Here is a 72,089-nt window from a genome sequence, read left to right on the forward strand (position 1 = left end):
AGTTCACACAAATTTACGAAAGTAAGAGAAAATAAATTGTAAACACAATGAGGAAAATAGCACTTCACATAAAGCCTCTTATATGGCTCGGCGGAGATGACACGTCTGTGCGGCTCAATGTAAGAGGAGTAAACGTGCAATTTCCAATACAAACACGTCAATATATTCTGTCACAAAATAAGTAATGTGGTATGGGCATGAAAGTGAAAGGAAAGCTCCGGATCGAGCTGAGAAATTAACTGACATGTCGAGATGGAAAACACTACCACAGTAAAGACAATTAAGTCCTAGACGTTTGAAAGACGTAGATATAGAAAGAGAGCATCTCTCTTAGTGAAACAGCATAGTGACACAGACGAAAACCCTGTGTTATGTTACTGATTATTGTGTTATGTTACTGATTATTGTCATATTGGACAACGATTATCTCCCTCCCTCTCCAACACAAACTCTCATATTGTTTGTCAGTCATCTCCATTGTTGCATCTCATTTGAGAAGGCATTGGAATCCTATTGTTAATCATCTCCTATATGTTAATTATATCATTAACTATCACCTGAGACGGAACTGAACTTCATAACTTTATTGGCATCTCAATCTTCCATGCAAATTATATTTTCTGTTTTACAATAGCTCTGCATTATGCAGTCGACAATTATTGGAATTGTATTTCAATAATGACAAGTATCAAGGACAGTTATTGGTTTCTGTTGACAGCTGTCCTGAAGCTGTCCTCATGTTGTATTGTCTTTATCACATTACATAAACTCAAAACACCATTACCTTTGACAATTCCTAATATGAAATAATCTCCCATCACATATACTGTAAAGGCTGCAGTTGAAACAATGTTGCCTCATAGAAGGTCACTTTGAGAAATCCATTTCTTTCCAGCTCAATGGACAACAAAACATCTCAGGTTAGGGCTATGTTATGTCTCTCTTCTCTCCAATCCCTGGAGGTTGACGTCGTAAGGCATTGACCACCACTCTCTCTCTCTCTACACATAGGAGGTAGCTTCTGGTCTGTGCCCCACCATTTCCCCAGGCCTCCACCAGATGGCCAGACATCTGTACCCATTGACATGGAAAAGGTGGCCCGATGACGCTGATTTGATGTAGGATTTCCACCGGTCCGCTTGGGTGGGACAGTCCCCCTCCCCTCCTCTCATACCACTATTTTCCCTTGTTCCCTTTTCTCCCTCATTTCACAGAATTTCACTGTTTGGAGTGTTTAGCGTTTATCAATCAGAAAGGTTCTTGTCTGAATTGGCTTTGTAGTCTTTGATTGGCTGGTGATTCTTTGTGTAGACACCATCAAAGCAGACAGCATCACAGTGGTTTGTGGATGGGTTACATGGCTCCAGTGAAAAGCCCATTGTCTAGCTCTTCTCTCTCTCTGTATGCCAGCTGTGGCACAGGATTTGAAGGCCAAAGAGGAGGAGGAGGAAGAGGTGGAGAATGGCAGCTAGTCTGATAGTCCCTTTTGCCCACAACACCACCACCCCTCCCTTGCACTTACCAGACCAGAATGCCCACAGCGGTATATTGAGTTGGCAGTGCCTACTTCCACAGCCCCCTAAAAGCCCCCTAGACTCTGCCATCCCCTTTCTTAGCTACGGGGATCTGACAAGACATGTTGGGCAGGCTGGCTAGAGGACTGGAGGACACTGGATGTCTCCTTAGCTGATTGTTGGTCCCCCCAGTCCACCCTCTCCTCTGGGCTAAGGAGGCTTACCCAGAATAGGCAAAGAGAGGAGCAAGTACCACCAACCCCACTACAACCCTCCACCTTTACTCCCCACATCAATCCATTATCCACAGCCATCAATACAAGCCTGTCCTTCTGAACTATGTTCCGCTGGAGTCTTTTAATGGTTCTTTCTTTACAAGAAAGCTGTAATTCCACATAATGCACTGACAAATCCATTATTTTCCTGAATACCTGTCTCCATAATTACATCTGAAAGCCACTCTTCGTCTCACTCTACTTCGTTCATTTCATACCCTGCCATTATTTACCTTTTTTTTCTCCTTTCACCGCAGTGTAATTGTTTGTATGATTGTTTATAATTTATGTATAATAAGCTTCTCGGAGACGTCAGGCACTTCTTTTCCCAGCTTATCTTGTTTTTTGTTGAATTTATTTTATTATTTTTTTTCTCATTAATTTCTTCTTGTTTGTCTCCCTCCTCCCTCGTCCCCCGGAGCGATTAATCAAGGGTCTGAATTTCTCCTGGTTTTTACTCCTATGCATCGCTGACTTATTTATTTACCTTCTGCAAGCGCTGCCATATTTCCGTATGTTCCGAGTGAATCTTAATTTCCTGTAATTTTGAGATACGGGCAGTGAGTAGAAAGGAGAGCAAGGTCTGGCAAGTGGAGAAAACACAAAATGAGGCAGAGATGCGTTCTGAGTGGAAAATTGAGTGTAATTGTGATGTCGGCCCATCACCTCAAGCTGAACCACGACAAGATGGAGCTGCTATGCCTACCGGGGAAGGCATGCCTACTCCAAGAGCTCTCTATCACAGTTGACAACTCCATTGGGGTCACCCTCCCAGAGTGCAAAGACCCTTGACGTGACCCTGAACAACACCCTGTCATTTTCTGCAAACATCAAAGCAGTGACTAGCTCCTGCAGGTTCCTGCTCTACAACATCTGTAGAGTACAACCCTACACAGGAAGCAGCGCAGGGAGCTTTAGGAGGGACTGAAAGATTATGATGAACTCCGAGTCGGCTGAGGGGGATTGGATTAGTCAGTGATATTTTTTTTGGTGCTCTTGTCCTTGAAAAACTGAAGGAAGGAGTTGCAGAGTTCAGTGGAGGGAGTAGAGAAGGTGCACCTGGCAACACGGAGGGCATCTCTGTACTGTAGGTGGAGAGGTGAAGTTTGTAGGCCTCAGCGTGGACAGTGAGGCCAGTCTTCCTGCTCAGGCGCTCAAAGCAGCGGCCAGCTTGCATCAGGGCACAGAGCTCAGGGGTAAACCAAAGGGAGGAGGAGGAGAAGGAGACATGTTTAGTTTGGAGAGGGGCCAGAGAGTTGAGGGTAGAGAAAGAGCAGTATTAAATTGGGCAGCTAGTTCATCAGATGAGATGGGGGCATGGTCAAGGGGCAGAGCAGACTGCATCAGATAGTTGGAGGTGGTCAACAGCTTTGATGTTGCGAAAAGAGATGTGTTTGTCAGTGTTATGGGGTGAGTATGAGGTAAAAGAGAAATTAAGGATCTTGTGGTCAGAGAGTGGGAACAGGGAGTGGGAAATATGAGTTAGGTTGAGGCCAACAGAGCAGATGAGGTCCAGTATGTGTCCCTTAATGTGAGTGGCAAAATTGACATGCTGGGTAATATTAAACGAGTCCAGAACTGCAATGAAATCAGAGGCAAGTTTTGAGTTTGAGTCCACGTGAATATTCATATCGCCAAGAAACAGCAATCGGGGGGAGAGTGGGACAGCAATGGTGAGTAGTTCAGACTGGAATGATTTGTTAGCTTTAGGAGGACGGTACACAAGTATAGTGGTCATGGAGCAATATGATTTGTAGGCAATGTATTCAAATGAGGAGACGGTAGGGAGAGAGTTCAGTTATTTTGATTTTAGAGTTGCACAGTACAGCGAGGCCGCCACCATGGCTGGTGGAGCGGGGGTTACACAGGTAGCTATAACCAGTGGGAGTAGCTTGGTTAAGAGAAGTTTCAGTTAGGAGGAGAAAGCCTAGCTTGTTGTCTGATATAAGTTATTGGAGCAAGGGGGCTTTATTGTTCATTGATTGAGTGTTGAGGAGAGCAAAGTTAGTATTGTGAGACTGAGAGGTGAGTTTATGGATAGTGGTAGGCTGAAGGGGGCGTAGGCAGTCATGGTTAAGAGATGATGGATTGGGAGCAGCGCGCGAGTGAGACCAGAGAGAGTTAATGTTGCTACCAGTAGTATAGTTGACAGACCAGTTGCAACATGAGCCACAATGCAGCTAACTGTGTCTACGTACGAAGCACGATGAGCGGGCAGGGATAAGTACATCAGAGGAGAGCCGAGGAGTGCATGACAGCGATTTAGATCCAATAAAACATCAGATAAATCCACACAGAAACCACCACGGTCGGTAAAGCAGCATGCCAGAGCCCAACTTATCTCTTCACCAGCTAGCACTAGAACCCACAGTCAAAGCACATCTGAAACACAACCTTTGCCAGAAGAACAAAAGCAAAGAGAGAGAGGAAACCAAGTTAATGAGATTGACGGCTGGGGCCCACGCGATGGCAAAAGAGTGGAGCCTGGGTTACCAGAGCGAGAGCCATTGAGAGAAGAGCTTCAGGGATGAGGCCGTAGAGCTAGTCTGCGAATAAGCAGGGGGGAGGCGGGAGCTACACCGGACCACGGGCGTGTCAAAGAGAGTAAACCGATAGGTATTGCAGAGGGAAATTTAAAATAGATAAATTCCTAAGCAATAATCCAGAGGTGGGTCAGGGAAACAAGAGTCCAGCGATCAGATGAAGAATCCAGGCAGGTAGAGGTGATCACAGCTGTGCCAGAGTTAGAGGTAGGCTTACAGCCAACTAGCAAGTTACTAGCTTGCACTAATAAGCCAAGGTTGTAAAAGTCACAAAAACTCAAGGCGGCTTAGAAGTGGACAAAACAATCGTTTAACGGTAAACAGACGAGTAAACCCTGTTACTAAACAGGTAAATGTTTTACATATACTATATCTCATATTACTGTACTGAATAATAAAACAATTTAATGTTTCAATATTGATATCACAAATGTATAACTTGTACATTTCTTTATTAACAATGTAGTTATTTGTTACATTTGACTGTGTAAAACCTAGCAGTACTAGTTATTTCTCTGAGAGTGAGGTGGAAATATAGCATTTTGCAAAATTACATGACTATTTGTCTTTCTGAAATGAAACCATCAAGATTTTAAACAAATATATGTCTGTCATTGAACAACCCCATGCCATGATTAGGCAGTTAAAAAACATACCAAACTCTTTCATAATTTCTTTAAACAATAAAAACTAATTGACCAACATTTCTGAAAATGGATATAGCATTTTGGAATGAAACTCTTCCTCTCTCTCTCAGTGTGAGAACAGCAGGAGTTCTGACTGCTCTGTCCTACAGAACCCATGTGAGGGACAAACCCCCCGTGCTAGGAACCAACTGTCACCTCACCCCACCATGCCTTCATCCATATGCATACACTTTCAGCTGCACGCTCAACCATTCCCCCGCAAAGAGTCTCTCTCTCAAAAACAAATGGCTACAGTTACATGACTGTCAAAATAAGCATGTTCCTTTTCCTTAATTTAGTCTTTCACAGTTCATGCATCACATTCTATTTTGTATTTAGATTAAAAATATATTAATAAACGTCTTTTTTTCTGTCAACATGGTGGAAAATAACACATTTCCCCAGTGAGGAAGGAGAGGGCTGTTGCTTGTTCTATCACCCTCCTCCATTGACTAAGATGTCTGCCTCTCCTCTTTCATGTTTCCCCTGGCACACAAGGTCACCCCGCCGCCCGATTTGCATTTTATGAAATTGTTTCTGAGGAGAAGCATCTGATTTGTATTTATTATATGTATGTGTCAGGCTTTGCATTTGACATAGCCTGAATATTCAGCAGCTCCCCGGCATTAACCTTTAAGAAAAAATACAATAAATCAATTTAAAATACATGTTATAGGATGTTGAATGGGCCGGGCCAAAGAATTGATTGTCTCGGGGTGTTTGCCTAGACTGGAATGTAAAAGAGACCATAGGAATGTGTCACGTGGTTTGTTGATAGTAATATTGTGTGCATTGTTGTTTGTGTGTGCATTGTTGTGTGTGTAATTTTGTGCAGTTTTCATTAGGTCCATACACAGAAAAATGCCAAACAGATAAATGCATGATGGTATTCTGTATATGAATTATGTCCACTGGTATGTACAGTTGAAGTCGGAATTTTACATACACTTAGGTTGGAGTCATTAAAACTCATTTTTCAACCACTCCACAAATGTCTTGTTGACAAACTATAGTTTTGGGAAGTCGGTTAGGACATCTACTTTGTGCATGACACAAGTAATTTTTCCAACAATTGTTCACAGACATATTATTTCACCGAAAATAATAGGCACACACAATCCCCATTATAGTACCTAGCGCATGAAGAAATCCTGACAGAGGTGAAGCAATACATTTCCCTGCTTTTCAAAGACAGATTTGGGGCCAAGGAGTAAAAACACACATCCCACTAACTCACCGTGAGAATGTTATTTTAGCATCTCTCTCTCTCTGGCCCTCATTGCTTTCTCCAAAGCCGCGACCACAAACAAGCAAAAGCCTTGCCGACACATGTAGTCCTTTGAAAATAGTTTTGTTATATTAATGACATAAGTGCTGTTGGGGGGACCTTGCACTGAGCCAATTGTAAAAACGATTGCGTGGAATAGCAGGCATAGCATGTTAATTATCACCTCTGCCTAACAACTGGCAAATGGAAGCGTGCATTCTATTTGTCTCACAATTATCTGTGTGATATGGCGAGGTGGGGATATACACGGGGACCCTGCCTACCTCTTTGTTTGGAATTCTTAATGGGTTGAGCATCACAACTGAGATGAGGAAAACAATATGCGAGTCATGAAATAGCATATACACACCAACAATGAATTATTAATGTTATTCTTTATTCTCATATACACTGAGTATACCAAACATTAGGAATGCCTTCCTAATATTGAGTTGCACCAAGGGCTGTGGTGGTCATGACATTTTGTCAGCAGGTGATTGTCAACCTAATAACTGCCGGTCTCACGGTACCTGACCATTAATTAACATTAACACATTAACATTTAGCATCTCCTGGCTTCCATGCATAGCCTACAAGCCACTGATGCAGACCTTTGGAACATCTACATTTTAAAATCTAATAAATCTATGTAATATAATCTACACTATCACTATGAATCCATAATTTAATTTAGATAGGTCTAAAGAAACATGATATGAAGAAAATGTCGTCTATTTCAGAAGAACAGAATAGCATTCTGAGTTGTCCTTATGTTAGGCCCTGAGCTGGCTATGCCATATGGCTGTGGGCTACACTAGTTTATTAGCAGACAAGATTTGCTTAGAATATTTTTTATTATTTTATAGTATGAAACATACTGAACATAGCTAAATAAAATGGAAAGGGAATTTTCTACAAACGATTTGAGGGAGTGAGCACATGCGGCTTTTCTGTGTTGAGGGGTTAACAAAGAAACAGGTACAGTTGGAGTTGGAAGTCTACATAGGTTGGAGTCATTAAAACTCACTTTTCAACCACTCCATACATTTCTTGTTAACAGACTATAGTTTTGGCAAGTCGGTTACGACATCTACTTTGGGCATGACACAAGTAATTTTTCCAACAATTGTTTACAGACAGATTATTTCACTTATAATTCACTGTATCACAATTCCAGTGGGGTAGACGTTTACATACACTGTGTTGACTGTGCCTTTAAACAGCTTGGTAAATTCCAAAAAATTAATTAATGGCTTTAGAATCTTTTGATAGGCTAATTGACATCATTTGAGTCAGTTGGAGGTGTACCTGTGGATGTATTTCAAGGCCTACCTTCAAACTCAGTGTCTCTTTGATTGACATCAAGGAAAAATCAAAAGAAATCAGCCAAGTCTGGTTCATCCCTGGGAGCAATTTTCAAATGCCTGAAGGTACCACGTTCATCTGTACAAACAATAGTATGCAAGTAAAAACACCATGGGACCACACAGCCGTCATACCGCTCAGGATGGAGACGCGTTCTGTCTCCTAGAGATGAACGTACTTTGGTGCGAAAAGTGCAAATCAATCCCAGAACAACAGCAAAGGACCTTGTGAAGATGCTGGAGGAAACAAGTACAAAAGTATCTATATCCACAGTAAAACGAGTCCTATATTGACATAACCTGAAAGGCCGCTCAGCAAGGAAGAAGCCACTGATCCAAAACCGCCATTAAAAAAGCCAGACTACGGTTTGCAACTGCACATGGGGACAAAGATTGTACATTTTAGAGAAATGTCCTATGGTCTGATGAAACAGAAATAGAACTGTTTGGCCATAATGACCATCGTTATGTTCGGAGGGAAAATGGGGAGGCTTGCAAGCCGAAGAAACCATCCCAACCGTGAAGCACGGGGGTGGCAGCATCATGTTGTGGGGGTACTTTGTTGCAGGAGGGACTGGTGCAGTTCACAAAATAGATGGCATCATGAGGGAGGACAATTATGTGGATATATTGAAGCAACATCTCAAGACATCAGTCATGAAGTTAAAGCTTGGTTGCAAATGGGTCTTCCAAATGGACAATGACCCCAAGCATACTTTCAAAGTTGTGGCAAAATGGCTTAATGACAACAAAGTTGAGGTATTGGAGTGGCCATCACAAAGCCCTGACCTCAATCCTATAGAAAATGTGTGGGCAGAACTGAAAAAGTGTGTGCGAGCAAGGAGGCCTACAAACATGATTCAGTTACACCAGTTCTGTCAGGAGGAATGGGCCAAAATTCACCCAACTTATTGTGGGAAGCTTGTGGAAGGCTACCCAAAACGTTTGACCCAAGTTAAACATTTTTAAGGCAATGCTACCAAATACTAATTGAGTGTATGTAAACTTCTGACTCACTGGGAATGTGATGAAATAAATAAAAGCTGAAATAAATCATTCTCTACGATTATTCTGACATTTCACATTCTTAAAATAAGTGGTGATCCTAACTGACCTAGACAGGGAATTTTTACTAGGATTAAATGTCAGGAATTGTGAAAAACTGAGTTTAAATGCATTTGGCTAAGGTGTATGTGAACTTCCGACTTCAACTGTAGCTACGTAGTTTAAATATCAACAGTACTGCTACAGCAGCATAACATTTGATTAACACTTGATAAGACTTGATTTAGCCTACATCATCATAAGACAGGGAATTATTATTGTGAAATTAGGAATTGTGAAAAACTGAGTTTAAATGTATTTGGCTAAGGTGTATGTAAACTTCTGACTTCAACTGTAGTCCTATAAACGTAATCTAGTTATTTATGTAACTTTAGTTGTGATTCAAATGTTGTGGTATATGTTTTAATTTTTTATACATTCTAAGGCTGCATGATGCGACACTAATGATGATTTGAAAAAGTGAGCAGGCACAATATTAAAGGCATGAGCTCCTACCTGTTGGGGCTCGGGGGCAGTATTGAGACATTTTGAAAAAAATATGTGCCCATTTTTAACTGCCTCCTACACCAACTCAGAAGCTAGGATATGCATATTATTAACACATTCGGATAGAAAACACTCTGAATTTTCTAAAACAGTTTGAATGGTGTCTGTAAGTATAACAAAACTCATAATGCAGGCAAAAACCTGTGAAAAATAGATTTAAAAAAATGTGTATTTTGTGACTGTACTATTTAGTGTCATTGTTTTATAGATACCATAGTGAGAAAGGATTCATTTCGCAACACCTACGGCTTCCACTAGATGTCAACGATTTTTATAAAGTTGTTTGAAGCGTCTATGATAAACAGAGAGCAAATTAGAATCCAAGGAAGTTGACATGTCATCACTTCATTTTTTTGCGCCTGCGCATAAATCTGAGAAACGTGAGTTTTGTCTTCATTGTTTATCTAGACATAGGATAGGTTGTGTGAAAATATTACTGATGTTTAACGTTAAAAATGGACCAAAAGATTAATGCTAAACAACATTTGACATGTTTGAACGAACATAAATAGATTATTTACTAGGTTTTTTTAGCTTTTCGGCGTGATTTTACAGTCCCCCCACCACGTTTTGTGGGAGCATAATGAACGCTAAGTACTTGGTGTTATTTGGACATAAATTATGAACTTTGTCAAAAGAAACCACATTTGTTCCGGACCTGGGATGCCTTCCGGACCTGGGATGCCTGCCTTCTGATGGAGATAATCAAAGGTAAGGGGATATTTACAATGTTATTATCGATTTTAGATGATGCTAACTGTATAGCATAGCCTGTTGTTCTTAGCATAGCACCCCGTTTATTGCAAAATGTGATTTCCCAGTAAAGTTATTTTGAGATCTGGCCATTCGGTAGCAATTACGAGATGATAATATATTATTCTTTGAATGACAATATTATAATTTACCAATGTTTTCGAATAGTAATTTTGTTATGTTCACCGGAAGCATTTCAGAGAAGAAAAAAATCTGAATTTCACGCTACTGTAAAATGCTGTTTTTGGATATAAATATGAACTTGATGGAACAAAAAATGCATGTATTGTATAACATAATGTCCTAGGAGTGTCATCTGATGGAGATTGACAAAAGTTATTGCATAATTCAAGCTGGTTTCTGCTTTTGGTGACGCCTGACCTTGAATTGAAAATGGATGTTTGTACTTTTGTGGCTATGTACTGTCCTAAAATAATCTAACTTTATGCTTTTGCCGTAAAGCCTCTTTGAAAATCGAACAATGTGGTTAGATTAAGGAGATGTTTATCATTTAAATTGTGTAAAATAGTTTATTGTTTGAGAAATTGAAATTATTCGATTTTTGATGTTTTAAACTATGAGCCTAACGCATCAGATGTGAACATGTAGTTTAAAATATTCTTCACATTATAAGGGCAGCAATGCCAGTGGGCTATAAGCTTGAATGTTCCATTACCAGCTAAGCACCATTCTCAAAAGTGACCACAAATGTGATTATGCTTTCAATGCTTTCATAATAAAGGTGCATTTTTATGGTAAAAATTATCTTCCACAAACTTGAAACTCACGAGCTGTGTATGTATGCCAGTTAGGTCCTACATACGTTGTAAAGAGGATGAATGTGCTTCATTTTAGTTATTTGGCCACTTTAGTTGTGATACAAACCTTATCAAAACATATAGGCCTATAGGCTAGGCTACATGAGGTGTGCGACTATGATTTGAAAAAGTTTTTTAACCTCTCTAGGGTAGGGGGCAGTATTTGCACAGCCGGATAAAAAACGTACCCGATTTAATCTGGTAATTACAACTGCCCAGAAACTAGAATATGCATATAATTGTTTGATTTGGATAGAAAACACCCTAACGTTTCTAAAACTGTTTGAATGGTGTCTGTGAGTATAACAGAACTCATTTGGCAGGCAAAAACCTGAGAAGATTCCTTACAGGAAGTGCCCTCGCTGACCATTTCTTGGCCTTCTACACTCTCTTTATTGAAAACTGAGGATCTCTGCTGTAACGTGACACTTCCTACGGCTCCCATAGGCTCTCAGAAGGCGGCAGAACGTTGAATGATGACTTTGCAGCCCCTGCCTGAAAAACATTAGCGCATTTGGATAGTGGTCGATCAGAGAACAATGAGACTGGGGGCGCGTGCACGAGACGACTCCATGTTTTAATTTTTTCGTCTTTGAACGAAAACAGGGTTTCCCGGTCGGAATATTATCGTTTTTCTACGAGAAAAATCGCATAAAAATTGATTTTAACCTGTTATGGCTAGGGGGCAGTATTTTCACGGCCGGATAAAAAACGTACCCGATTTAATCTGATTATTACTCCTGCCCAGAAACTAGAATATGCATATAATTATTGGCTTTGACTAGAAAACACCCTAAAGTTTCTAAAACTGTTTGAATGGTCTTTGAGTATAACAGAACTCATATGACAGGCAAAAACCTGAGAAGATTCCAAACAGGAAGTACCCTCTCTGACCATTCCTTGAGCTTTTCTTAAAGAAAATGTAGGATCTTTGCTGTAACGTGACACTTCCTACGGCTCCCATAGGCTCTCAGAACCGGGAAAAAGCTGAATGATGTAATTCCAGCCGCTGGCTGAAAAACTTTAGCGCGTTAGGATAGTGGCCGGTCACAGTACTATGAGACTCAGGCGCGTGCAGGAGGGGATCCCATGCTTTTACTTTCTCTCTCTTTGAACGAAAACACGCTTTCCCGGTCGGAATATTATTGCTTTTTTAAGATAAAAATTGCATAAAAATTGATTTTAAACAGCGGTTGACATGCTTCGAAGTACGGTAATGGAATATTTAGAATTTTTTTGTCACGAAACGCGTCGGGCGCGTAACCCTTATTTACCCTTTCGGATAGTGTCTTGAACGCACGAACAAAACGCCGCTGTTTGGATATAACTATGGATTATTTTGAACCAAACCAACATTTGTTATTGAAGTAGAAGTCCTGGGAGTGCATTCTGACGAAGAACAGCAAAGGTAATAACATTTTTCTTATAGTAAATCTGACATTGGTGAGTGCCAAACTTGGTGGGTGTCAAAATAGCTAGCCCGTGATGGCGGGCTATCTACTCAGAATATTGCAAAATGTGCTTTTGCCGAAAAGCTATTTTAAAATCGGACATAGCGATTGCATAAAGGAGTTCTGTATCTATAATTCTTTAAATAATTGTTACGTTTTTTGTGAACGTTTATCGTGAGTAATTTAGTAAATTCACCGGAAGTTTACGATGGGTATGCTAGTTCTGAACGTCACATGCTAATGTAAAAAGCTGGTTTTTGATATAAATATGAACTTGATTAAACAAAACATGCATGTTTTATATAACATAATATCCTAGGAGTGTCATCTGATGAAGATCATCAAAGGTTAGTGCTGCATTTAGCTGTGGTTTGGGTTTATGTGACATTATATGCTAGCTTGAAAAATGGGTGTCTGATTATTTCTGGCTGGGTACTCTGCTGACATAATCGAATTTTTTGCTTTCGTTGTAAAGCCTTTTTGAAATCGGACAGTGTGGTTAGATGAAGGAGAGTCTTGTCTTTAAAATGCTGTAAAATAGTCATATGTTTGAGAAATTGAAGTAATAGCATTTCTAAGGTATTTGAATATCGTGCCACGGGATTCCACTGGCTGTTGACTAGGGTCAACTATGACAGACAAAATGAGAAAAGAAATTCCTGAAAATCACATTGTAGGATTTTTAATGAATTTCTTTGCAAATTATGGTGGAAAATAAATGTAAAAAAAAAAAGAAAGTAATCAATAAACAAATAAGTAAGTAAGTAAACAAATAATAAGTAAACAAATAATCCATAGTTATATCCAAATAGCGGCGTTTTGTTCGTGCGTTCAAGACACTATCCGAAGGGTGACGCGCCGGCACATATCGTGACAAAAAATTTCAAAATATTCCATTACCGTACTTCGAAGCATGTCAAACGCTGTTTAAAATACATTTTTATGCGATTTTTCTCGTAAAATAGCGATAATATTCAGACTGGGAGAAGTTGTTTTCGTTCAAAGACTCAAAGAAGAAAATGGACTCTTCACGTGCACGCACACGACCGTCTCATTGTTCTCAGATCGACCACTTACCAAATGCGCTACTGTTTTTCAGCCAGTAACTGCAGAGTCATCATTCAACATTCTGGTGCCTTCTGAGAGCCTATGGGAGCTTTAGAAAGTGTCACGTTACAGCAGAGATCCTCTGTTTTGTATAGAGATGACAAAGAAGGCCAAGAAATGGTCAGAGAGGGCGCTTCCTGTTTGGAATCTTCTCAGGTTTTGGCCTGCCATATGAGTTCTGTTATACTCACAGACACCATTCAAACAGTTTTAGAAACTTTAGGGTGTTTTCTATCCAAATCAAACAATTATATGCATATTCTAGTTACTGGGCAGGAGTAGTAACCAGATTAAATCGGGTATGTTTTTTATCCGGCTGTGCAAATACTGCCCCCTATCCCCAACAGGTTAAAAAAGCTACCGTTTAAGTTCCTTGCTCAGAACATATGAAAGCTGGTGGTTCCTTTTAACATGAGTCTTCAATATTCCCAGGTAAGAAGTTTTTGCAATTGTATATGCTATTTTATTTAATTTAACATATTTAATTACTTATTTTTGGACCAGTGCTAGCTAGCTGGCTTATCTTGCACACTTATTTTTTTTAATTTAATTAGAGATGTTATATTTTATAATTTGACTCTAATTAGGAGTCTGAAACTAGGGGATTTGGTGGAGTAGACATGACACATGAACTTTTAAAATATCGAATATCCTTATTAAACTATGGCATTGTGGTAATGGATTTCATCATTAGTCCTGAAATGCAGAATTATGGATATACATGTCATTCTCTTCATGGTGATAAATAGGTAAACAAAGGTATAAATATGCAATATCCTCCTTTTTCATATTTACTTTATTTATTTCACCTTTATTTAACTAGGCAAGTCACTTAAGAACACATTCTTATTTACAATGAAGGCCTACCAGGGAACCGTGGGTTAACTGCGTAGTTCAGGGGCAGAACGACAGATTTTTACCATGTCAGCTCAGGGATTCAATCCAGCAACCTTTCAGATACTGGCCCAAAGCTCTAACCAAATGTATTAAATATAAAAACAGATACGTAAATAAGGTAAGTATTCAGACCATTTGCTATGAGGCTCGAAATGTAGCTAAAATGAATCCTGTTTCCATTGATCATCCTTGAAATGTTTCTACAACTTAATTGGAGTCCACCTGTGGTAAATTCAACTGATTGGACATGATTTGGAAAGGCACACACCTGTCTATATAAGGTCCCACAGTTGACAGTGCATGTCAGAGCAAAAAACAAGCCATGAGGTTGAAGGAATTGTCCGTAGAGCTCCGAGACAGGATAGTGTTGAGGTACAGAAGAAGTTTGGAAGCACCAAGACTCTTCCGAGAGCTGGCCACCCGGCCAAACTGAGCAATCGGGTGAAAAGGGCCTTGGTCAGGGAGGTGATCAAGAACCCGATGGTCACTCTGAGTTCCTCTGTGGAGATGGGAGACCCTTCCAGAAGGACAACCATCTCTGCAGCACTCCACAAAGTCAGGCCTTTATGGTAGATCAGTAAAAGGCACATAACAGCATGCTTGGAGTTTGCCACAAGGCACCTAAAGGACTCTCAGACCATGAGAAACAAGATTCTCTGGTCTGATGAAACCAACATTGAACTCTTTGGCCTGAATGCCAAGTGTCACGTCTGAAGGAAACCTGGCACCATCCCTACAGTGAAGCATGGTGGTGGCAGCATCATGCTGTGGGGATTTTTTTCCGCAGCAGGGACTGGGCGACTTGTCAGGATCAAGGGAAAAAGGAACGGAGCAAAGTACAGAGAGATCCTTGATGAAAACCTGCTCCAGAATGCTCAGGACCTCAGACTGGTGTGAAGGTTCACCTTCCAACTCGAATACATTTCAATTAACAGGTGTGCCTTGTTAATAGTTAATTTGTGGAATTTCTTTCCTTAATGCGTTTGAGCCAATCAGTTGTGTTGTAACAAGGTAGGGGTGTTATAAAGCCCTATTTGGTAAAAGACCAAGTCCATATTATGACAAGAACAGCTCAAATAAGCAAAGAGAAATGACAGTCCATCATTACTTTAAGACATGATGCTCTGTCAATTCTGAAAATGTAATAACTTTTAAAGTTTCTTCAAGTGCAGTCGCAAAAACCATCAAGTGCTGTAAATGAAACTGGCTCTCATGAGGACCGCATAGGAAAGCAAGACCCAGAGTTACTTCTGCTGCAGAGGATACATTCATTGGAGTTACCAGCCTCACAAATTGCAACCTAAATAAATGCTTCACAGAGTTCAAGTAACAGACACATGTCAACATCAACTGCTCAGAGGAGTCCTGGTGAATTGATGCAAAGAAACCACTACTAAAGGGCACCAATAATACGAAGAGACTTCCTTCAGCCAAGAAACACAAGCAATGGTCATTAGACCGGTGGAAATCTGTCCTTCATGGTGGCAACCACCTTGTCTTTGTGAGACGCAGAGTAGGTGAACGGATGATCTCTGCATGTGTGGTTCCCACCATGAAGCATGGAGGATGAGGTGTGATGATGTGGGGGTGCTTTGCTGGTGTCAATGTCAGTGATTTATTTAGAATTCAAGGCACAGTTAACCAGCACCGCTACCACAGCATTCTGCAGCGATACGCCATCACATCTGGTTTGCACATAGTGGGACTATTATTTGTTTCTCAGCAGGACAATGACCCAACACACCTCCTGGCTGTGTAAGGGCTATTTGTAAAGGAGAGTGATGGAGTGCTGCTTCAGATGACCTGGCATCCACAATCACCCAACCTCAACCCAATTGAGATGGTTTTGGGATGAGTTGGACCGCAGAGTGAAGGAAAAGCAGCCAAAAAGTGCTCAACATATGTGGGAACTCCTTCAAGGGTGGCTACTTTGTAGATTCTCAAATATATTTGTTTAACCCTTTTTTTCTTACTACATGATTCCATGTGTTATTTCATACTTTTGATGTCTTCACTACAATGTAGAAAATAGTAAAAAATTAAGAAAAACCCTTAAATGAGTAGGTGTGTCCAAATACTGGTTCTGTATATGTCGAGGGGCGCTATTCCCGAGGACAGATTGTTCTGTCTTATGATTCCCAAGCATGAAACGGCACAGGGGATGTTAAGTGTGCTGCATGGCTATATTGACGAAAAACTGATTCCATGGGATCGAGTGGTGGGGCTCCATCTATGGTGCGCAGGCCTCTGCACTCTAATTATGAATGTGTCTCCCGCTGCCATATGGACGCATTGTATGATACACCGAGAGCAACTGGCAGAAAAAGAGCTGAGCACAGAACTCGAAGATATACTGCAGCAGGTAACTTTGATTGTAAACTACATCAAACCACATCCAATGTGCGCTCGCCTGTTTGAAACACTATGTGGAGATATGGAATCAGAGATCGACAATGTTCTATTTCATGCTGACCAGGCTGCACACCGAGGCTTGATGGTTATCGAGGGGTAGTGCTGGAAAGATATTTTGCATTAAGAGAGGAAGTGGTGTCATTCACAATGGATGTAAAAAAAAATATTGGTTGATTTTCTGTCTAATGAAAAGAAAATGTCTCCTTGCCTATGTAACAGACATTTTTAGGAAACTGAACAAACTGAACGCAATCGTGCAGGGGAAATACTAAAACATTCTACAGATGAGTGACCAAATCAGTGGATTCAGAGGAAATAATTCTTATTGGAGAGAGAGTCTTTCAAAAGCGAACCATGCCCCCTTCCCTCGGCTGTGCATGTTTCATCATTAAGTGTCCCACACGAGTGATGACTGCTCACCTCCAACTCTTGGAAGAGCACTTTGGGACCTACTTCCAAATTAATTTGGTTGTGATCATAGCTCAGTTGACATGCCGGAAAGTGATGCCGGAAATGCTGCAGCCAAAGCATTCATGAGTCACTATGGAGGAGTGTTGGTTCCTGATTCATAGGGAATACCCTGCCATCTCCCTCTGAGCATTGAAACTCATGGTACCCTTTGCCAGCTCATATCTATGTGAATCTGGATTCAGTGCTCTCGTCTGCATTAAAACCAAATATCGACCCAGGTTGGATGTGACAGCATAGATGAGGTATTTACTGTCCACCACGCCCCCTGACTTTGAGAACCTCTGACGTGATATGCACCAAGCACACCCATCTCATTAGTGGTGGTGAGATAAGAGACATTATGTCAAACTAATTTGCAATTAACTGTTATAGCCCCTCAGTAAAAGTATGTGATGGTGAGTTGTGAAGACAAATGAGAAATACTATTAGAATGTTTTTCAATTGACTGCCATAGCCCCAAATAAAAATGTGAACATTGGCTGATACATGTTTTTTTTCACATGATTGGGGTCGTGAGAGTTGTTTAGATTTCAAAATGGGGTCATGGGCCCAAAATAATTTGGAACCCCTGTATTATTATGATCAGTGCAAGAAAATACACAGAATAGTACAATTATTGGTCAGGAACCTGTAAAACGGCCTTCATTTCCTCCAGTGCCATTCTGACAAAAACTATTTTAAAAATAAGAGACATTATGTCAAAGTTTTTTACGAATTATCTTTGAAAGACAGAGTCCTGAAAAAAAGTTTTTTTGCCCTTTGGATTCCATTGGGCTGTCGATTATTGTTGCTATGTCCGTTGGTGTGTGTGAGTACCTGTGCTGTGTGTTTTGGCTTTCGTGCCATTACCTGTGCTGTGTGTTTTGGTTTTCGTGCCATTAACCCTCGTCCCGTGGGTTAATCATTGTGCGCGTGTGTTATTTATTCGAGGTACTCCTCACTCTTATGTTTGGGTTTCAACCCTGTGCTTTTGTATAGTGTTTGTTTGGTATTCGTCTCAGTGCCTTTACATGGCACGCCGTAATTTGGGCTTAATGAAAAACCCTATTACACATTCCTGTGTCTGTCTCCCGATCCTTCATGCCAGCGTGACACAGACAGCGTGGTGAAGAAGGCACAACAGCGCCTCCTCAACCTCATTTGACTTGTCATCTAAAACACTCACAAACTTTTACAGATGCACAATCGAGAGCATCCTGTCGGGCTGTATCACCGCCTGCTACGGCAACTGCTCCACCCACAATCGCAAGGCTCTCCAGAGGGTAGTGCGGTCTGCACAACGCATCACCCGGGGCAAACTACCTGCCCTCCAGGACACCTACAGCACCCGATGTCACAGGAAGGCCAAAAAGATCATCAAAAGACAACAACCACCTGAGCCACTGCCTGTTCAACCCGCTGTCATCCAGAAGGCAAAGTCAGTACAGGTGCATCAAAGCTGGGACCAAGAGACTGAAAAACAGCTTCTATCTCAAGGCAATCAGACTGTTAAACAGACATCACTAACATAGAGTGGTTGCTGTTAACATATAGACTCAAATCTCTGGCCACTTAATAAATGTATTTCATAAAGGTATCACTAGTCACTTTAAATAACGACACTTTAATGTCTACATATCCTACACTACTCATCTCATATGTATATACTGTATTCTATACCATCTACTGCAACTTGCCTATGTCACTTGGCCATCGCTCACCCATATATTTATATGTACATATTCTTATTCATCTCTTTACATTTGTGTGTATAAGATAGTCCTTGTTTCTTATTTAATTCAACTGGTCTCTCTTTGATCTCAAATGTCCTAATAAACATCACAATGTACATTCACCTCGCCTTTTGGGGGCCCTGAGCAAAATTGTGTTGGGGGGCCCCCCCACGATGCAGGCAAAACATTTTAGTGGCCCAACTTCTGGCGGAATTAAAAAATGTTAGAGTTAATTTCCTGCAATTCTACAAATTTTGCCAGTCGGGAGCAGAGAAACTGTTGCAGTTTTAAAGCGAGTAGGCTGCAATTCTGCACATTTTGCCATGGGTTGGACAGATAATTAATTTCATGCAATTCTATTCATTTTGCCATAACTTATGCCATGTTAACACGCTCTCTGAGTGAGTGACTAACAAAGTCAATGGGGGCCCCCTGGAGGTCAGGGCCCCTGGGAAGTTTGGATAGCTGGCTAGACTAACTTACTAATAAAAAAATGTTAGCTGATTTGGGCTAATTGAGTGACTGTCATGCACAAGCAAATGTCAAAATTGCACCTTGTGTATTCTACTGTTGTAACTCTCAACAGTAAGTTGAGACCCCGACTGAGTCCCCCCATCCCCCCCGCCCCACCCTATTGGCTGGTGGCCCTAAGTGACCGCTTATGCCTAGAGCCGGCCCTGCCTGTAAGCATAGCCTTGTAGAGGGCCAAATGGGGGTGACACCGACCCACATGGCCCTGTTATCACCATCTGACTCCAGCCTTGTCTCAACTTACTAACGAGCCAGGCAACTATACCTGATGTGAGGTATGACCTGTTCTGCTGTTCACTATCACACTGGGCCTGGATGGTCATGCCTGCAGGCATCTAACTCAGTGTGCATCATGGACAATCTGTTGTTCATTAGGAGGTGTCCGTTTTATCTAATTGGGGCCAACCCTAAGGTGTATCAGAACTCAATTTACTATGGTAGGATAGTAGGTTTCTTATTTTGTAATATTTGCAGTGCCATTCAGCCTGTCATTAGATCTGTTTTCACTTGTGTACTTGCTTATATCACAGTTTATTGTGAACCCCTTTTTACTCAAACCAACAATAATGTTCTCCAGCACACGACCCCAACACTGAAGACCAGGACAGGCAAGTATGCTCAAGGTATGTTTTAATTTTAATTCATGGATCGGACCCCGTTACCCCACCTCCCACAGCAGACTGCACGATTTCCCAGACTGCTGAGACAATAGAGCGTCCCCTCAAGTTGATTACCCTCCCCCTGACTCCCTCAGGTAAATATCGGGCACGCAAAAGTGACACATTGCACACTGAATTATTCTGATATGGCACAACAACAACATGGTAAAAGGCACTACAAATCTCATTCCACTGCACAATAAATTATTCTGATACGGCCCTGCAACTAGATAGTTATTCTAAGGGAAGACACTGTAAACAATATGGTGAAAGTCACTACAATCTTGTTCTGGTGCTGCACACAAAATGGGACCCACCCTTGGTCCAGCTCTACTCTGCCAACCCCTCTGATGTACTCTCTGCTGCTATGGGACAAAATTGCATCTGGGCACGGATAGGGGCAAGGCTGCACAAGGTTCAAATTAATTGTCTGTATGTCTGTATTGGTCCCCCTCCCTCTGGTCGAATACGAAGGACTGGCAATCCAGGCCGAAGGTCTCCTAGAATGACAAAACAGGAAGATGAGAATGCCAAAAATTACAAAGAATGGGGTAAGCCCGGTGCTGCTATGTTCAGTGTTGTTGTAAGCCTGGAGAAGCATGGGTAACTGCTCTGGCCAACGCATCTGCTCATCTTGCCCCAGGGACACAAGGAGAGATACAAATGTTTTATTAAACTGCTCACAGGCCCCATTGCCCTGAGGGCGGTAGGGAGTGGTTCGGATCGTGGCACAACCATACAGGTGGCAGAACTGGGCTACAAGTGCAGATTCAAAAGCTGTCCTCCAATCAGACAAAATCCGCTAAGGACAACCCTAGTGTTGCACTATAGTTGACTGGAGGGCTTTTACAGTGGTCTCTGCAATCTGGTATTTTTTGGGCACAGCCACCCATATCTGGATAATAGATGTCATGACAAACAGGTAAGGGTAAGTATCACTACGCTTACCCAGGGATAGATATTCAATGGCCAAAATCTTCAATGGGTAACTGGTAGTGATTGGCACGAAGGGTGCCCTTACCTCTGGTCCCGGTTTCCTCTGCACACACTGGGGGAATTCCAATGTCTAACGTCATCTCCTAGCCGGGGCCAGTAGAATCCCCACCTCAAAGCTGCTTCGGTTCGGATGGCACTCAAGTTTCCAATTGAGGTGTGGCATCTCTCCCACAAGTCTTTGGTGGCAGTGTTAGGCTCCAGGATCTGCCACCTCCAGGTGTCCTCAACTTCATCCTAGACTCTACAGCTGAAAAGGGTTGAGAGGGTTTATCTACTCTTGCCTCATTAGATTTTAGCTTGTCTCGCTCTGGCTAAAATTAGATAGGACTGTACAGTTCTCAAATATAAGTGGATTCCCATGGTATTTGCAGAAAACCATTCAGGTGTATTTTGTGGCTTTAGGCGAATGCTTTCCAATGGTCTAAAGTCATGCTGTTGCAACTGCCTGTAAAACAGACAGTCCAGTTTACATTTTAGTCATTTAGCAGATGCTCTTATCCAGAGCAACTTACAGTAGTGAGGGCATACATTTAATACATTATTATTATTTTATTTTTTTGTACTGGCCCCCCGTGGGAATCGAACCCACAACCCTGGCGTTGCAAACACCATGCTCTACCAACTGAGCTACAGGGAAGCGTCAGTTCAAAGTGAATGATGGCAGGATCCATGTGGAAAATTACTTATTTACATATAGGCCTACTATAGCTTTGATTGACTATGGCGCAGCGGTCTGTGTAGAGTCTGGTCTTAGACAAGACTGCCATGCTTTTATTTCATTTTATTTACTGTGGTGTCTATTAAAACTTCTTTGGGAAAGTATTGAGTAGCTCAGATGAAAAGCGTGCCCAAAGTTAACTGCCTGCTACTCAGGCCCAGAAGGTAGGATATGCATATTATTAGTAGATTTGGATGGAAAACACTCTGAAGTTTCTAAAACTGTTTGAATGATGTCTGTGAGTATAACAGAACTCATATGCAAGCAAAAACCTGAGAAACAAATCCAACCAGGAAGTGGGAAATCTGAGGTTTGTAGTTTTTCAAGTGGTTGCCTCTCCAATATACATTGTCTGTGGGGTCATATTGCACTTCCTAAGGCTTCCACTAGATGCCAACAGTCTTTAGAATGTTGTTTCAGGCTTCTACTGTGAATGGGGAGAGAATAAGAGCTGATTGTATCAGGTGTCTGGAAAATTGGCATGAGCTCAGTCATGCGCGCAGCCATGAGTGCGAGCTGCCTTTCCTTTCAATTCTAAAGACAAAGTAATTGTCCGGTTGGAATATTATTGAATATTTGTGATAAAAACATCCTAAAGATTGATTCTATACATCGTTTGACATGTTTCTACGAACTGTAATGTAACTATTTTGACTTTTTGTCTGGACTAAACTCACGCACTTTGTGAATTTGGAATGCTGGACTAAACGCGCGAACAAAATGGAGGTATTTGGACATAAAGATGAACTGTATCGAACAAAACAAACATTTATTGTGGAACTGGGATTCCTGGGAGTGCATTCCGATGAAGATCATCAAAGGTAAGTGAATATTTATAACACTATTTCTGACTTTGGTTGACTCCACAACACGGCGGGTATCTGTACGGCTTGTTTTGATGGCTGTACTCAGATTATCGCAAGTTGTGCTTTCTCCGTGAAGCTTTTTTGAAATCTGACACAGCGGTTGTATTAAGGAGAAGTTTATCTCTAATACTATGTATAACACTTGTAATTTTCATCATAGTTTATGATGAGTATTTTTGTAAATTGATGTGCTCATTCACCGGGGGTTTTGGAGGCAAAACATTTCTGAACATTACACGCCAATATAAAATGGGGATTTTGGATATAAATATGAACTTTATCGAGCAAAACATACATGTATTGTGTAACATGAAGTCCTATGAGTGTCATCTGATGAAGATCATCAAAGGTTAGTGATTAATTGTAGCTGTATTTCTGTTTTTTGTGATGCTTTTCCTTGCTTGGAAAATGGCTGTGTGGTTTTACTTGTCTAGGCACTGTCCTAACATAATCTAATGGTTTTACATTACATTTAAGTAATTTAGCAGACGCTCTTATCCAGAGCGACTTACAAATTGGTGCATTCACCTTATGATATCCAGTGGAACAACCACTTTACAATAGTGCATCTAAATCTTTGAAGGGGGGGAGGTTAGAAGGATTACTTTATCCTATCCTAGGTATTCCTTAAAGAGGTGGGGTTTCAGGTGTCTCCGGAAGGTGGTGATTGACTCCGCTGTCCTGGCGTCATGAGGGAGCTTGTTCCACCATTGGGGTGCCAGAGCTAGAGGTATGCTTTCGCCATAAAGCCTATTTGAAATCGGACACTGTGGTTGGATTAACCTGTTAGGGCTAGAGGGCAGTATTGACACGGCTGGATAAAAAACTTACCCGATTTAATCTTTTTACTACTCCTGCCCAGTAACTAGAATATGCATATAATTATTGGCTTTGGATAAAAAACACTCCAAAGTTTCTAAAACTGTTTGAATGGTGTCTGTGAATATAACAGAACTCAAATGGCAGGTCAAAACCTGAGAGATTCCTTTACAGGAAGTGGCCTGTCTGACCATTTATTGTCTTTCTTTGACATCTCATTCCATTACAAAGGATCTCTTTCTCAAGTGGCCGATCAAGGGACTGTGGGCTTAGGCGCGTGCACTGGCCGCCCCCGTCTTTGTGATTTTTCCTCTGTTTACCGAAAAGGAGATTCCCGGTCGGAATATTATCGCTTTTTTACGAGATAAATTGCATAAAAATTGATTCTAAACAGCGGTTGACATGCTTCGAAGTACGGTAATGGAATATTTAGATTTTTTTTGTCACGAATTGCGCCATGCGCACGACCCTGATTTACCATTTCGGATAGTTTCTGGAACGCACGAACAAAACGTCGCTATTTGGATATAACGATGGATTATTTGGGACCAAACCAACATTTGTTATTGAAGTAGAAGTCCTGGGAGTGCATTCTGACGAAGACAACAAAGGTAATAACATTTTTGTTATAGTAAATCTGATTTTGGTGAAGGCTAAACTTGCCGGGTGTCTAAATAGCTAGCCCGTGATGGCTGGGCTATGTACTTAGAATATTGCAAAATGTGCTTTCACCAAAAAGCTATTTTAAAATCGGACATATCGAGTGCATAGAGGAGTTCTGTATCTATAATTCTTAAAATAATTGTTATGCTTTTTGTGAATGTTTATCGTGAGTAATTTAGTAAATTGTTAGTAAATTCCCCGGAAGTTTGCGGGGGGTATGCTAGTTCTGAACGTCACATGCTACTGTAAAAAGCAGTTTTTTGATATAAATATGAACTTGATTGAACACAACATGCATGTATTGTATAACATAATGTCCTAGGGTTGTCATCTGATGAAGATCATCAAAGGTTAGTGCTGCATTTAGCTGTCTTCTGGGTTTTTGTGACATTATATGCTAGCTTGAAAAATGGGTGTCTGATTATTTCTGGCTTGGTACTCTGCTGACATAATCTAATGTTTTGCTTTCGCTGTAAAGCCTTTTTGAAATCGGACAGTGTGGTTAGATAAAGGAGAGTCTTGTCTTTAAAATGCTGTGAAATAGTCATATGTTTGAAAAATTGAAGTTTTTGTATTTTTGAGGAATTTGTAATTCGTGCCACGCCTATCATTGGATATTGGAGCAGGTGTTCCGCTAGCGGAACGTCTAGATGTAAGAGGTTTTTAATCAAATATTGTGAATAACTCACCGCAGGTTAATGAGAAGGGTGTGCTTGAAAGGATGCACATAACTACGCAATGTTGGGTTGTATTGGAGAGAGTCGCAGTCTTTTAAATAATTTTTCACACATAGTCTGTGCCTGTATTTAGTTTTCATGCTAGGGAGGGCAGAGAATCCACTTTCACATAGGTACCTGGTTGCAAAGGGCATCAGTGTCATAAAACCTGTTGGGGCTAGGGGGCAGTATTTTCACGGCCGGATGAAAAACATACCCAATTTGAACAGGTTATTACTCTGGCCCAGAAATGAGAATATGCATATTATTAGTAGATTTGGATATAAAACACACTGAAGTTTCTAAAACTGTTTGAATGGTGTCTGTGAGTTTAACAGAACTCATATGGCAGGCAAAAACCTGAGAAAATGTCAAGTAGGAAGTTGAAAATCTGAGGTTGTAGTTTTTGTCAAGTGATTGTCTTGACTGTATACAATGACTTAGGGTTAATTTTGCGCTTCATAAAGCTTCCACTAGATGTCAACAGTCTTTAGAATGGTGTTTAAAGTTTATATGGTGAATTTCATGGGAATTACAGCACAAGGAAGTAGGTGTCCCATTATAAGGCATGGGCTCAGTCACGCGCAATGACTTGGGAGTGAGCTGAGTTCATATTCACTGCTAAAGAGAACGGATAGGTCCGGTTGGAATTTTATTCAAGATATATGATAAAAAACAACCTAAAGATGAAATCTATACATCGTTTGACATGTTTCTACAAACTGTAGTATAACTTTTTTGACTTTTCGTCTGGACTAAGTAAGCATGCGCATTGTGGATTTGGATAGTGAACCTAATGCGCGAACAAAATTGATTATTTGGACATAAATATGAACTTTATCGAACATTTATTGTGGAGCTGGGGTTCCTGGGAGTGCCTTCTGATGAAGATAATCAAAGGTAAGTGAATATTTATAATGAAGTGTCTTAGTTTTATTGACTCCAAGATGGCGGGTTTCTGTTTGCTTGTTATTGGTGTCTTCTGGGCTGTACTCAGATTATTGCAATTGTGCTTTTGCCGTGAACCTTTTTTGAAATCTGACATAGTGGTTACATTTAGGAGAAGTGTATCTATAATTCTGTGCATAACAGTTCTATATTGATCAAAGTTTATGATGAGTATTTCTGTAATATGTTTGCTCATTGTGCTCATTCACCGTCAGGTTTGGAGGGAAAACATTTCTCAACATTATGCACCAATGTAAAATGCGGTTTTTGGATATATATATGAACTTTATCGAGCAAAACATACATGTATTGTGTAACATAATGTCCTAGGAGTGTCGTCTGATGAAGGTCATCAAAGGTTAGTGCATAATTTTAGCATAATTTCTGGTATTTGTGATGCCTGTCCTTGCTAGGAAAATGTCTGTGTGGTTTTCCTTGTGTTGGAACTGTCCTAACATAATCTAATTTTATGCTTTCGCCGTAAAACCTTTTTGAATGTGGTGGGATTAACGAGACGTTTATCATTAAAATGGTGTAAAATAGTTGATTGTTTGAGAAAATGGAATTAAGAGATTTTAGCTGTTTTGAATTTGGCGCTCTGATTTTCCACTGGCTGTTGTCAAAATCAATCCCATTAACTTCTTACATCTAGGTGTTCCGCTAGCGGAACCCCGTTCCGCCAGCGGAATCCCTAGCAAACAGCCAATGGGATCGCATGGCGCAAAATACAAAAACCTAAAAAATGCAATAATTTCAATTTTTCAAACATATGACTATTTTACACCATTTTTAAGATAAGACTCTCGTTAATCTAACCACATTGTCCGATTTCAAAAAGGCTTTACAGCGAAAGCAAAACATTTGTTATGTTAGGAGAGTACATAGACAAAAATAATCACACAGCCATTTTTCAAGCAAGCATATATGTCACAAAAACCCAAAACACAGCTAAGTGAAGCACTAACCTTTGATGATCTTCATCAGATGACACTCCTAGGACATTATGTTATACAATACATGCATGTTTTGTTCAATCAAGTTCATATTTATATCCAAAAACAGCTTTTTACATTGTCATGTGATGTTCAGAACATGCATTCCCACCCAAAACTTCCGGTGAATTTACAAAATGACTCATCAAAAACATTGACAAAATACACAACAGTTATTTTAAGAATTATAGATACAGAACTCCTTTATGCAATTGCTATGTCAGATTTTGAAATAGCTTTTCGGTGAAAGCACATTTTGCAATATTCTGAGTACATAGCTCAGCCATCACAGCTAGCTATTTTGACACCCGCCAAGTTCGGGGCACACTAAACTCAGAATTACTATTAGAAAAATTGTATTACCTTTGCTGATCTTCGTCAGAATGCACTCCCAGGAATGCTACTTCCACAATAAATGTTGTTTTTGTTCCAAATAATCCATAGTTATGTCCAAATACCTCCGTTTTGTTAATGTGTTCAGGTCACTATCCAAAGGGTAACGCGCGAGCGCATTTTGAGACCAAGAAATTCAAAATGTTCCATTACCGTACTTAGAAGCATGTCAAACGCTGTTTAAAATAAATTTTTATGCAATTTTTCTCGTAAAATAGCGATAATATTCCAACCGGACAATAGTGTATTCATTCAAAGAGGAAAAGAAAAAACAGCGTTCTCACGTGAAAGCGCATATCCAATCTCTTTGTCACCAGGCAGACCACTGACAAAGAGCTACTATACTGTGCCCAGAGACAGAAGACGCCTCAATCTGCTTTCTGAAGGCTTTAGAGAGCCAATGGAAGCCTTAGAAAGTGCTACATAACCCCACAGATACTGTAGTTTCGATAGAGAATCAAAAGAAGAACTACAAATTCTCAGACAGGCCACTTCCTGCTTGGAATTTTCTCAGGTTTTTCTCAGGTTAACCTGTCTGGGCTAGGGGGCAGTATTTTCACGGCCGGATGAAAAACATACCCAATTTAAACAGGTTACTACTCTGGCCCAGAAACTAGAATATGCATATTATTAGTAGATTTGGATAGAAACCACTCTGAATGGTGTCTGTGAGTATAACAGAACTCATATGGCAGGCAAAAACCTGAGAAGATTCCAACCAGGAAATGAAAAGTCTGAGAATTGTAGGTCTTCTTTTGATTCTCTATCGAAGCTCCAGTGTCTGTGGGGTGACGCTGCACTTCCTAAGGCTTCCATTGGCTGTCTAAAGCCTTCAGAAAGTTGATTGAGCCTTCTCCTGCCTCTGGGCAGAGTATAGGAGCTCAGTTACTGAGTGGTCTGCCTGGCAACAAAGGGATTGGATATGCCCGGTCCCACGAGCGTGCCCCTCCTTCTTTTTCTTCTTGAATGAATATGCTATTGTCCGGTTGGAATATTATTGCAATTTTACGTTAAAAATACCATAAAGATTGATTTGAACCTGTTGGGGCTAGGGGGCAGTATTTGCACGGCCAGATAAAAAACGTACCCGATTTAATCTGGTTACTACTCCTGCCCAGTAACTAGAATATGCATATAATTATTGGCTTTGGATAGAAAACACCCTAAAGTTTCTAAAACTGTTTGAATGGTGTCTGTGAATATAACAGAACTCATTTGGCAGGCCAAAACCTGAGAAGATTCCTTACAGGAAGTGGCCTGTCTGACCATTTCTTGCCCTCCTTGATCATCTCTAACAAATACAGGGTGAAACACATTAGCGTGTTTGGCAAGTGCTCTATCAGAGGGCCATTAGACTGAGGCTCGTGCATGAGGGGATAGCATGCTTTTACTTTTGCTCTCTTTGTAATAAAAAACGATTTCCCGGTCGGAATATTATCGCTTTTTTACGAGACAAATGGCATAAAAATTGATTTTAAACAGCGGTTGACATGCTTCGAAGTACGGTAATGGAATATTAAGAATTTTTTTGTCACGAAATGCGCCGTGCTCGTAACCCTTATTTACCCTTATTTTACCCTTTTCAATCAAGTTCACATTTATATCAAAAACCAGGTTTTTACATTAGCATGTGATGTTCAGAACTAGCATACCCACCGCAAACTTCCGGTGAATTTACTAAATTACCCACGATAAATGTTGACAAAATACATAACAATTATTTTAAGAATTATAGATACAGAACTCCTTTATGCAATCGCGGTTTCAGATTTTAAAATAGCTTTTCCCTCAATAAAATGCAAATCAATTTATAACATTTTTGACATGCGTTTTTCTGGATATTTTTGTTGTTATTCTGTCTCTCACTGTTCAAATACACCTATAATTAAAATTATAGACTGATCCTTTCTTTATCAGTAGGCAAACGTTCAAAATCAGCAAGGGATCAAATACTTAGTTCCCCCAATGTATATAAAACACATGGAAATCACATTTTTGACTGCACTTGGACAAAAAAAGAGAACAAGTAAAATCATAAATCAACTCTGCTGAGTAATGTGTTCTGAGCGACTTTCTCAAAACGTTTCTCTGGAGGTTTTTTCAAAAATAAACAATTAAATACAAATTACAGTGCTATATCCTCATTTGTCCATCTATACTTGTGTTGTTGGTAATTTGCCATACCTAAGAGACTACACTATAACAACCAAAAACTGCCTCAGCAAAATAACCTCCCGCATCTTATTACTTAAGCGTGGTCACAGGCTTAAACATCATTGTACAAGTTTGGCTTACTGGATTTAAAGGGGTGATGTTTCAAGCCCGCCGTAAAAGACTGAGACTGTGGCCAATATTGATTGCGATAACAGCGGGTTAAACATGTGCTTTAAATCCATGAAACCATGAAATCGTAAATGTACTACTCTCTGTCTTTGGTTTAATGTAATTGTCAATTAATAAAATCCAACATCCTGGTCATTTGGTCCATGTACTGTATGTGTTTACCACATCTTTGTTAGCCCCACAGGTTGAATGCAGTGCACACACACACTCACAAACACCTGTTCACATTAGTTTTTTCACTTTAACCTGTTATGGCTAGGGGGCAGTATTTTCACGGCTGGATAAAAAACGTACCCGATTTAATCTGGTTACCACTCCTACCCAGTAACTAGAATATGCATATACTTATTACATATGGATAGAAAACACCCCAAAGTTTCTAAAACTGTTTGAATGGTGTCTGTGAGTATAACAGAACTCATTTGGCAGGCAAAAACCTGACAAGGTTTCAGGCAGGAAGTGGCCTGTCTGACAAGGTGTCGTTCTTCTTGTCTCTGTTTATTGAAGAGTGAGGATCTTAGCTGTCCCGTGACACTTCCTACGGCTGCCATAGGGTCTCAGAAGGCGGTAAAAAGCTGAATCGTGGCTTTGCAGGCTCTGGCTGAAAAAAAGTAGCGCGTTTGGGTAGTGGCTGGTTACAGTACTGTGAGACTCAGGCTCGTGCCCGCGTCGACCGAAAGCTTTGTTTACTTTCCTCTGGTTAGCTAAAAGGAGATTCCCGGTCGGAATATTATCGCTTTTTTACGAGAAAAAAGGTATAAAAATGGATGTTAAACAGCGGTTGACATGCTTCGAAGTACGGTAATGGAATATTTAGATTTTTTGCGACCCTGATTTACCATTTCAGATAGTGTCTGGGACGCACGAACAAAACACCGCTATTCGGATATAACGATGGATTATTTTGGACCAAACCAACATTTCTTATTGAAGTAGCAGTCCTGGGAGTGCATTCTGACGAAGACAACAAAAGGTAATCAAACTTTTATAATAGTAAACCTGATATTGGTGAGTGCTAACCTTGCCGGGTGTCTAAATAGCTAGCCCGTGATGCCTGGGCTATGTACTTAGAATATTGCAAAATGTGCTTTCACCAAAAAGCTATTTTAAAATCGGACATATCGAGTGCATAGAGGAGTTCTGTATCTATAATTCTTAAAATAATTGTTATGCTTTTTGTGAACGTTTATCATGAGTAATTTAGTAAATTCTTAGTGAATTCGCCGGAAGTTTCTGGGGGGTATGCTAGTTCTGAACGTCACATGCTAATGTAAAAAGCTGGTTTTTGATATAAATATGAACTTGATTGAACAAAACATGCATGTATTGTATAACCTAATGTCCTAGGGTTGTCATCTGATGAAGATCATCAAAGGTTAGTGCTGCATTTAGCTGTCTTCTGGGTTTTTGTGACATTATATGCTAGCTTGAAAAATGGGTGTCTGATTATTTCTGGCTTGGTACTCTGCTGACATAATCTAATGTTTTGTTTTCGTTGTAAAGCCTTTTTGAAATCGGACAGTGTGGTTAGATAAAGGAGAGTCTTATCTTAAAATGCTGTGAAATAGTCATATGTTTGAAAAATTGAAGTTTTTGTATTTTTGAGGAATTTGTAATTCGCGTCACGCCTATCATTGGATATTGGAGCAGGTGTTCCGCTAGCGGAACGTCTAGATGTAAGAGGTTGCTCAATTCCCCAAATTACACTAAATTGCAGAGTAAGTGGGGAATAACAGTTATTGTATCCTCTAGAGTAGGCCAGAAGGCTAAACTGGAAAACCTAACCTCTATAAAAAATAAAAAGATGGCGGAGCCGCAAAAGTTCTTCTGTGCAAAGGTGTTTATTTACATAGTGATTCCGGAACAAAACAACAGTACTGCCATCAAACGTATACCTTATGGGACAGCTTAAAAACAAAGCTGCCCCACCGACAGCTCAATCCAAAATGCCTCTCGATGAACTGAAAGAGAGGCTCCTTTTGTAAGGGTAGCCCCTCCCCTCAGAACAATTAACACTAATTAATTAAGCAATTACCTATTCAACCTACAGTTTCCATTTATCTAAACATACCAAAATATATACATTGCAACACGTTTATGGAACAACATCACAATATAACATTTACAAAATGACATCACTACTGACAGTGTCTTCCAATATGGCCATTTACATTAATGAGCCATTCCGGACAGGCACTACAAAGTAAGCCCAATTCCCTTAGCTCGGGTCCTTATCCAGCATACCCGTAAGCTATAGAGATGGAGAGAGAGAGGAACAGAACAAACAACCGCGCTCATCCATAACATCGATAAGTATACTAAATATTGCTTATATTAAATATGAACACCTGTCTTTATTTCTTTATACCCTAACTGGTTACTGAAGTAAGTGTGAAATGTATGTACTAAGATAGAGACGTTAACTTGTGTGTCGACCCACATTGTTAACTTATCTGATAACGGAGCAGGGAGGAGTGATGAATGTGTGCGTGCGTTAAAGTACCAAATGCTGCCCGCGGCCAGTGACGGACTTCTACGTCACACAGATCATAGTGAAATCTATATCCGCATGTAAAATAGAGAAATGGTTCACACAATGGTAACTGGTCAAACAAGAGGCTATTCAGCACAGTGCATTGAACAAATAATAGTTTTTCTTTGGCTTATTTTTAGGTTGAATATGCAATTTTGTTGCGTCTATCACCTATATTATTACAGAAGCATTGCAACATAAATTACAAGTTGCAGTATTCTGAACTCCCCTTGGATAATGTGACATCATGCATATTTAAAGGCCGGATCCGTAGTTGCTTTTCACAACAGAAGCCATCCCACTGCTTTTGAGAGAGAGAAAAAAAACATGGGGGTTTGGATTGGTGGGTCCCCTGCGGGACGGTTGAGCTAACGTAGGTTAATGCAATTAGCATGAGGTTGTAAGAAACAAGAAAATTTCCCAGGACATGGACATATCTCATATTGGCAGAAAGCTTCAATTCTTGTTAATCTAACTACACTGTCCAATTTACAGTAGCTATTAGAGTGAAATTATACCATGCTATTGTTTGAGGAGAGTGCACAGTTTTGAACATGAAAAGTTATTAATAAACAAATTAGGCATATTTGGGCCATCTTGATACAATATTTTGAACAGAAATACAACGGTTCATTGGATCAGTCTAAAACGTTGTGTATACACTGCTGCCATCTAGTGGTCAATATCTAAATTGCACCTGGGCTGGAATAATACATTATGGCCTTTCTCTTGCAGTTCAAAGATGATGGTACAAAAAAAACTTGTTTTTTTCTTTGTATTATCTTTTACCAAATCTAATGTATTTCTATTTCTACACACTTCAAAGTGTTTCCTTTCAAATTGTACCAAGAAAATGCATATCCTTGCTTCAGGGCCTGAGCTACAGGCAGTTAGATTTGGGTGTCATTTTAGGCGAAAGTTGAAAAAAAAGTGCCCGATCCTTAAGCGGTTTTAACAATGCATCTTTCCTATAAACAGCTGAAACTGTAACACAAGTTTTCCAAAACACCATGCAGGGAGATCATTCACTAAGTGTGTCATTGGAGCGTAGGTCAATACTGAAAGGATCTTAGACTACAATTAGGGTGTGGAAATGTTAAGATCGAAAGAATTGAAAGAAAGGCAGTGCTGCTCTCGGATCAGCTTTCTGTGTTCCAATCTTACCTTAACATTAGAATTATTTCACAATACTGTCGACGGATCAGCAAATGGCTGCAAAGATATCTTCAACATTGTAGAATAATAGTGAAGCCATCAAAACTATGAAATAGCACATATGGAATAATGTAGTAACCAAAAAAGTCTTAAACAAATCAAAATATATTTTAGATTTTAGATTCTAAAAAGTAGCCACCCTTTGCCTTGACAACAACTTTGCACACTCTTGGCATTCTCTCAACCAGCCTCGTGAGGAATGCTTTTCCAACAGTCTTGAAGGAGTTCCCACATATGCTGAGCACTTATTTGTAGCTTTTCCTTCACTCTGTGGTTCAACTCATCCCAAACCATCTCAATTGGGTTGAGGTCTGATGCAGCACTCCATCACTCTCCATCTTGGTCAAATAACACTTACACAGCCTGGAGATGTGTTTTGGGTCATTGTCCTGTTGAAAGCAAATTATAGTACCACTAAGCACATACCAGATGGGATGGTGTATCGCTGCAGAATGCTGTGGTAGCCATGCAGGTTAAGCGTGCCTTGAATTCTAAATAAATCACTGACAGTGTCACCAGCAAAGCACCATCACATCTCCTACTCCATGTTTCACAGTGGGAACCACACATGCGGAGATCATCCGTTCACCTACTCTGCATCTCACAAAGACACGCCGTTTGGAACCAAAAATCTCAAATTTGGACTCATCAGACCAGCAGACAGATTTCCACCGGTCTAATGTCAGTTGCTTGTGTTTCTTGATCCAAGCAAGACTCTTCTTCTTATTGGTGTCCTTTAGTAGTGGTTTCTTTTCAGCAATCGATCATGAAGGCCTGATTAACGTAGTCTCCTCTGAACAGTTGATGTTGAGATGTGTCTGTTACTTGAACTATGTGAAGCATTTATTTGGGCTGCAATCTGAGGTGCGGCTCAAAATTGGAGAACGAAACAATATTCCTATTTTAGAGAATGAGTGAGGTGCTCGGTGGGAAATCAAAGAATGACCATGTCAAATTTGTTTCATTTTATAACATCATGAAAGACAGTAGAACCACATTACTGTATCTTTGTTTGTATACACTTCTCAATACACTTTCCTTCCAGTTCTCTGCAGCCAATGACTGGAATGAATTGCAAAAATCGCTGAAGCTGGAGACTTATATTTCTCTCACTAACTTTAAACATCAGCTATCTGAGCAGCCAACCGATTGCTGCAGTTGTACATAGCCCATCTGTAAATAGCCCATCCAATCTTCCTACCTCATCCCCATATTGTTTTTATTTACATTTCTGCTCTTTTGCACAGCAGTATTCCTACTTGCACATCATCATCTGCACATCTATCACTCCAGTGTTATTTTACTAAATTGTAATTACTTCGCTACAATGGCCTATTTATTGCCTTAGCTCCTCACGCCATTTGCACACACTGTATATATAGACTTTTTTCTATTGTGTTATTGACTGTATGCTTGTTTATTCCATGTGTAACTCTGTATTGTTGTTTGTGTTGCACTGCTTTGCTTTATCTTGGCAATGTCGCAGTTGTAAATGAGAACTTGTTCTCAATTAGCCTACCTGGTTAAATAAAGGTGAAATACCATTTTTTATTATTATTGATTTTGCATCTGAATGTTGAATATAATAAATGATTGAGTATAAGAATACTTTGAAAAGATGACAATGTGATTTTAGTCTAAATGAGAATTGTTTTTCATAGTAACTTATGATCTGTCAGTGGCCCCACCCAAGTGAACACAGACATTGGGTGGGAATGATGAAACACCCCTTTTTCTACTCCAGTATAAAAATCCTGTGATGAAATTCACACCATCTATTCAACTCTAAGAACCACTATGACCAGAAAGACTCTACACAGGACAATGGCGATCTCTACTGGGCAAACCAGAGTCTTACAACACTAACTCAACTATCGAAGCCAAGCTCAATCGTAAATATCTAAATTGCATTTATTTTTCTGAATGAGCGGTAATTAAAGTGCTTAAGATTTTGTATTTGCGTGAGTATGGTTTACCAATGTCCGAGAGACCCATTCCTTTGTCTCTTCCTTACACCACCCCTCTTCTCTCTGAATCTACCTTGTTATAACCAAACTGTCCTGTGTTCGTTAGTCCTCTAGGGACAGTATTTACTGTATAGTGTTAGTATGTTTTGTATTTTCTGTAATTGTTCAATTAGTTAGTAAATAAATAATTGAGCCAGTTTGTGGATGGATGATTCATAAATAAAGTTAGGGTTCATGCAGACTACACGAAATTACGCCGTTTAGAATGAGACTGATCCATCAATAAGCAACTGTTATCTGTGAAATGAAATTATCACAGGAGAGTTGAATTCGGGAGATAGTAACTCTATAAACAAATGTTCCCTGGCTGTCTCTGCCTGGCTGGTTCCCCTCTCTCCACTGGGATTCTCTGCCTCTAACCCTATTACAGGGGCTGAGTCACTGGCTTACTGGTGCTATTCCATCGGCGTTACTCTGGACCCTGATCTCTCTTTTGAAGAACATATCAAGACTGTTTCAAGGACAGCTTTTTTCCATCTACGTAACATTGCAAAAATCAGAAACTTTCTGTCCAAAAATAACGCAGAAAAATTAATCCATGCCTTTGTTACTTCTAGGTTGGACTACTGCAATGCTCTACTTTCCGGCTACCCGGATAAAGCACTAAATAATCTTCAGTTAGTGCTAAATACGGCTGCTAGAATCCTGACTAGAACCAAAAAATTTGATCATATTACTCCAGTGCTAGCCTCCCTACACTGGCTTCCTGTTAAGGCAAGGGCTGATTTCAAGGTTTTACTGCTAAATGAATGAAAAAAGGAAACCGCACACAGTTCTTGATAGTATCACTGATATTTAATAAGCTTACGTATCGGCCTAACGGCCTTCGTCAGAGCTTTTGTGAATTTTCAGAAAACAGCACCTCTATGTAGACCTAGCCCCACCCACATCCGTTCCACGTATGGAAAGGGGTTGGAGGCAAAGGAAAAATAAATAAGTGCTACCAAACATAACAATATGCATTTCACAAATATTACAAAAGTGTATAGACAAGACGTACCGAACACGTCCATAAAATCACAACGAGGACATAGCAAGTTTTCATTAATCATTGGGTACATCATACGAAAAAACAAAGTAATCTTAAATAGGAACATAATTTAAATTCACAACATAACATACATAGGCATTTCATCATTAAGACCTTTAGGAAATAATGTCTGGAGGGTGAAAATCCAAAAACATTCTCTTTTGCTCAGAGTATTATTAATATCACCTCCCCTGTCTGATATCTTGACTTTCTCTATACCACAAAATCTAAAGGTAGAAATGTCATGCTTTTGGTCATTAAAATGTACTGCGACTGGATAATCCCTGTCGTTTCGCCTGATTGAACTTTTATGTTCACTTATTCTCTGTTTGAGAGAGCGGGAGGTTTTACCGACATAGCAGAGCCCACATGGACATTTAATAATGTAAATAACATGGGTGGTGGTGCACGTGATGATATCGTTAATTTGAAACCGTTTTCCTGTGTGTGGGTGGCAGAAATATTCACACTTCATCATATTGTTGCACTGTGCGCATCCTCTACATTTATAGCTACCATTTGGTAGCGGGCGTAAAAGAGCCTGGCTGATTTTCTTTCGTGGCTGGCAGTTTGCATGAACCAATTTATCGCGCAAATTGCGACCTCTCCTATACACAATGAGTGGTGGATTCTTGAATTCAGCCGGCAAAGCTGGGTCCGATGATAAAATATGCCAATGTTTCTTAACCACACCTCCCACTTTTCGCGAATTCAAAGTATATGTGGTTGTGAACATAACGGAGTGTTCTTTTGCTTTAGCTGGTCTTTTTTGTAACAATTCATCTCGTGTTTTTCCCAATGCCAAATGAAGAGCTTCATCCACACATTGTGGCGAATAGCCTCTTCTTAGAAACCTAGTGCGCATCTCCGCTGCTTTTTCTAGATAATCATCATTGGAATAGCATATACGGCGCAGTCTGAAAAACTGGCTTCTAGGAAGTCCTCTTTTTAATGGCTCAGGGTGGAAGCTGTCCCCCTGTAATAGAGTATTTCTGTCTGTTTCTTTTCGATACAGAGTTGTAAACAGGGTTCCATTTGATTTCTCAATCCACATATCGAGGTAATGAACGCGTTGAGTGTCACTTTCAATAGTAAATTTGAGATTGGGATCCATGTCATTGAGTAGTGCCATAAAATCTGACAGCTCTTGTTCAGTTCCTTCCCATATGCAAAAAATGTCGTCAATATATCGATACCACTTCAGGATTTTATTCAAAAATGGATTTTCGTTTTTGTTAATGACTAAACGTTCTTCAAATAGACCCACATAAAGGTTAGCATAGCTCGGAGCGAATGTGGAGCCCATCGACGTTCCATTCGTTTGGAGGTAGTATTCATCATCAAACCTAAAATAGTTATACTTTAAAACATATTCTGCCAGCTCTAAAATAAAGTTTGTTGGTGGATATTCATTAGTATCTCTGTCTCCCAAATAGTGAGCTAGTGCTGCCAGCCCCCCGCATGGGGAATGCTGGTATATAGACTCTCGACATCTAATGTGACCAGAATACAGTCTTCTTTCAAACCCGTTATTGGTGAGATCTTGTTTATGAAGTCTATAGAGTCTTTTACATATGATGGCAATGCTTGCACATGAGTTTTAATAAAAGCGTCTACAAAGTTCGACAATGGCTCTAGCATTGAGCCTATTCCTGCAACCACTGGTCTGCCTGGATAATTGCCTTGTTGTGTTTTAGGTTTGTGTAATTTCGGTAAAATGTAGAGGCATGGACGTATGGCACATTTGCAGCAAAGATATTCATATTCAGGTTTTGAGATAAGGTGGTTTAATAGGGCTTGCTCCAAACTAGAGCATATATCCCTTTGGAACACCTGTGTGGGATCAACACTTAGTTTTCTATAGAAACGTTCATTACTGAGTTGTCTCTGAATTTCTTCTTTATATTTTTCATAGTCTAAAACAACTACAGCACCCCCCTTGTCTGCAGGTTTAATAACCAACGATGAATCTTTCATTAATTCATTAAGTGCCTGTTCTTCTGTTCTAGTGAGATTTTTCTGAATGTGGTTTGTTTGTCTCGTATACACTGACATGGCTTCTTGTTCGACTAACCTACAATAGGTATTAATCGAAGAATTGTTAACTATGGGACAGAATTTGCTTTTGGGCTTAAAATGTGTGCCAGTTCGTTGATGTGTATCTTGGCCCGAAACAGTGTTTTGTGAAAACACATGCTTAAGTTTAATCTTTCGGAAGAATTTGAACAGATCTACTTTCGTATCAAATGGTTTACTGCTAACCTACAAAGCATTACATGGGCTTGCTCCTACCTATCTTTCCGATTTGGTCCTGCCATACATACCTACACGTACGCTACGGTCACAAGACGCGGGCCTCCTAATTGTTCCTATAATTTCTAAGCAAACAGCTGGAGGCTGGACTTTCTCCTATAGAGCTCCATTTTTATGGTATAGTCTGCCTACCCATGTGAGAGACACAGACTCAGTCTCAACCTTTAAGTCTTTACTGAAGACATATCTCTTCAGTAGGTCCTATGATTAAGTGTAGTCTGGCCCAGGGGTGTGAAGGTGAACGGAAAGGCTGGAGCAACGAACCGCCCTTGCTGTCTCTGCCTGGCCGATTTCCCCTCTTTCCACTGGGATTCTCTGCCTCTACCCCTATTACGGGGGCTGAGTCACTGGCTTACTGGTGTTCTTCCATGCCATCCCTGGGAGGGGTGCGTCACTTGAGTGGGTTGAGTCACTGACGTGGTCTTCCTGTCTGGGTTGGCGCCCCCCCTTGGGTTGTGCCGTGGCGGAGATCTTTCTGGGCTATACTCGGCCTTGTCCCGGGATGGTATGTTGGTGGTTGGAGATATCCCTCCAGTGGTGTGGAGGCTGTGCTTTGGCAAAGTGGGTGGGGTTATATCCTACTTGTTTGGCCCTGTCCGGAGGTTTCATCGGATGGGGCAACAGTGTCTCCTGACCCCTCCTGTCTCAGCCTCCAGTATTTATGCTGCAGTAGTTTATGTGTCGGGGGGCTAGTGTCAGTCTGTCACATCTGGAGTATGTATCTTGTCTTTTCCGGTGTCCTGTGTGAATTTAAATATGCTCTCTCTAATTCTCTCTTTCTTTCTCTCTCTCGGAGGACCTGAGCCCTAGGACCATGCCTCAGGACTACCTGGCTTGATGACTCCTTGCTGTCCCCAGTTCACCTGGCCGTGCTGCTGCTCCAGTTCAAACTGTTCTGCCCGCAGCTATGGAACCCTGACCTGTTCACCGGACGTGCTACCTGTCGCAGACCTGCTGTCCCAGACCTACTGGAACCCTGACCTATTCACCGGACGTGCTACCTGTCCCAGACCTGCTGTTTTCAACTCTCTAGAGACAGGAGGAGCGGTAGAGATACTCTCAAAGATCGGCTATGAAAAAGCCAACTGACACTTGCTGTTGTGTTACTGACTTGTAGCACCCTCGACAACTACTATGATTATTATTATTTGACCCTGCTGGTCATTTATGAACATTTGAACATCTAGGCCATGTGCTGTTATAATCTCCACCCGGCACAGCCAGAAGAGGACTGGCCACCCCTCATAGCCTGGTTCCTCTCTAGGTTTCTTCCTACGTTTTGGCCTTTCTAGGGAGTTTTTCCTAGCCACCGTGCTTCTACACCTGCATTGCTTGCTGTTTAGGGTTTTAGGCTGGGTTTCTGTAGAGCACTTTGAGATATCAGCTGATGTAAGAAGGCCTATATAAATACATTTGATTTGATTTGATTCCATGCCTTACCTAGGAGGGGTGCATCACTTGAGTGGGTTGAGTCACTGACGTGATCTTCCTGTCCGGGTTGGCGCCCCCCCTTGGGTTGTGACGTGGCGGAGATCTTTGTGGGCTATACTCGGCCTTGTCTCAGGATGGTAAATTGGTGGTTGAAGATATCCCTCTAGTGGTGTGGGGACAGTACTTTGGCAAAGTGGGTGGGGTTATATCCTGCTTGTTTGTCCCTGTCCGGGGGTATCACCGGATGGGGCCACAGTTTCTCCTGACCCCTCCTGTCTCAGCCTACATTATTTATGCTGCAGTAGTTTGTGTCGGGGACTAGGGTCAGTCTGTTATATCTGGAGCAATTCTCCTGTCTTATCCGGTGTCCTGTGTGAATTTATGTATGCTCTCTCTAATTCTCTCTCTTTTTCTTTCTTTCTTTCTTTCTTTCTTTCTTTCTTTCTTTCTTTCTTTCTTTCTTTCTTTCTTTCTTTCTTTCTCTCTCTCGGAGGACCTGAGCCCTGGGACCATGCCTCAGGACAAACTGGCCTGATGACTCCTTGCTGTCCCCAGTCCACCTGGCCATGCTGCTGCTCCAGTTTCAACTGTTCTGCTTGCGGCTATGGAACCCTGACCTGTTCACCGGATGTGCTACCTGTCCCGACCTACTGTTTCAGCTCTCTAGAGACAGCAGGAGCAGTAGAGATCCTCTCAAGGATCGGCTATGAAAAGCAAACTGACAATTACTCCTGAGGTGCTGGCTTGTGGCACCCTCAACAACCGCTGTGATTATTATTATTTGACCCTGCTGGTCATCTATGAACATTTGAACATCTTGGCCATGTTCTGTAATAATCTCCACCCGGCATAGCCAGAAGAGGACTGGCCACCCCTCATAGCCTGGTTCCTCTCAAGGTTTCTTCCTAGGTTCTGCCGTTTCTAGGGAGTTTTTCCTAGCCACCGTGCTTGTACACCTGCATTGCTTGCTGTTTGGGGTTTTAGGCTGGGTTTCTGTACAGCACTTTGAGATATCAGCTGATGTAAGAAGGGCTTTATAAATAAATTTGATTGATTGTTTGAATGACTCCCGTGGTGCCCCGACTTCCTAGTTAATGATTACATGTTTAGTTTAATCATGTAATAATGAAACAGAGAATTGATTTGATAATGTAACACTCTTCACATTTATTGATAGTCAAGACACAACATCTCAGAACACTTACCAGAGCATGCAACTGCGGCCCCTGCTGGTTAACATTGCAACTGATGTTCACAGAAAGGTGGAAGAATTGATTGTATGTGAAAATCAAACATTGAAACTGATGTTCACAGAAAGGTGGAAGAATTGATTGTTTGTGAAAATCCCTTGCCACGAGTGAAAGAAAATGATAGAAGTACAAATTCTGGATCTTTGTGATTCAAGGACCATATGCTAATAACTTACTTAGCAGAACAGTTGCATACAAGATGGGTCTGGTCCTCAGAGCAGATGAGATCAGCATAGATGTGTTTGGAGAGATAGGGCTACTGAACTGTGAACTGCTCAAGATTGAGCTTAGGCCCAATGCAGTCCCCTATTCTCTGACTTCACCACGCAGAATTTCTTTCCCACTTCTTCCAAAAGCAGAGAAGGACTGGACTGAATGGGGGAAATGGCATCATCGAGGGAGTAACCGAGCCTACTTTGTGCTCCCATGGTGCTGGTGATGAAGAATAATGGCAAAATGAGAACATGTGTAGACTTAAAACAACTCAACGAAGTAGTGACATGGGAGAGGTTAATCTTACCCACCTTGGAGGATATAGCACCAAAACTATCCGTGGCAAAAGTCTTCTTCACATTCGATGCGTCTAGTGTGTTTTGGCAGACATACTGGTCTACGGTGCAAACTAGGAAGAACACAACAGGAATCTGAGCCAAGTGCTACCGACCATCAAAGAGTCATGACTAAAGCTGAACAAAGACAAGTGCCACTTTGGGAAGTCGGAGATCCAGTACTTAGGTCATGTGATCGGAGCGGATGGGAAAAAGCTGGATGACAGCAAAGTGAAAGCTGTCTCCGAGATGCCCAGTCCAACAAACATCACTGAGAATCGCCAAATGTTGGGACTGGTGAACTACTTGGGCAAATTCTTGCCAGGCCTGTCACCTGTGCTACACGCCATCACTGAGCTGTTGGCAAAAGAGACAGTATGGATGTGGGGAGACCCACAGGAGCAGGCCTTCCACAAGGTCAAGGCTATGTTAGTGTCAAAACAGGTATTGGCATACTACGACACCGGCAAACCAACTGTGGTCAGTTCAGATGCGAGCAGCTATGGCCTCGGAGCTACACTCCTACAGGAAGAAGAAGGTGTCAGTCCTGTTTAATTTTGTTCATGCACAATAACAGAGACTAAGAGAACGTATGTGCAAATCGAAAAAGAGTGCCTGGCAGGTGTATGGGCATTTGCCCACTATCTGCAGGGCATGGACAGCTTTGTTTTACAGACACAGCATAAGCCACTCATTCCATTGATCATCAGACACGAAAAGCAACACTCAGGTGTCAGCGACTGCTCATGCGGCTTATGCGTTTCAATGTGAAAGCAATGCACGTTCCTGGGAAGCAGTTAGTGTTGGCTGACCATCTGTCAAGAAACCCACTGAAAGAAAACATGTCAGACAGAGAAGAAGAACTCAAAGCATATGTGGAAGCTGTGGGGGAGAGCAGACCAGTGTCTGCACACAGGCTGGATGACATCAGAGAGGTGACATGCAAGAATGTTTCTGGTTAAAGAGACAAGACTAACAAGGGAAATACATGAACTAATAGTGCAGGTAGATAGCAATGAAAATTATACTATAGAGATAGAAAATAAGTTAGAGGAAAAACAAGAAGAACTGGAAGAAATTATTCAAGAACGATCTAATTTCATCTATTTCAAAAATAAAGCAAACTGGATGGAATATGAAGAAAAATGCACCAAATTCTTCCTGAATCTCCAACACAGGAACGCTAACAAAAAATATTTGCAGAAACTCGTTACTGAAGACGGAGTCATCTATGATTCTCTGAAATATATTTTAAAAGACGAAGCTAAATATTTTAAGCAAATGTTGTCTTTTCCGTCTCATCCACACCCACTGAATTACTATTACTGTAAGGAATTATTTTCAAACAATAAAAAAAAATGAAAATTAAGAAATGTCCACTTAGAAAGATCAGTGAGAAGGCCACATTACAGAGGATGAACTTTGAGCCTATTAAACCCTTTCATTCTGGAAACACCGCAGGGCTTGATGGCATACCGCCATCGATAAGAGACATTACTGTGCAGCCGTATTCATCAACCTGGCCAAGGCTTTCGACTCTGTCAATCACCACATTCTTATCGGCAGACTCAACAACCTTGGTTTCTCAAATTATTGCCTCGCCTTGTTCACCAACTATTTCTCTGATAGAGTTCAGTGTGTCAAATCGGAGGGCCTGTTGTCCGGACCTCTGGCAGTCTCAATGGGGGTGCCACAGGGTTAAATTTTTGGCCCGAGTCTCTTCTCTGTATACATCAATGATGTCGCTCTTGCTGCTGGTGATTCTCTGATCCACCTCTATGCAGATGACACCATTCTGTATACCTCTGGCCCTTCTTTGGACACTGTGTTAACCTCTATGGGGTAGGTGGGACGCTAGCGTGCCACCCGTGGTGCACTCCATCAACAGCAGGTGCATTTCAAGAGCGGCAAATTTGAATCCAAATAAATGTCAAAATTCAAATTTTTCAAACATACAACTATTTTACACCCTTTGAAAGATAAACATCTCCTTAATCTAACCACGTTTTACGATTTCAAAAAGGTTTTACGGTGAAAGCATAAATTTAGAGTATGTTAGGACAGTACATTTACAAGAGTTGTGTGTAATGTTTTGTCAATTCAAAGACCGGGTCACCAAAACCATAAAACCAGCTAAAATGATGCACTAACCTTTTACAATCTCCATCAGATGACACTCCTAGGACATTATGTTAGACAATGCATGCATTTTAGTTCTATCAAGTTCATATTTATATCCAAAAACAGCGTTTTACTATGGCATTGATGTTGAGGAAATCGTTTCCCTCCAATAACCGGCAGTCAAGTCAGCGTCACAAATTAAATAATTAAAATTAGAAAACATTGGTAAAATATTATATTGTCATTTAAAGAATTATAGATTTACATCTCTTGAACGCAATCAACTTGCCAGATTTAAAAATAACCTTACTGGGAAATCACACTTTGCAATAATCTGAGCACTGCGCCCAGAAAAATACGCGTTACGATACAGACTAGACGTCATGTTGGGGAGATCTAAAATCGAAAATACTATGTAAATAATCCATTACCTTTGATTCTCTTCATCAGATGTCACTTCCAGGTATCACAGGTCCATAACGAATGTAGTTTTGTTCAAAAAAGCTCATAATTTATGTCCAAAAATCTCCGTCTTGTTAGCACATGATCTAAGCCAGCCGGACTTCTCGTCATGAACGAGGGGAAAAAATATATTTACGTTCGTTCAAACATGTCAAACGTTGTATAGCATAAATCATTAGGGCCTTTTTTTAACCAGAACATGAATAATATTCAAGGTGGACGAATGCATACTCTTTTATAACGTATTGGAACGAGGGTACCCAACATGAACTCGCGCGCCAGGTGTCTAATGGGACATCATCGTTCCATGGCTCTTGTTCGGTCAGATCTCCCTCCAGAAGACTCAAAACACTTTGTAAAGGCTAGTGACATCTAGTGGAAGCAATAGGAAGTGCCAAAATATTCCTCAGCCCCTGTGTTTTTCAATGGGATAGGTTTAAAGGTAATACAACACATCAGGTATCCACTTCCTGTCAGAAAATGTCTCAGGGTTTTGCCTGCCAAATGAGTTCTGTTATACTCACAGACACCATTCAAACAGTTTTAGAAACTTTAGAGTGTTTTCTATCCATATATAATAAGTATATGCATATTCTAGTTACTGGGTAGGATTAGTAACCAGATTAAATCGGGTACATTTTTTTTATCCAGACGTGCAAATGCTGCCCCCTAGCCCTAACAGGTTAACTAACCTCGAGACGAGTTTCAATGCCAAACAACTCTCCTTCCTTGGCCTCCAACTGCTCTTAAATGCAAGTAAAACTAAATGCATGCTCTTCAACCGATTGCTGTCCGCACCCGCCCGCCCGCCCGCCCGATCTAACTTAGAATATGTGGTCAACTACAACTACTAGGTGTCTGGTTAGACTGTAAACTCTCCTTCCAGACTCATTAATTCGCAACAAAGCATCCTTCACTCATGCTGCCAAACATACCCTCGTAAAACTGACCATCCTATCGATCCTCGACTTCGGCGATTACATTTACATAATAGCCTCCAACACTGCACTCAACACATTGGATGCAGTCTATCACATTGCCATCCGTTTTGTCACCAAAGCCCCATATACTACCTGCCACTGCGACCTGTACGCCCTCGCTACATACTCGTCGCCAAACCCACTGGCTCCAGGTCATCTACAAGTCTCTGCTAGGTAAAGCCCCGCCTTACCTCAGCTCACTGGTCACCATAGCAGCACCCACCTGTAGCACGCGCTCCAGCAGTTATATCTCACTGGTCACCCCCAAAGCCAATTCTTCCTTTGGCCATCTTTCCTTCCAGTTCTCTGCTTCCAATGACTGGAACAAACTGCAAAAATCTCTGAAGCTGAAGGCTCATATCTCCCTCACTAGCTTTAAGCACCAGCTGTCAGAGCAGCTCACAGATCACTGCACCTGTACATAGCCCATCTTTAAATATCCCATCCAACTACCTCATCCTCATACTGTATTTAATTATTCATCGTGCTCCTTTGCACCACAGTATCTCTACTTGCACATTCATCTTCTGCACATCTACCACTCCAGTGTTTTAATTGCTATATCAAATCAAATCAAATGTATTTGTCACATACACATGGTTAGCAGGTGTTAATGTTAATCCGACCATGCAGTAATATCTAACAAGTCATATAACCTAACAGTTTCACAACTACCTTATATGCACAGTGTAAAGGAATGAATACGAATATGTACATAAAAACATATAATGAGTGATGGCCGAACGGCATAGGGAAGATGCAGTAGATAGTATAGAGTACAGTATATTCATATGAGATGAGTAATGCAGGGTATGAAAACATTATATGAAGTGACATTGTTTAAAGTGGCTAGTGATACATTACATCAAGATGGCAAGATGCAGTAGATGGTATAGTGTACAGTATATACATAAGAGATGAGTAATGTAGGGTAAGTAAACATTATATAATATAAAGTGGCTAGTGATACATTGATTACATCAATTTTTCCATTATTAAAGTGGGTGGAGTTGAGTCAGTATGTTGGCAGCAGCCACTCAATGTTAGTGATGGCTATTTAACAGTCTGATGGCCTTGAGATAGAAGCTGTTTTTCAGTCTCTCGGTCCCCGCTTTGATGCACCTGTACTGACCTCGCCTTCTGGATGATAGCGGGGTAAACAGGCAGTGGCTCGGGTGGTTGTTGTCCTTGATGATCTTTTTGGCCTTCCTGTGACATCGGGTGGTGTAGATGTCCTGGAGGGCAGGTAGTTTACACCCTGTGATGCGTTGTGCAGACCTCACTACCCTCTGGAGAGCCTTCCGGTTATGGGCGGAGCAGCTGCCGTACCAGGCAGTGATACAGCCCGACAGGATGCTCTCGATTGTGCATCTGTAAAAGTTTGTGAGTGTTTTTGGTGACAAGCCACATTTCTTCAGCCTCCTGAGGTTGAAGAGGCACTGCTGCGCCTTCTTCACCACGCTGTCTGTGTGGGTGGACCATTTCAGTTTGTTCGTGATGTGTACGCCGAGGAACTTAACTCTCCACCCTCTCCACTACTGTCCTGTCAATGTAGATAGGGGGCTGCTCCCTCTGCTGTTTCCTGAAGTCCACGATCATCTCCTTTGTTTTGTTGACATTGAGTGGAATGAGTAGGTGTGTCCAAACCTTTGACTGGTACTTGCTTAATTATGGTGTTTCTACTCCAAGAAAAACAAAAAACCCTCTGGGTTTCCATTAAGATGAGACTGAAAATATGGCATTGTACAATGTGACGGTTGGGAGTAGGCTACAGTGCTTGGCTATTTAGCTAAAGAATCCCCGTGTTGTGTGGGCATGTGGGAGACCGGGGTTCAATTCCCTGATGGGTAGGAAGGAGTAGGCTGTCCTTGTAAATAAGAATTTGTTCTTAACTGATTCCATATGTGTTATTTCATAGTTGTGATGTATTCACTATTATTCTACAACGTAGAAAATAATAAAAACAAAGAAAAACCCTGGAATGAGTTGGTGTCCCCAAACTTGTGACTGGTACTGTATACTGACAACTGAAAACTCATACATGGTAGTACACTCAGTATACAACTAGCTATCAGCTGCCAGGAAAGAAGCCCAGATGGTGCCCACGTGGAGTCCAGTATTCGCCACACACAGCAGCTTTGAATTATGTTGCCAGCTCCCAGCGAGCACACCTACAGGCCTCAAAACTGTCTGTAATCTGCATAGCATAGCTCTTTCTGTGCTCCTCCTAGTGCACCTTTCACCCCCTACTACGAGGTCATCTGCACCGGTGTGACAGCAATGCACCTTTAATGTCTTTGGAATCATTTAAGACTGACTGTCTTCTACATTCTAGTCTTGTCACGTGTGCACTAGCCAAAAGCTTGAATATACAGTGCGGGTAGGTTCCCTACATTATGAGATTATTATGGGTAAGAGCGTAACACTTTTTATTTGGCAAACGGCAGCAAAGCATTGATCATCATGCCACCAGATTAAAACTCTCAGTATTTATTGGAAAGGATCATCAAGCTCAACTCTGTGCGCTTTCACCACCCAGTGAAGTTCCTCATAACTTAGTTAATCTTTAGCCTAATCAAATGCATGCTTTCCCAAGTCGTAGTGGGAAGACCACACAACATATCATCGCGTCACTCCAAGTATGATGGTTATTATATTTCCACCGCCATTTATCACATAATTAATTTTACCCGCACTGAAAGATCCCACCATGTCGAGCGAACATATTGTTTGTTGGCATTTACAAAATTGTACCGGCATTTCCTCTTTCCATCAACCCGGTCCTGACTTTAATGCGTTAGGTAATTAGTCCTATCACGGCTCAGGAAAAGACCCAGATGCAGACAGTTCTAAGTAACAAAAGTTTACTACAAAAACAGGGGGCAGGCAAACGACAGGTCAAGGGCAGGAGAGGTCAGCAATCCATAGCAGAGTGTGAAAGGTACAGAATGGAAGGCAATCTTAGGGTTAGGGCAGGCAGAGGTCAGTAATCCAGGGCAATGTCACAAGGTACAAAATGGCAGGCAGGCTCAGGGCAGGCAGAATGGTCAAAACCGTGAAAACAGGGAATAAAGAAAACCACGGCGTACGGGAAAACCGCTGGTAGGCTTGACGAGACAAGACAAACTGGCAACAGACAAACAGAGAACACAGGTATAAATACACTCGGGATAATGGGGAAGACAGGCGACACCTGGAGGGGGGTGGAGACAAGCACAAAGACAGGTGAAAGATCAGGGTGTGACACATCCGCATGAAAAGGATGGAAACCAAGTTATAGGAGCACATATTGCTTGGGACAGAAACAATGTAACATGTGTCACGCTAACGTGCCATCCTATTAATTGATTGCCCATAATCAACCAATATGTAATGCAAATTCACCTCTATGGGCTAGGTGGGACGCTAGCGTGCCACCCGTGGTGCACTCCATCAACAGCAGGTGCATTTCAAGAGCGGCAAATTTGAATCCAAATAAATGTCAAAATTCAAATTTTTCAAACATACAACTATTTTACACCCTTTGAAAGATAAACATCTCCTTAATCTAACCACGTTTTACGATTTCAAAAAGGTTTTACGGCGAAAGCATAAATTTAGAGTATGTTAGGACAGTACATTTACAAGAGTTGTGTGTAATGTTTTGTCAAGTCAAAGACAGGGTCACCAAAACCATAAAACCAGCTAAAATGATGCACTAACCTTTTACAATCTCCATCAGATGACACTCCTAGGACATTATGTTAGACAATGCATGCATTTTTAGTTCTATCAAGTTCATATTTATATCCAAAAACAGCGTTTTACTATGGCATTGATGTTGAGGAAATCGTTTCCCTCCAATAACCGGCAGTCAAGTCAGCGTAACAAATTAAATAATTAAAATTAGAAAACATTGGTAAAATATTATATTGTCATTTAAAGAATTATAGATTTACATCTCTTGAACGCAATCAACTTGCCAGATTTAAAAATAACCTTACTGGGAAATCACACTTTGCAATAATCTGAGCACTGCGCCCAGAAAAATACGGCGTTGCGATACAGACTAGACGTCATGTTGGGGAGATCTAAAATCGAAAATACTATGTAAATAATCCATTACCTTTGATTCTCTTCATCAGATGTCACTTCCAGGTATCACAGGTCCATAACGAATGTAGTTTTGTTCAAAAAGCTCATCATTTATGTCCAAAAATCTCCGTCTTGTTAGCACATGATCTAAGCCAGCCGGACTTCTCGTCATGAACGAGGGGAAAAAATATATTTACGTTCGTTCAAACATGTCAAACGTTGTATAGCATAAATCATTAGGGCCTTTTTTAACCAGAACATGAATAATATTCAAGGTGGACGAATGCATACTCTTTTATAACGTATTGGAACGAGGGTACCCAACATGAACTCGCGCGCCAGGTGTCTAATGGGACATCATCGTTCCATGGCTCTTGATCGGTCAGATCTCCCTCCAGAAGACTCAAAACACTTTGTAAAGGCTGGTGACATCTAGTGGAAGCTATAGGAAGTGCCAAAATATTCCTCAGCCCCTGTGTTTTTCAATGGGATAGGTTTAAAGTCAATACAACACATCAGGTATCCACTTCCTGTCAGAAAATGTCTCAGGGTTTTGCCTGCCAAATGAGTTCTGTTATACTCACAGACACCATTCAAACAGTTTTAGAAACTTTAGAGTGTTTTCTATCCATATATAATAAGTATATGCATATTCTAGTTACTGGGTAGGATTAGTAACCAGATTAAATCGGGTACATTTTTTTTATCCAGACGTGCAAATGCTGCCCCCTAGCCCTAACAGGTTAACCTGTTATGGCTAGGGGGCAGTATTTTCACGGCTGGATAAAAAAACGTACCCGATTTAATCTGGTTACTACTCCTGCCCAGTAACTAGAATATGCATATAATTATTGGCTTTGGATAGAAAACACTCCAAAGTTTCTAAAACTGTTTGAATGGTGTCTGAGTATAACAGAACTCAAATGGCAGGTCAAAACCTGAGAGATTCCTTTACAGGAAGTGGCCTGTCTGACCATTTCTTGAACTTCTTTGCCATCTCTATCTTTTACAAAGGATCTCTGCTCTAACGTGACACTTCCTACGTCTTCCATGGGCGCTCAGAGCCCGGGAAAAACCTGAATGTCGTCATCCCAGCCCCAGGCTGAAACACATTATCGCCTTTCTCAAGTGGTCGATCAAGGGACTGTGGGCTTAGGCGCGTGCCCTGGCCGCCCCCGTCTTTGTGATTTTTCCTCTGTTTGCCGAAAAGGAGATTCCCGGTCGGAATATTATCGCTTTTTTACGAGATAAATTGCATAAAAATTGATTTTAAACAGCGGTTGACATGCTTCGAAGTACGGTAATGGAATATTTCGATTTTTTTTGTCACGAATTGCGCCATGCGCGCGACCCTGATTTACCATTTCGGATAGTGTCTGGGACGCACGAACAAAACGCCGCTATTCGGATATAACGATGGATTATTTTGGACCAAACCAACATTTGTTATTGAAGTAGCAGTCCTGGGAGTGCATTCTGACGAAGACAACAAAAGGTAATCAAACTTTTATAATATTAAATCTGATATTGGTGAGTGCTAAACTTGCCGGGTGTCTAAATAGCTAACCCGTGATGCCTGGGCTATGTACTTAGAATATTGCAAAATGTGCTTTCACCAAAAAGCTATTTTAAAATCGGACATATCGAGTGCATAGAGGAGTTCTGTGTCTATAATTCTTAAAATAATTGTTATGCTTTTTGTGAACGTTTATCGTGAGTAATTTAGTAAATTGTTAGCAAATTCCCCGGAAGTTTGCGGGGGGTATGCTAGTTCTGAACGTCACATGCTAATGTAGAAAAAGCTGTTTTTTGATATAAATATGAACTTGATTGAACAAAACATGCATGTATTGTATAACATAATGTCCTAGGTGTCATCTGATGAAGATCATCAAAGGTTAGTGCTGCATTTAGCTGTCTTCTGGGTTTTTGTGACATTATATGCTAGCTTGAAAAATGGGTGTCTGATTATTTCTGGCTTGGTACTCTGCTGACATAATCTAATGTTTTGCTTTCGCTGTAAAGCCTTTTTGAAATCGGACAGTGTGGTTAGATAAAGGAGAGTCTTGTCTTTAAAATGCTGTGAAATAGTCATATGTTTGAAAAATTGAAGTTTTTGTATTTTTGAGGAATTTGTAATTCGCGCCACGCCTATCATTGGATATTGGAGCAGGTGTTCCGCTAGCGGAACGTCTAGATGTATTTAGATGATTGCCCATAGCCTGTCATGTGGAATATTTATTCAGTCATTCTGGTGAGTAGTTCACACTAGGAATCAATGCTGTACTGTATGTGCTGAACGGGAAAACGTAGCAAACGACACTGAACAAAAATATGAACGCAACATGTTTTGGTCCCATGTTTCATAAGCTGAAATAAAATAGATATTTTCCATTCACACTGAAAGTGTATTTCTCAAATGTGCACAAATATGTTTACATCCATATTAGTGAGCATTTCTCATTTGCCAAGATAATCCGTCTACCTGACAGGTGTGGCAAATCAAGAAGCTGATTAAACAGCATGGTCATTACACAGCTGCAGATGTGCAGCTTTGTCACACAACCCAATGCTGCAGACGTGTCAAGTTTTGAGGTAAGATGCAATTGGCATGCTGACTGCAGGAATGTCCAGTAGAGCAGCTGCCAGATAATTTAATGTTAATTTCTCTACCATAAGTCGCATCCAATATTGTTTTAGAGAATTTGGCAGTACGTCCAACCGGCCTCACAACCACAGACCTCGTGTAACCATGTCAGCCCAGAACCTCCACGTCCGGCTTCTTCACCTGCGGGATCGTCCGAGACCAGCCACCTGAACAGCTGATGAAACTGTGGGTTTGCAAAACTGAATATTTTCTGCACAAATTGTCAGAAACTGTCTCAGGGATCTGTGTGCTCGTTGTCCTCACCAGGGTTTTGACCTGATTGCAGTTTGTAGTCGTGACCAACTTCATTGGGCAAATACTCAACTTTGACGGCCACTGGCATGCTGGAGAAGTGTGCTCTTCACGGATGAATCCCGGTTTTAACTGTACCGGGCAGATGTCATGTGGGCGAGTGGTTTGCTGATGTCAACGTTGTGAACAGAGTGCCCCGTGGTGGCGGTGGGCGAGTGGTTTGCTGATGTCAACATTGTGAACAGAGCACCCCATGGTAGTGGTGGGGTTATGGTATGGGTAGGCATAAACTATGTACAGTGAACATAAATGCATTGTATCAATGGCAATTTGAATGCACATAGATACCGTGATGAGATCCTGAGGCCCATTGTTCTGCCATTCATTCGCCGGCATCACCTCATGTTTCAGCATGATAATGCATGGCCCCATGGATAATGGGATCTTTGCACATTCCTGGAAGCTGAAAATGTCCCAGTTCTTCCATGGCCTGGATACTCACCAGACATGTCACCTATTGAGCATGTTTGGGATGCTCTGGATCGACCTGTACAACAGTGAGTTCCAGTTCCCGCCAATATCCAGCAACTTTCCACAGCCATTGATGAGGACAGGGATAATATTCCACAGGCCACAATCAACAGCCTGATCAGTACTATGTGAAGGAGATGTCTTGTGCTGCATGAGGCAAATGGTGCTCACACCAGATACTGACAGTTTTTTTTTATCCACGCCCCTACCTTTTTTTAAGGTATCTGTGACCAACAGATGCATATCTGTATTCCCAGTCATCTGAAATCCATAGATTATGGCCTAATTAATGTATTTCAATTGACTGATTTCCTTCTATGAACTTTAACTCAGTAAAGTCTTTGAAATTGTTGCATGTTGTGTTTATTGTTTATTGTTCAGTGTATTTTGTTTGATTACCAACCATATAAATGTTGAATCAGAAACCATATAAAAAAAACTGTGTTGAGTTTTACACAACCACAACTTTTACAGCTCCGGTTCTCTCGGAATAAAACTCCACCAGATCCGTGAGAAATACATGTTTGTGTGATGTTATTGTACCGAATTTTATAACTGGATGCATTGTCTGCGGTGATGATGAGATGAAAATCCTGCCAACCACAGAGTTAGCTAGCATTATTATCAACAAACCATACATACTGTCATGTTGAAACAAAGTATTTTAGGACTTTTTCTTGGTAAGCCCTTGCATTAGGGCATCTTGTGAGGTTCACACATCTAAGACAATGTACAGTGGTTATTCCTTTAAAAGTTGTGTCATACTGCAGCACACCTTGCAGGCTGCCACAGATTTCTATGGCACATTATTTAAGTGTCAGCCATTGTTGCCATTAATGCTAGTTAGTGTTAGATTGACCACCAGGGGCATCTTTGAGAAGCATTTGACAGTTTTTAATATTGGCTGTACTAGAGAATTTAAAACCATAGTATATGGGATTGATTTCAAGAAATGTTGCCTAATTAATTTGATTAAAATTATGTTGTTTCTATTCCAAGAAATAAAAATCAGTTAGGAAAATATGGCGCTGTACACCGTGACCTGTCAGGAGTAGGCTACTAAGAGCAAAATAATTCTAACATTTCCACACCCTAATTGCAGGCTAACCAATACCCAAATGGAGATTCAGTGAAAATAAAAATCTCATTGATTTATCAGGACCAGACCGCGTGCTTGTCTCAGAGCAGCGCGAAGCAATGCTGAAATAGTTGACCACACATGCTTCAAATCCTATTATAACAATTGGATGAGAAATTGGATGAGTAAGCAATGTACTAGTATTATGAATTGCGCTTACCACTTAAATTGAGACAAACACTTCATTGGTCTAATTTATTCTGAAAAATGTATCCATAAATCTGCCAAGGCTACAAGCAAAGATGGTGAAGGCCATCAAGACATTTTGGCTTGAGAAACTGACGATACAACAATGTAACAAATACATTGATCATCTCAGCAAGGTTTTACCCGTTGTTGTGGGGCTGTGGGAAGTGCAACTAAAATGAAGCTGAGATGCACCGTAACAGTAGATGAAATAAACATCTGCATTTTTTTTAACCTGTTAGGGCTAGGGGGCAGTATTTGCACGGCTGGATAAAAAAAATGTACCCGATTTAATCTGGTTACTAATCCTACCCAGTAACTAGAATATGCATATACTTATTATATATGGATAGAAAACACTCTAAAGTTTCTAAAAGTGTTTGAATGGTGTCTGTGAGTATAACAGAACTCATTTGGCAGGCAAAACCCTGAGACATTTTCTGACAGGAAGTGGATACCTGATGTGTTGTATTACCTTTAAACCTATGCCATTGAAAAACACAGGGGCTGAGGAATATTTTGGCACTTCCTATTGCTTCCACTAGATGTCACCAGCCTTTACAAAGTGTTTTGAGTCTTCTGGAGGGAGATCTGACCGAACAAGAGCCATGGAACGATGATGGCCCATTAGACACCTGGCGCGCGAGTTCATGTTGGGTACCCTCGTTCCAATACGTTATAAAAGAGAATGCATTCGTCCACCTTGAATATTATTCATGTTCTGGTTAAAAAAGGCCCTAATGATTTATGCTATACAACGTTTGACATGTTTGAACGAACGTAAATATATTTTTTCCCCTCGTTCATGACGAGAAGTCCGGCTGGCTTAGATCATGTGCTAACAAGACGGAGATTTTTGGACATAGATGATGAGCTTTTTTGAACAAAACTACATTCGTTATGGACCTGTGATACCTGGAAGTGACATCTGATGAGGAGAATCAAAGGTAATGGATTATTTACATAGTATTTTCGATTTTAGATCTCCCCAACATGACGGTTAGTCTGTATCGCAACGCGTATTTTTCTGGGCGCAGTGCTCAGATTATTGCAAAGTGTGATTTCCCAGTAAGGTTATTTTTAAATCTGGCAAGTTGATTGCATTCAAGAGATGTAAATCTATAATTCTTTAAATGACAATATAATATTTTACCAATGTTTTCTAATTTTAATTATTTAATTTGTGTTGCTGACTTGACTGCCGGTTATTGGAGGGAAACGATTTCCTCAACATCAATGCCATAGTAAAACGCTGTTTTTGGATATAAATATGAACTTGATAGAACTAAAAATGCATGCATTGTCTAACATAATGTCCTAGGAGTGTCATCTGACGGAGATTGTAAAAGGTTAGTGCATCATTTTAGCTGGTTTTATGGTTTTGGTGACCCTGTCTTTGAATTGACAAAACATTACACACAACTCTTGTAAATGTACTGTCCTAACATACTCTAAATTTATGCTTTCGCCGTAAAACCTTTTTGAAATCGTAAAACGTGGTTAGATTAAGGAGATGTTTATCTTTCAAAGGGTGTAAAATAGTTGTATGTTTGAAAAATTGGAATTTTGACATTTATTTGGATTCAAATTTGCCGCTCTTGAAATGCACCTGCTGTTGATGGAGTGCACCACGGGTGGCACGCTAGCGTCCCACCTAGCCCATAGAGGTTAAGAATGTTTTATCGATACTTTATTAACGAAAACATTAAGATGTTGATGAACAGATACTGTGTCAAACTTTAGAGTACTTAAGCATCAAATACATTGCAAGTTGGAGTGGATTTTCACACCTACAGTAGCCGGGCTATTAACCTCTCTAGGCTAGGCGGGACGAATTCGTCCCACCTACGTAACAGCCACTGCCAGCCTGTGGCGCGATTTTCAAAACCTTAAAAATCCTATTACTTCAATTTCTCAAACATATGACTATTTTACAGCCATTTAAAGACAAGACTCTCGTTAATCTAACCACACTGTCCGATTTCAAAAAGGCTTTACAACGAAAGCAAAACATTAGATTATGTCAGCAGAGTACCAAGCCAGAAATAATCAGACACCCATTTTTCAAGCCAGCATATAATGTCACCAAAACCCAGAAGACAGCTAAATGCAGCACTCACCTTTGATGATCTTCATCAGATGACAACCCTAGGACATTATGTTATACAATACATGCATGTTTTGTTCAATCAAGTTCATATTTATATCAAAAACCAGCTTTTTACATTAGCATGTGACGTTCAGAACTAGCATACCCCCGCAAACTTCCGGGGAATTCGCTAACATTTTACTAAATTACTCACGATAAACGTTCACAAAAAGCATAACAATTATTTTAAGAATTATAGATACAGACCTCCTCTATGCACTCGATATGTCCGATTTTAAAATAGCTTTTTGGTGAAAGCACATTTTGCAATATACTAAGTACATAGCCCAGGCATCACGGGCTCGCTATTTAGACACCCGGCAAGTTTAGCACTCACCATAATCATATTTACTATTATAAAAGTTTGATTACCTTTTGTTGTCTTCGTCAGAATGCACACCCAGGACTGCTACTTCAATAACAAATGTTGGTTTGGTCCAAAATAATCCATCGTTATATCCGAATAGCGCCGTTTTGTTCGTGCGTTCCAGACACTATCCGAAATAGTAAAGAAGTGTCACGCGCATGGCGCAATTCCTGACAATAAAATTCAAAGTATTCCATTACCGTACTTCGAAGCATGTCAACCGCTGTTTAAAATCAATTTTTACGACATTTTTCTCGTAGAAAAGCGATAATATTCCGACAGGGAATCTCCTTTTCGGCAAACAGAGGAAAAAATCCCAAAGGCGGGGGCGGTCGGGGTCACGCGCATAAGCCCAGTGTCCCTTGATCGGCCACTTGAGAAAGGCGATAATGTGTTTCAGCCTGGGGCTGGAATGACGACATTCTGTTTTTTCCCGGGCTCTGAGCGCCTATGGACGACGTGGGAAGTGTCACGTTAGAGCAGAGATCCTTAGTAAATGATAGAGATGGAAAAGAAGTTCAAGAAATGGTCAGACAGGCCACTTCCTGTAAAGGAATCTCTCAGGTTTTGACCTGCCATTTGAGTTCTGTTATACTCACAGACACCATTCAAACAGTTTTAGAAAATTTAGGGTGTTTTCTATCCATATGTAATAAGTATATGCATATTCTAGTTACTGGGTAGGAGTGGTAACCAGATTAAATCGGGTATGTTTTTTATCCAGCCGTGTCAATACTGCCCCCTATCCTAAACGGGTTAAACTAATCTATGGATAACAGATCGGCTCTCGGAACTCACTAAGAGGCGGCTATCTTCAATATGCTTTAAATGCCACAATGTCACAAATAATTGAACACACGCAACATGAGCAGAATAACTTGGTAAAAATAACGATATTTTGGAGAAGATTTCATTTCAAATAACCGAAAGTGAGCGACTGTAATCTGAATAAAGGGAAAAAGGCCATTCTTGAACATCGGGTGAGACATTGCTACTAATTTGTAAATAAAGCCAGTTTCTTATTTAGAATGATTTATTTCTGTTTTAGAGGGAGAGAAACCAAAAGCCGACCATGCCTATTTTTAGAAAATCATCAGTCAACATGTCAAGTGAAATTCCACCATTGTATTTACCCAAGTTCTCTCTTAACTCCAGGACCACCGACAGTTTTTGTTGCTGTTTCCTGATACAAGACTCTAGTGCCAGAGCAGAGACTCTCAGACTGAAAACGCCTCCATTAACTTCTTTGGGATAGGGGGCAGCATTTTCACGGCCGGAAAAAAACGTACCTGATTTAATCTGGATACTACTCCTGCCCAGAAACTAGAATAAAGTTTCTAAAACTGTTTGAATGGTGTCTGTGAGTATAACAGAACTCATATGGCAGGCCAAAACCTGAGAAGATTCCATGCAGGAAGTGCCCTGTCGACATTTTGTTGTTCTTCTGTTGCATCTCTATCGAAATTACAGCATCTGTGCTGTTACGTGACACTTTCTAAGGGTTCCATTGGCTCTCTAAAGCCGCCAGAAAGTGGAATGGGGTGTCTGCTGTCTTTGGGCAAAGTATAGGAGCAGAGTTTGTAAGTGGTCAGCCTGGGGACAGTGAGACTGGAGATGCGCGATCACGAGAACTCGCCATTTTTTTCTTTCTCTCTTTGAATGAATACAACGTTGCCCGGTTGGAATATTATCGCTATTTTACGAGAAAAATAGCATAAAAATTGATTTTAAACAGCGTTTGACATGCTTCTAAGTACGGTAATGGAATATGTTGCATTTTTTTTGTCACGAAATGCGCTCACGCGTTACCCTTCAGATGTGACCTGAACGCATGAACAAAACGGAGGTATTTGGATATAACTATGGATTATTTGGAACCAAAACAACATTTGTTGTTGAAGTAGAAGTCCTGGGAGTGCATTCTGACGAAGAACAGCAAAGGTAATCCAATTTTTCTAATAGTAATTCTGAGTTTACTGAGCCCCGACGTTGGCGGGTCTGAATAGCTAGCCTTGATTGCCGAGCTATGTACTCAGAATATTGCAAAATGTGCTTTCGCCGAAAAGCTATTTTAAAAATCGGACATAGCGATTGCATAAAGGAGTTCTGTATCTATAATTCTTAAAATAATTGTTATGTATTTTGTCAACATTTATCATGAGTAATTTAGTAAATTCACCAGAAGTTTTCGGTGGGTATGCTAGTTCTGAACATCACATGCTAATGTAAAAAGCTGGTTTTTGATAAAAATATGAACCTGATTGAACAAAAGATTCATGCATTGTATAACCTCTTACATCTAGACGTTCCGCTAGCGGAACACCTGCTCCAATATCCAATGATGGGCGTGGCGCGAAATACAAATTCCTCTAAAATCCGAAAACTTCAATTTTTCAAACATATGACTATTTTACAGCATTTTAAAGACAAGACTCTCGTTAATCTAACCACACTGTCCGATTTCAAAAAGGCTTTACAGCGAAAGCAAAACATTAGATTATGTCAGCAGAGTACCCAGCCAGAAATAATCAGACACCCATTTTTCAAGCTAGCATATAATGTCACAAAAACCCAGAAGACAGCTAAATGCAGCACTAACCTTTGATGATCTTCATCAGATGACACACCTAGGACATTATGTTATACAATACATGCATGTTTTGTTCAATCAAGTTCATATTTATATCAAAAAACAGCTTTTTACATTAGCATGTGACGTTCAGAACTAGCATACCCCCCGCAAACTTCCGGGGAATTTACTAACAATTTACTAAATTATTCACGATAAACGTTCACAAAAAGCATAACAATTATTTTAAGAATTATAGATACAGAACTCCTCTATGCACTCGATATGTCCGATTTTAAAATAGCTTTTTGGTGAAAGCACATTTTGCAAATTTCTAAGTACATAGCCCAGCCATCACGGGCTAGCTATTTAGACACCCGGCAAGTTTAGCCTTCAACAAAATCTGATTTACTATTACAAAAGTTTGATTACCTTTTGTTGTCTTCGTCAGAATGCACTCCCAGGACTGCTACTTCAATAACAAATGTTGGTTTGGTCCAAAATAATCCATCGTTAATTCCGAATAGCGCCGTTTTGTTCGTGCGTTCCAGAAACTATCCGAAATGGTAAATCAGGGTCGCGAACATGGCCCAATTCGTGACAAAAAAATTCTAAATATTCCATTACCGTACTTCGAAGCATGTCAACCGCTGTTTAAAATAAATTTTTATGCAATTTATCTCGTAAAAAAGCGATAATATTCCGACCGGGAATCTCCTTTTTGGTAAACAGAGGAAAAAACAAAAAGACGGGGGCAGCCAGTGCATGCGCCTAAGCCCAGAGTCCCTTGATCGGCCACTTGAGAAAGGCGATAATGTGTTTCAGCCTGGGGCTGGAATGACGACATTCAGGTTTTTCCCGGGCTCTGAGAGCCTATTGGAGCCGTGGGAAGTGTCACGTTACCGCAGAGATCCTTTGTAATGGAATGAGATGTCAAAGAAAGACAATAAATGGTCAGACAGGCCACTTCCTGTAAAGGAATCTCTCAGGTTTTGACCTGCCATTTGAGTTCTGTTATACTCACAGACACCATTCAAACAGTTTTAGAAACTTTGGAGTGTTTTCTATCCAAAGCTAATAATTATATGCATATTGTAGTTTCTGGGCAGGAGTAATAATCAGATTAAATCGGGTACGTTTTTTATCCAGCCGTGAAAATACTGCCCCCTAGCCATAACAGGTTAACTTAGATTTTTGGTTGAAATGGAGAAATGAATCTAACATATTCATTATTAACTTTAAAATTAAATCTGACAGCAACCAAAGCTTGAAACTATCGTGTCTTTGGCTATGCCGGATAAAGTGATATGACATGCTATTCTATAAAATCCTTTCTCTCTAATTAATATTACCTGATTGAGCTAATCATGTAAATGTAATTAACTAGAAAGTTGGGGCATTACGAAAGAGTGTTTATAGAGCTGTTATCTTCAGAATAATCTCTTAAAGACCTAGTAATATTTTACATCAATAGCAGTCAATATTAATCGTCGCCTTATTTCAATCTCATCTGAAAGTTGTAAATTCTTGGTTATCGTCACGAACCCTGGCTAACAAGTTGAATCAGCAATACAAAATTGGGTTTAATTATTTATTTACTAAATACCTAACTAATCACACAAAATTACATATACACAGAATGCAAATTATGTCATACAGAAAACGCCCCTGGTGGACGGAGCCGACATGACGTGTGGTTACACCAAAGGAAAGGGAGTTGGGTTTGAGTGACAGAGCTGGAAGACCGAGGAACAAAGGGAGAAGCTATGCTATCGTAAATACAGTATCTTATGCATTCTAAAATTACCGCCCATTTGGAAAACGGAAATGTAATAAATATTTACTCTGAGCTGTGCTTCGGCAGGTTAGTCGTAGATGCTGGCCGTGTTGCCCAACAGAGATCTTCCTAGTCCTTTGAAGGGTGTCTCTGGTGGTAAACTGGAATACTTTGTAGTAACGTCATTGTGTGGTAGACGGGATAGTTCATCCGTCCTTTCCTGCCCACGTTTACAGCTGCTGTTGCTAACTCAACAGCTAGGATGTCTCACTTCTTTAGTGAATAAGAGTTCAAAGTTCATACCATTCACAACCATTGCTCACGCTGAGGTTGGCTTACTTCTGTAGTTGACATGTTAGTTCTTTTAACGTATGGACCGTCGTCCTATCGTCCTCAGAACAGAATGTTATTTTTGTGTCAAGGGCTTATATAGTGGAGGGAGAGAATGGTGTGTTTCATTGTTTATAACCAATGTCTCTTCACAGGGGCGGGCCACTGATTGAGCAGAGCTCTAACCTTATGAAAACCCAATTCTCTCACTTGGAAGCTAAAATTACATTTAATCTTTTCACAAATAGTTTCATATTCAAACATTTAAATTGCACAACAATTCCATGTGAATCTGATAACTAGAATGTGTAGACTTTCCCAGATACAGTTTATGTCGTCTTGTCATAATGTCTCAGATGACAACCGAACTGACATCATATTCATTAAGTACAAACGCATATTTTCAACTGGTTCTATTACTGAAATATGGTTCCTTTCCCCCCACTTGTTTGATGTTCCCAGACTCTCTATGTTTAACACATGCTATTCAAGAGTCATTCAGTAGAGTCAGAGAGAGATGGAAGGGAAAAAGGTATTTATGTGGGGGTCATAAACCTTACCCACAGGCCAATGTCATGACAAAACCTTAGGCCTAATGTGTTAGAATCCAAATCTACAACCTTGTGTTGACACGTGTACACATTTGTTCATGTTCATTGCTAGTTACTGAGTTATTTTCCCAGTTAGCGGTCAGCAAACAGGGTTTGTATGATCATGAAAAGTCGAGGGGGCCGCTGCTCGAGGAGAGAGATAGAGACATTGCAGAATCAGGTAGGCTAGCCTATAAAATAAACAATGATAACTAAATAGCCAGTCCGGCTAGTTATCTCGGTAGTGTACTATTTAGTCATAAGCAGTATGTATTAGTCATTGTCTTGACCTATGTTCTGCATCTGCCCTGTCCCTGTTTCACACCAACACTTTTCAAACAGAGAATGTAACTGAGTTGATGCGCTGGCGAACCAGAGTGCGTCATTTGCAGTGAATACATCAAGTAGCCCATATAGGCCTACCAATGGACAGTTTTTGTTGGACATTACATTTACTGTTAACATGCCCATCTAGCAAAAATATAATGTAAAGGGTTAGCAATCTAACTGATGTGTTTTGAGTTCTCACTTCCTCTGGTGAATTATAGAGCATTATACAGTACTGTAGCTTAGACCCATATGCACAAAAAAAATTGGGAAAATGAAGCTTTTAAGAGCAGAAAAGGAATCTGATAATTCTGGATCCTAATTTGACAAGTTACTCATGGGTAAATCCATTTGAATTCAATCTCTGTTTGACAGCATCCCCTTTGAATTGATAAAAAAAACTTCCATACTTATTTGCTCATTGTAGAAGTGCTCAGAAAAGAAAAAAAACAAAATATTTAAGAGATAAAGGTGCTTAAAATTTACCTATTTTACATACCCCACCATACCATGACACATCCATCACTGGAAAAGATAAACGGTTGAGATTAACACCATTTAAAAGCTTATAAAACAGGGTTGTCAAACTTTTTTATAATGAATGTAATTTTTTTTACATAAAACGTCATTCATCAAAAAACATGTAAAGTTCATTTTTTTCATATTCTCTTGTTGTAGCCCAGACCTTATGTGCACACCATTGATTCAGACACAACTTGCTCTTGATTACTGGGTGGGTGTCATGTTATGGCTGGTAAAATGACTAAAATGAGAATAACATTTACATTTTAACTTTCATATGGTACCACAAATATGGTTAGAGGCCCACACATTAGATAATGTTGACTTGAATTTGAATATCTGTTGTTTTTAATTATACTGTCAATCCACAAATAGGAAACCTTTTGAAATGATAGAAATATAGATAATAGAATAGACATGACCGTTTAAATTGGCATTCGACGGTGGGTGGACCAGCGGCCATCTTTTTTTGGTAGTAATTAAACATTTAAATTAAATGTACATTTGAAGGGTGTACCAGCTAAAATGTAGTGGTCTGAAGGGATAGGTCATTTCTATGAATTCTATTTCTATGATTGAAATGAATACGACACACACCCTCTATTCAAGAGCAAACCTAAGATGAAGTAAAATAGGGTCTAGGCTACAACATATGTAAATATATATAGTTCACACGTTTTAAGATAATTTACATTAAAGTAAAAAAAATCTCAGACTTTTTAGTTAAAAACACATGTTTCAAGAAAACAATGAGAGACAACACAACACTACATAAAGAGAGACCTAAGACAACAACATAGCAAGGCAGCAACACATGACAACACAACATGGTAGCAACACAACATGGCAGCAGTACAACACGGTAGCAGCACAAAACATGGTACAAACGTTAATGGGCACAATAATAACGTGGTACAAATGTTGTATGTAAACCTTATGTACAGTATATGTCCTTAAATGTGGTGTGAATATAAGGTCACTGCTATCTTAGATGGCTGCACCACACTAGTGGGTGGTGCAGCCACTATAGAATAGATGTCATTGTTACCAGTGGCACCATTGGAGGATAGAGCAATAATTATTGATAAAGTGGACTTTTTCTCATGCAAATGTATGTTAGATTTACATTTAAATTATGCAGACAAACAACATGAAATATTGTGATTAGTATATCTGTATAATCACATATTGTTGCCCTATTATGTTGTCTGAACATAGTGAAAAGTGGATATTTTATTCTGTAAAATGAGAAACCGAATGTCTTACCGCTTGCACAGTCAGCTTATTACAGCTGTGAGACTATTGAAGTGTTTTGGAATGCTAATGTAGAGTGTACCAAATGAGATTTATATCAACATGGTAATGCTTTCACTAATTGTCCAAAGGAAGAAGTTCCTACATGATAGAGTGCTTGCTTTGTTATCCAACTGGGACCACTAAAATATTTTTCCCACGAGGTGTATGGGCCACACAACAACATTTTGCTTACGGCCCCCAAAAGGCTCGGGCCGGCCTTGGGGTCAAAGGTTGTTAACAGCCAAAAATCCAATTTCACAGCGACTGATTCTAACAGACATTGTGTGATCCGAGGGGGACCGCTCCCACCCTATGTTCTGCATATCCTTAGAAACCGCTCTGAACTTAATCAAACCTTAATTAGCTCAGTACTTTGGTGAGGGCAAGGCCCTGAACTCCTTCACCTGCGAGGTGCTTTCAACTGGACACATCTCAGCTAATTACGTAGGGAACAGAGAGATCCACTTGTAAAAAAGGGTTGAATCAACGTTGTTTCCAGGTCATTTCAACAACAAAAAAATCTGTTTGACGTTGAATCAATGTGCAAAACCGATTGGATTTGAAAAAAGTCATCAAGGAAATTTCATATTTTTTTCACCCAACTTTTAACCAAATTCCAATAGCATGGTAAACATATTTGTTTGATTTCACGTTGAATTCACGTTAGTTGACAATGTCTAGTTTTAAATCAAAACTAAACATTGAACTGACGTATGTGCCCAGTGGGGATGCTAGAGGAGGCATGGTGGATACATACTGAATGACACAAAAAGACCCCATTGTGTGCATGGGTTTGAGGTTGTGTATGTACTCATGCACGTGCAGATGTGAGTGTGTATGTGCACGTGTGTGTATCCGTATGTTTTATATTTGCATGTGCTTTAGTGTTGTAAGGGTCTACCTCTGGGCACCAGAGAGGATAGTTTGTCCTCGGATATCCTCAGCATCCACTCACTTCAACCTTCAGCCAACTTTCAATCCACCTGCATCCCCTATACCCCTTCCCTCTCCCCATGGTCTGGGAAGGTCTGCACTGCAGTATCCAGGTGCTTGGCAGACATTCAGGCCGGAAAGTTGTTGTATTTGTCTTGAATACCGTATGTTAATGGGGAACTCCCAGAAATTTCAACAGTCCTATGCCAACTTAATGTTACTTTGACAGAGGACACACACCTTGCCTTTTCAGCATTTTATCAAAGTCAATATGAAGTCATCTTTATAAGTGAGTACAGTGCCTTCAGAAAGTATTCATACCCCTTGACTTTTTACACATTTTGCTGTGTTACAGCCTGAATTTAAAATGTATTTAAAATTGATTAAATTGTCACTGGCATACACACACATACACCATAAGTTAAAAGTTTTTACAAAATAATGAAAAATTAAAAGATGAAATGTCAGTGAGTATTCAACCCGTTTGTTATGGCAAGTGTAAATAAGTTCAGGAGTAAACATTTGCTTGCAACAAGTCACATAATAAGGTGCATGGACTCACTCTGTGTGCAATAATATTGTTTAAAAAACATGAGCTGGCGCACATACAGAAAAAATAGTTTGTGTGCGACTAATGGCCAAAAAACTTTAACCTCTTACATCTAGACGTTCCGCTAGCGGAACACCTGCTCCAATATCCAATGATAGGCGTGGCGGGAATTACAAATTTCTCAAAAATACAAAAACTTCAATTTTTCAAACATATGACTATTTCACAGCATTTTAAAGACAAGACTCTCCTTTATCTAACCACACTGTCCGATTTCAAAAAGGCTTTACAGCGAAAGCAAAACATTAGATTATGTCAGCAGAGTACCCAGCCAGAATTAATCAGACACCCATTTTTCAAGCTAGCATATAATGTCTTAAAAAACAAAACCACAGCTAAATGCAGCACTAACCTTTGATGATCTTCATCAGATGACACACCTAGGACATTATGTTATACAATACATGCATGTTTTGTTCAATCAAGTTCATATTTATATCAAAAAACAGCTTTTTATATTAGCATGTGATGTTCAGAACTAGCATACCCACCGAAAACTTCCGGTGAATTTACTAAGTTACTCATGATAAACGTTGACAAAATACATAACAATTATTTTAAGAATTATAGATACAGAACTCCTTTATGCAATCGCGGTGTCAGATTTTAAAATAGCTTTTCGGCGAAAGCACATTTTGCAATATTCTGAGTACATAGCTCGGCCATCACGGCTAGCTATTTTGACCTCCACCAAGTTTGGGACAACCTAAACTCAGAACTACTATTACAAAAATTGGATTACTTTTGCTGTTCTTCGTCAGAATGCACTCCCAGGACTTCTACTTCAACAATAAATGTTGTTTTGGTTCCAAATAATCCATAGTTATATTGAAATAGCTCTGTTTTGTTCGTGCATTCAGGTCACTATCCGAAGGGTGATGCGCGAGCGCATTTCGTTACAAAAAAATTCAAAATATTCCATTACCGTACTTAGAAGCATGTCAAACGCTGTTTAAAATCTATTTTTATGCTATTTTTCTCGTAAAATAGCGATAATATTCCAACCTGGCAATGTTGTATTCATTCAAAGGCTGAAAGAAACATTTTTAGTAGTCTCGTGACCGCGCATCTCCAGTGTCACTGTCCCCAGGCTGACCACTTACAAATTCTCCTGCTCTTCTTTGCCCAGAGACAGCAGACACCCCGTTCCACTTTCTGGCGGCTTTAGAGAGCCAATGGAAGCCTTAGAAATAGTCACGTTACAGCACAGATGCTGTTTTTTCGATAGAGATGCAACAGAAGGACAACAAATTGTCAGACTGGGCACTTCTTGTATGGAATCTTCTCAGGTTTTGGCCTGCCATATGAGTTCTATTATACTCACAGACACCATTCAAACAGTTGTAGTTTGTTGTTCCTGAGTGGCCGAGTTACAGTTTTGACTTAACCTCTATGGGCTAGGTGGGACGCTAGCGTGCCACCCGTGGTGCACTCCATCAACAGCAGGTGCATTTCAAGAGCGGCAAATTTGAATCCAAATAAATGTCAAAATTCAAATTTTTCAAACATACAACTATTTTACACCCTTTGAAAGATAAACATCTCCTTAATCTAACCACGTTTTACGATTTCAAAAAGGTTTTACGGCGAAAGCATAAATTTAGAGTATGTTAGGACAGTACATTTACAAGAGTTGTGTGTAATGTTTTGTCAATTCGAAGACAGGGTAACCAAAACCATAAAACCAGCTAAAATGATGCACTAACCTTTTACAATCTCCATCAGATGACACTCCTAGGACATTATGTTAGACAATGCATGCATTTTTAGTTCTATCAAGTTCATATTTATATCCAAAAACAGCGTTTTACTATGGCATTGATGTTGAGGAAATCGTTTCCCTCCAATAACCGGCAGTCAAGTCAGCGTCACAAATTAAATAATTAAAATTAGAAAACATTGGTAAAATATTATATTGTCATTTAAAGAATTATAGATTTACATCTCTTGAACGCAATCAACTTGCCAGATTTAAAAATAACCTTACTGGGAAATCACACTTTGCAATAATCTGAGCACTGCGCCCAGAAAAATACGCGTTGCGATACAGACTAGACGTCATGTTGGGGAGATCTAAAATCGAAAATACTATGTAAATAATCCATTACCTTTGATTCTCTTCATCAGATGTCACTTCCAGGTATCACAGGTCCATAACGAATGTAGTTTTGTTCAAAAAAGCTCATCATTTATGTCCAAAAACCTCCGTCTTGTTAGCACATGATCTAAGCCAGCCAGACTTCTCGTCATGAACGAGGGGAAAAAAAATATATTTACGTTCGTTCAAACATGTCAAACGTTGTATAGCATAAATCATTAGGGCCTTTTTTAACCAGAACATGAATAATATTCAAGGTGGACGAATGCATACTCTTTTATAACGTATTGGAACGAGGGTACCCAACATGAACTCGCGCGCCAGGTGTCTAATGGGACATCATCGTTCCATGGCTCTTGTTCGGTCAGATCTCCCTCCAGAAGACTCAAAACACTTTGTAAAGGCTGGTGACATCTAGTGGAAGCAATAGGAAGTGCCAAAATATTCCTCAGCCCCTGTGTTTTTCAATGGGATAGGTTTAAAGTCAATACAACACATCAGGTATCCACTTCCTGTCAGAAAATGTCTCAGGGTTTTGCCTGCCAAATGAGTTCTGTTATACTCACAGACACCATTCAAACAGTTTTAGAAACTTTAGAGTGTTTTCTATCCATATATAATAAGTATATGCATAATCTAGTTACTGGGTAGGATTAGTAACCAGATTAAATCGGGTACATTTTTTTTATCCAGACGTGCAAATGCTGCCCCCTAGCCCTAACAGGTTAAATCTACTTGAAAATCTATGGCAAGACCTGAAAATGGTTGTCTAGCAATGATCAGCAACGAATTTGACAGAGTTTGAAGAATTTTGAAAAGAACATGGGCAAATGTTGTGCTCTCCAGGTGTGCAAAGCTCTTAGAGACTTACCCAGAAAGACTCACAGCTGTAATCACTGCCAAAGGTGCTTCTACAAAGTATTGATTCAGGGGTGTAAATAGGTATGTAAATTAGATATTTTTGTATTTCATTTTCAATATATTTCCAAAATGTCTAAAAACACATTTTTATTTTATCATTATGGGGTATTGTGTGTAGATGGGTGAGAAATAAAATACATTTAATCAATTTTGAATACAGTCTGTAACACAACAAAATGTGGAATAAGTCAAGGGGTAAGAATACTTTCTGGAGGCACTGTAAATAGCTAACATGGAACAATAGATTAATGTATGGTAGCATATTATGTCATACACTGCTAATCTACCTGTTTTCATATGCATCAAAGAGGAAAGAGAAAGTGGATAGGGGGTGCTTATATCTACTTTTCTTGCTCTGTCTTTAACAATCACTGATAAGAGAGAATTGAAAGAGAGCAATGGGGGTGTACAGAGAGAGAGAAGTGGGAGAGACTATTCCCTGTGGGAAGAATTGTCAGTTTCTCCATTGTTCATTTTGGGTGTGCTTAACAGACGTGAGGTCTTTCTTCCCCACCAAGGCTATGTCAGCCTTTAAACAGCACAAAGGAGCAAAAAATAACATTTCCAGAGGCACAGCCAAAGGCACCTCATGCTATGAGGGTTGAGAACTAATCGAACATACTGCTGCTTCTCAATACCAGACAACACCGTATCTAAGAGACTGGACTGAATAACAAACAAGAAAAAAGGATCAAAATCTCATGTGCAATATTGACCAGTTGACATAAATTTGATATATGGATATGTGTTTGGAAGGGCCAAAAAGTAATATAAAACAATTATGGTCTAGGCCTTTTGACCCGACAGGAGAAAATCCATGCCAACCCAATCTTGTTGTGGGTGTTATGATCCAGCGAATCGAATGGCATGTGAAATTAAATCAATGGAGTTACTTAACTCTGAAGCAGTGTCAATCCGGTGGGATTGGTGTGCCAGTGGATTTGGGCGGGTGTTCACTACTACCTAAGAAGATTTAGGTGCTAATGTGAATAGTTTGGTGAAGCATACTAAGGGAGGCACAGTCACTCTCATTTGAAAGCACATTAGAAGATTGTGTTGATCGTCGACTGTGATCAGGGAGGCAGGATAATGTTCAACCTCTGAGGAAAAGGAAAGCTAACAATTTAAAATGTTTCTATGGGTATGTCAGCCATTTTGTTGATACTTGTTCTTTTTGTTCATTTTCCAATTGAAGTACTATCCTGAAGGGAATCCTTAATTAACATAATGATACCTGTAAACAGCTGCTACCAATACATTCCCCACCTCTGTCATGATATGTCATATTTCACATATTTGCTATTTGATCATATCTTCTTCCATCTCCCAATGGATCCCTTGGGTAGTGTCTTTCAGAAAAGTGCTGCAATGGTGAAATAGCCCTTTCGATGACACTTATCGGCTTGACTAAGAAATGAAACAGACTCTCCAACCAACCAGGTGGCATGTCTCTGAGAAATGTATTGTTTGACCGTGTCAGTGGTGTGTCTCTGCAGACATGGCAATCAGCCTTTCAACAACAGATAACTCATATTGTGCTGCAAACAGCACAGAGGCCAGTCTCCATTCCTCCCATTGATTTGAAGTTTAGGGTTTTGATCTGACATGCTGTGCATTGGTAAGTGTATGTGTTTGAGTGTGGGTGTGTGTGTGTGTTTGTCAGTCTGCATGTTCTAAAGAGCGACAGATGATGTGTGATGTGTGGTACGTGATGTGTGTGTGTGTTAGGCGTAGGGGAGTGGAAAGGTGGCAGGTTGCTGAAGTTTTAGTCATTTTTGCTGACAGGGGCAGCAAACTTTTTATAATTTCTAAGAAAACAACGCCAGATTGTTGACTTATCAATTCACAGTGGAAAGAAGGGAAGGAGACGGACGGTGGTGATGAATTGTGCAGTCAAGGCAGAGACAACTGAAGCTGGCCACGTTCACCAGAGGACGGAGGGAAAAGGAGGTGATAAAATATATGTTTTTTTATACCTCCTCGTCCTCCTCAATCAAACAGTCTCCATCTCAAGCATGAGTTTTTCTTCTTGAAGGCATTGATGTACAGTAAATTGTTTTAGCATGATTACACATTTTTTAAGTTTCAAGTTTTATTGTACAAGTACAGTGAAATGCCCTTCTTGCAAACTCTAAACCCAACAATGTATTACCAGAAGAAAAAAAACAAGAAATAAGAATAAGAAATATGAAATACACAATAAAGTAAGTAAGCATAATATATACAGGAAGCATTTTTTAAGTCAGTTCAAATACCTTATTTACATGTGCAGAGATACTGGAGTGATGGAGGCAGATATGTATAGGGCTAAGGTGACTAGGCAACAGGATATAAGATTAACAGTAGCAGCAGCTTGCATGTGAGTGGGCGTGCGGGTGTGTAGAGTCAGTAAATATGTATCTGCATATTATCTGTTTGTGAGCAAATGATGGAGTGATTGTTTGGGTGTGTGTGTGTGTGTGTGTGTTGGTGGGGCAGTGTGTGTGTGCGTGTGTAAGGCCCTGTGAGTGTGCATAGGTCAATACAGATACAAGGTAAACTCAGATAGTCCGTGTAGCAATTTTGTTAGCTATTTATCAGTCGTATTGCTTGGGGATAGAAGCTGTTCAAGAGCACGTTGGTGTCAGACTTGATGCCTTGCGGCAGTAAAGAAAATAGTCTATGGCTTCGGTGGTTGTGGTCTTTGACAATTTTGCAGATTTTACAAGGTCACCATGCTGTACTGAGGGCATACCGCATCCTTCATACATTACCTGTCAAAAGTTTGGGCACACCTACTCATTCAAGGGTTTTTCTTAATGTTGACCATTATCTACATTTTAGAATAATAGTGAAGACATCAAAATTATGAAATAACACATAAGGAATCATGTAGTAATAAAAAGTGTTAACCTGTTATGGCTAGGGGGCAGTATTTTCACGGCTGGATAAAAAACGTACCCGATTTAATCTGGTTACTACTCCTGCCCAGTAACTAGAATATGCATATAATTATTGGCTTTGGATAGAAAACACTCCAAAGGTTCTAAAACTGTTTGAATGGTGTCTGTGAGTATAACAGAACTCAAATGGCAGGTCAAAACCTGAGAGATTCCTTTACAGGAAGTGGCCTGTCTGACCATTTATTGTCTTTCTTTGACATCTCATTCAATTACAAAGGATCTCTGCGGTAACGTGACACTTCCCACGGCTCCAAAAGGCTCTCAGAGCCCGGGAAAAACCTGAATGTCGTCATTCCAGCCCAAGGCTGAAACACATTATCGCCTTTCTCAAGTGGCCGATCAAGGGACTCTGGGCTTAGGCGCGTGCACTGGCCGCCCCCGTCTTTGTGATTTTT

This window comes from Salmo salar, chromosome ssa18, assembly GCF_905237065.1.
Source record: "Salmo salar chromosome ssa18, Ssal_v3.1, whole genome shotgun sequence".
NCBI lineage: Eukaryota > Metazoa > Chordata > Actinopteri > Salmoniformes > Salmonidae > Salmo > Salmo salar.